At 43.3% G+C, this 71,380-nt stretch overlaps 3 protein-coding genes across 3 annotated transcripts; all 3 read right to left on the bottom strand.

Annotated features, from left to right (window-relative positions):
- Nucleotides 1-22,442: 22,442 nt before the first annotated feature.
- LOC106801784 (WAP four-disulfide core domain protein 6A) lies at nucleotides 22,443-31,010 on the bottom strand. Its single transcript, XM_014787537.2, has 6 exons — nucleotides 30,920-31,010; nucleotides 29,567-29,698; nucleotides 27,765-27,932; nucleotides 26,891-26,904; nucleotides 26,367-26,471; nucleotides 22,443-22,709 (listed from the first exon to the last, which is right to left on the bottom strand). Exons 1-6 carry the CDS (start codon nucleotides 31,008-31,010, stop codon nucleotides 22,443-22,445), a joined length of 777 nt encoding a protein of 258 aa, XP_014643023.2.
- A 2,191-nt stretch (nucleotides 31,011-33,201) lies between these two features.
- On the bottom strand, nucleotides 33,202-39,047 carry LOC101392885 (eppin-like). Its single transcript, XM_087444862.1, has 4 exons — nucleotides 38,957-39,047; nucleotides 37,332-37,463; nucleotides 33,803-33,970; nucleotides 33,202-33,260 (listed from the first exon to the last, which is right to left on the bottom strand). Exons 1-4 carry the CDS (start codon nucleotides 39,045-39,047, stop codon nucleotides 33,202-33,204), a joined length of 450 nt encoding a protein of 149 aa, XP_087300988.1.
- A 4,744-nt stretch (nucleotides 39,048-43,791) lies between these two features.
- Nucleotides 43,792-56,738, bottom strand: WFDC8 (WAP four-disulfide core domain 8). The gene is made up of 6 exons (XM_087444879.1): nucleotides 56,701-56,738; nucleotides 51,998-52,107; nucleotides 48,707-48,847; nucleotides 47,092-47,259; nucleotides 44,893-45,033; nucleotides 43,792-43,931 (listed from the first exon to the last, which is right to left on the bottom strand). Exons 1-6 carry the CDS (start codon nucleotides 56,721-56,723, stop codon nucleotides 43,792-43,794), a joined length of 723 nt encoding a protein of 240 aa, XP_087301005.1. The 5' UTR covers nucleotides 56,724-56,738.
- Nucleotides 56,739-71,380: the final 14,642 nt, after the last annotated feature.

Genomic DNA, 71,380 nt, shown 5'->3' with positions numbered 1-71,380 from the left:
AGGGAATAAGGAGGGGGAAGGGAAGAGATGCAAGAACCAAGGCTTTAAGCAGTCACTGCTGTGACTCTAGCCAAGTTACTCCCTGTGGCAGTCAGACTTCTAAGGTGGCCCCCAATGATCCCTACCTCCTAGGATTCATGCCCTTGTGTAGTCCCCTCCTTGAGTGTGGCCTGGATCTAGTGACTTGCTTCTAATGAGCAATGATGTAATAAAAAGTGATGGGATGTCACTTCCAAGACTAAGTTACAATAGATGGTGACTTCTATCTTGCTAGCATTCTGGTTCTTCTCACTGCTTGCTCTGAAGAAGCCAGCTGCCATGTTCTGAGCTGCCCTCTGGAGAGGCCACTTATCAAGGAACTGAAGGTGGCCTCTGGCCAACAGCTTGCAAGGAACTGAATCCTGCCAACAATCACGAGTGAGCTTGAAGTAGACCCTTCCCCAGTTGAACCTTGAGATGAGAATGCAGCCCCAGCCAGTTGACACCTAGATTGCATCCTTGCAAAAGACCCTGATTTCATTTAGTTGTCTATGTATATTCTTTTGCATTTCATTGAGTTTCTTTTTTTTTTTTTAAAGATTTTATTTATTTATTTTTTTCCCCCCAAAGCCCCAGTAGATAGTTGTATGTCATAGCTGCATATCCTTCTAGTTGCTCTATGTGGGACGCGGCCTCAGCATGGCTGGAGAAGCGGTGCGTGCCCGGGATCTGAACCCGGGCCGCTAGCAGCGAAGCGCGCGCACTTAACCACTAAGCCACAGGGCCGGCCCTCATTGAGTTTCTTTAAGATAATTATTTTGAATTCTTTGACAGGCAGATCATAGATCTCTGTTTCTTTGGGGCCGGTTACTGGAGCTTTATTAGTTCCTTTGATGGCATAGTGTTTGTCTGATTCTTCGTGATTCATGTAGCCTTGTGTTAGTGTCTGTGCATTCAAAGGAGCAAACACCTCTTCCAGTCTTTACAGACTGGTTTTGGCAGGTAAAATCTTTTTCTGTCAGTTCCCCAGGCTGACAGAATTACCTCCAGAATCCCAGTGATGCTGGAGCCAGTTTTGAGGCTGTCCCTGGGTCTGTAGTAAGGTCCATTGTTGGCAAGCTTGTTACCAGGGTCTCAGGTGGGCGTGGATCCTCTCTGGACCCTGGGTGGATGGGACTGCCTCTAGTACCTTGTTCAGTTGGGTGGTGCTGGGACAAGGATCCACTTCAGGGCCAACAGTTGGGTTCTCAGTTAGCAAGCCTATTACCAGATGTGAGATGGGTGTGGCTCCCACCAGGTACTTGGGAGGGCTGCTGCCTGGTCACTGACTGGGTCCCTGGGTGGGCAACAATGGCCCTGGACCATGGCTGAGAGGGACTGGAACTGAGCCCCCAGGGCTGTTTCAGGTTTCACAGCCAAGACTGAGGTCCATAGACCTCGTTCTGGAGTCATGGACGGGTGTGTCTCCCACCAGATCCCTGAGTGGGCTGGACTGCTCCCTGATCATGGCTGGAGGGGCTGGAGCCAAGCATAGGGTCCTTTCTGGATCTTCTGAGATGCAGACGTGTCTCCCACCACGTCCCTGTGCCGGCAGAACTGCTCATGGTCTGTGGGGGAATTGAGTATAGGGCCCTTCAGGATCTCCCAGGGTGCAGACAGGAGTGTCCCCTTCCTGGTCCCTGTGCCAATAGGACTGTTTACAGACTGTGGCTGTGAGGGGGCTGGAGTCAAGTGTAGGGCCCTTTTAGAATCTCCAGGGACACAGATGGGAGTATCTCCTGCTGGGTTCCTGTGCCAGCAGGACTGTTTAAGGACTGTAGCTGGGACAGGCTAGAGCCCAGATATAGGGCCCTTTCAGAATCTACAGTCTGAGCAAGTTTAGTGGGCTTACCTCCAGGGGCTCCTGATGGAGGCTGAGATGGGCTGGGGCCTGTTCATGCGCATTTCAGTGTCCTGGCATTACGGCCGGGACTGAGCATTACACATCCATTACACATGGATGGGCATGACCCCTCCTGGGTCCTTTGGCATACAGCCCTGGGTGACAGGACCAAGGCAAATGGGGCTGTAGCCAAGTCCTCAGGGGTATGGAACTGCTTCTGGGTCTGCAGACAAGACTATGGTAGGCGAGTAAGCTGCCCGGGTGTGGGCCTGCGTTCTTAAAATGGCTCTCCTCAGTCTTGGACTGCTCTGAGGTTTCACAATCTCCTACCTGGATCCCAAATCTTCCACAAAGACATCTTTCTGTGGTCGGATGCCAAATTATTGTTGTTCAGAGGGGATACGAGTGTGAGATGTCTTATTCAGTCATCTTGCTGATGTCAGTCATGATGTTATTTTTAAAAGGTGTTTAAAAATCATGTTTATGTTTAATCTTTGTTATTTTACAAAGATAAAAAATTGGAAACACACAAATATTCAACCATAGATGATTGGCTAAGTAAATTACAATGGTCTGTAGGTTAGAAAATTATACAGCCATTAACAACGACGCTGAAGAATATTCATTGACCTGGGAAAATGTTTATAATATAATGCTACATACAAACCCTGATAGAAAATAACACTATGTATGTTTTTTATATAGAAAGAAAAAGTAAGTAAAGGTATATGCAGAGGAATATTATTTTGAGATGTTAATTGAATTTCATCCCTGTTGATAAAATTCAGTTGAATATTTATCCCTGTAGATCACTTTTCTTTGGTCTATCCCCCACCGCAGGCAGCCTGGTATTCTACTTCATGCCTGGAGAAGGGATGGCACAACAGAACATAGTTCACAAAATATTTCTTGGCTGATAGAGTTCAAAAGAGGAAGTGCAGCCCTCAGACAAAGATTTGGAAGAATATATAATTAATAAGAACCAGAGTTTACCAATGTCTGCTCCCTGCCTGTCTCTGCCAGCAGGTGTATAAAATTCTCCCCATTGGAGGTTTAGTGAAGAGAGAAGGGAACAAAGAGAAATAGATGGTGGTTTGGGAACCTGAGAAGGGGCCCTGGGCCAAGTCCTTTCGGGCAATGAAGTACCTGGTGTATTTGGAAATCAAGAGAAGAGGTGACTATAGACAGGGTATGCTTCCAACAACTAGGATAAAGTTGGAACTGAGAACCTCTGAAGGGTAGATCAGAAATTGGTACATGGGGTGCCTAATCATAGGGTTTTTAGAGAGTCCCATTGAGCTTCCTATAGCCCTAGCTGGCGCAGAGCAGCAGGTATTTCTTGAGCTCTAGAGAGTGGCAAGCGGAGAATACAAGTCACCAAGTGAGCTCTTCTCAGATGAGAAAGATGCTGGAAAAATATCTGAACATCCAGCAGGAATAAAAACGTCTATATGATGATGATCAAAGATCAAGCACATGTCTCATCTGATGCCTAGGAATTAAGCAAGTGTATTGGAATGTAGAAGCAACTTTGGGGGTCAATGGTGGCCAAAACCAACGAAAAGACAGAGATTAATTTCTATTACGTGGTCAAATGGGAGCTCAAAATAGAAATTCAGGCCAATTATAATTTTTAAAAAAGGCTTACATTTTGAGCATCTCTGAGTTTGTAGTAGTTTTGTCCTTGCTACCAATGGCACTGCCACGGTTGGCCCCTCGATGCTCTGTCATACCCAGACTTTCACCACCCCCACCACAATGGTAAAAACTTTCTCAACTTCCTGGGTCTTTGTATCATTCCCTCCAGATTCAAAGTCCAAGGCAGAAGCATCTAGTTGGCTGAGTCCATGTCATATGCTCACACTCAAGAAGCCAATGGGGAAGAGAGGTAATAGTGGGACTCTTTGGCTTCCATAGAGGAGTAGAGGGACTCACTGGGAACCATCAGCCACCAAACTCCCAGCGGCTGGGGGAATGGATGCTTCATTCCTGAAAGGGAATATGGGTGCTGTCCCACAGCATCTACAGAAGGCCCTCAGACAAGAACATGAGGCCGGTACTCATATAGACTTTGGCTTTTATCAACTCAGTTGGTAAAACTGAGGTACTCCTATAGACTTTGGCTTTTACCAAACTCAGTTTGGCTGAATTAGAAGGAAAGTCATTGAGGGATTATGAATAGAGGAGTATCATGACAGAAGAGGATCCTCTGGTTGCTCTGTTGAGAATAGACTGAGGGGGCATGGGCAGAAACTCTGAGACCAGCTAGGAGGCTATCTCAGTTAAAAAAAATGTATGATGTGTGGATCACTAAAGGGCAGATGAATAATGGATAAGTGATGCACGGGTGTGTGGAATACCTTGTCTACTTCCACCCACTCTGAAGGTGCGTCTTGGCTGGAGCTGTTGAGTGATGTTGAATATTGATACACTGATACAATTTTAGACATCTGAGATGAAGTGGTTAATAAAGACACAGTTGGATTATAAAGATAATGATCCCAAGGCCAGATAATTCTGGTGTTTTAATGGGTGGGAGATAGAGTGTGGAGCCAATGATCTAGATGGTGCACAATTCAGGAGTTTTAGGACATTTTGGTGGGACAGAATATATGATTGGTGTTTGCCATGGAGAATGTTACCCATAGTGAGATATTGAGAAGGGAGGAGTGGTGTGGGAGTGGATAGGGTGGAGCCTAGGGGCTAGGGAAGAGGCAATCTCTCCTTTGTGGAAGCGCTCAGTATGCTGACATGAATTTTTCTCTCCAGCCTGGAAAAAGAAGACAGCGGTGGGGCGGGACCCATGGCTTAGCAGGTAAGTGGGCGTGCTCCACTACTGGCGGCCTGGGTTCAGATCCCGGGCGCGCACCAACGCACGGCTTCTCTGGCCATGCTGAGGCCGCGTCCCACATACAGCAACTAGAAAGATGTGCAACTATGACATACAACTATCTACTGGGGCTTTGGGGAAAAAAAAAAGGAGGAGGATTGGCGATAGATCTTAGCTCAGAGCCAGTCTTCCTCAGCAAAAAGAGGAGGATTAGCACGGATGTTAGCTCAGGGCTGATCTTCCTCACACACACACACACACACAAAAAACAGTGATCATGAGAGACATTTAGGATTCTGTCTCAGACTCTTCCCAGAGAAGATCCAGGCATTCTGTTTCCCAGTGTCGTCCAGTTAGCCACCCACCTACAAGTGGCTCTGCTGGCCCCTCTTTGAGCCAGAGGAGGAAAGAGTGGGATGTGTCTGTTGTCTTGGCAGCAAAACCAGGACTTTTGAAATCTTTTGAATAAAAACCTATGATTGGAATCAGCCCCATGGGGGAAATTCTGAGATCTATGAAGGAGTGTGGCACAGTGGTTAAGATCATGGACTTTTGAAATGGACCAACACGGGCTCAATGATGAGCTCTGCCATTTTCCAGCTGTGTGGCCTTGGAAACATTACTGATTTGTTTTATCTTTGTTTCCTCATCTGCCACTGCTTCTTAAACTTGAATATGCTTACCACTCATTCAGGAATCTTGTTACAATGCAGATTATGATTTAGTAGGTCTGGAAGGAGGCCTGAGATTCTGTACTTCTAGCAAGTTCTCAGGTGACCTGGAGGCTGCTGGTCCCTGGATCATACTTTGAGAACCATGAATACAATCCAATTTTCAGCGTTACTCTGAGGTTTATACGGACTGTTTGTAAAGAGCTTAGTGCAGCGCCTGGTACAATGGATAATAGTTATTTTTCCTTGGGCAATGGGAAGCAGCTGACTTGGACCTGAGAGAAGGACCCTGAATCAAAATGGGAGATAAAGGCAAGTGCCCAAATGAATGCTCCATCTTCAATTCTGCTCTCCATCCCTGAGTAGAGAGGAAGTCTGGGAAAATTATGGAGAGAACATTGTAATGCAGAGGAAAGGATGTTTTTCCAGGATCAGTGGTGCCTCTGTTTCATTCCTCTGCCTGTCTTTGGTCCTCCATTTTTCCCTCTGAGATTTGAGGTAACTGAATTAGATGATCCCCATGTTTTCTTCTCTCTCTCTCCAAGCTGTAATAATTGGTGTTGCTTAAGGCAAACTAAAGGACTCTAGGACCAGGCTCTTCACTGCTCTCCCCATGTAGCCTGTGGCAGGAAGACGTGGTGTAGCTGTAGTAGATAGGGCTTTCATAAAAATTCACTAATTTTTAAGTTAAAAATGGCCTTAATATCTTCAGTTCCTCCACCCATTACCATCTTTCTTCTATGGTTTGTGCTATTCCCTTGTCTTGTTTCACAGGACTCCAGAAATCCTTTCCTTGTCCGGTGTAGGCCTTTCTAATACCATGCCCCAGGTTTTCAAATCCACACCCCCCTCCTTCAAAACCCTTATCCTCCAATGGGCTAAGAACTAATTCATACTAAGTGTGAATGACTGCTAACTCTTAATTTTCCCAGTGTATTTGTATGTATATATTTAAAAAAGAAGGTCTTGAGATTTTAAATATGTCGACAATATTTGTAGAATTTCAGGCAGAGATGAGTGATTTTAGGAACACAGCAAGGAGAATAAATTTGGGGTGGAGGAATGCATCTGTGTTCATAAAAATGCCTTTTATTGCCCTAGAACAATCCTGATTTCAGAGAGGACTCTGTTCTTAGCGGGAAATCAAGTGTGCTTGCAGGCTTTCTCACAAGTTTCTTTCCTCAAAAAGTTGTTTCCATTGCCATCACAGCCTCCATGTAAAAACAGCTCACATTCATAGGTCTTCGAGTTGTAAAAACATCACTGGATTGAGGCTCAACATGAGCCCTTTTCCATAGGAAGGTTGCGTATTTCTGGGGAGACAGTATTCTCAGGCCCTAAAGAGAGAAAGTGGTTGAGAGAGGCCAAACCCATCACCTTCCCCTTTTTAACCCCACATAACAGGGGCTGGGACAGCCCTGGGTGCAATTGTGAGGCTGTCCACAGTAGCTGAGCTCTGTACCTCTTCCCACTCAGTCCACCTGGCCCACCAGGCTGTGGCCTTATCCATCTACACAGAAGGTGAAGTTTTCACTTCTGGGAGGAGCCTGATGTAGTGAAAATCCCAGACTTGAGAATCCAACTCAAGTGGATTCAAATCTTAACCCTGCCCCTGTGATATTATATCAACTTAACTTCTCCAAATCTCCATTTCTTTTTTTTTTTTTTTGGTGAGGGAGATCAGCCCTGAGCTAACATCCGTGCTAATCCTCCTCTTTTTGCTGAGGAAGACCAGCTCTGAGCTAACATCTATTGCCAATCCTCCTCCCTTTTTTCTTCACCAAAGCCCCAGTAGATAGTTGCATGTCATAGTTGCACATCTTTCTAGTTGCTGTATGTGGGACGCAGCCTCAGCATGGCCGGAGAAGCGGTGCGTCGGTGCACGCCCGGGATCTGAACCCGGGCCACCAGTAGTGGAGCGCACGCACTTAACCGCTAAGCCACAGGGCCAGCCCTCCAAATCTCCATTTCTTAATTTGTAAGATTGGGGAGTTGAAACCCATCAACTCTGAGCAGTCTTCCAGATCTGATTTTATAGGATTTGATGAGTAAGCTCTCTCAAGCTTCCACTTCTTGTCTCATAGTCATTCTAGAATAGATATTCTATAGTGAAAAGAAGACTGACTAAATCTGAGAGCAGGGTCCAAACTTGACTTAATCATGTTCTAGCTGTGTGATCTTGGATAAATCACCTATATCTTTCACACTCAATTTCCTTCATTGTAAAATGGGGATGTAATGTCCACATTTTGGCTTACGGAAGGGTTAGAGATAACCAACAGAAAGCATTGATAAATAGAAAAGCATCAATAAATAGTAGCTGCTCTCAGTCACTCATTCCCTTCCCTAACCAAAAAGACTTTTGAGAGCAGGGATCTTGTCATACTCTTTTCTGCAGTCTACATGGACTAACAGGCCTGGCCCTTAGTTTTCAGTAAATATTTGTTAACAGAAAAAAAAAGCTATGAGGTCCTCTGAGGCAGGGCTAACAAGTTTCTTTGTATTCTCCTTTTACGTGAATGGTTTTTTCCTTGCAATTACTCTTCAAGGTGGATATTAGGACTTCCAACATTACATGAAAAACTGAGGTCAGAGAGGTGGAGTGCCTTTCCTAATGTCATTCTAGAAAATGATAGGGCCAAGAATCAAACCCAGGATAGTCAGGCTGCAAAGGCTTTCAGGTTCTCAATCCATGTTGTTGTTGTTGAATGAATGGCCGATCACTCCTGTGGTGGACTTGCAGGCATCAGGCAAGGTGGAGGAAAGGTGCAGACTCTGTCTTATCCTCCCACCTGTAAGGCTGACTCTAAGGGTTAAGGATAATGACTAATAGGCGGAATAGCTTGTCCAGTCAAGATGGGAGGTGGAGTGGGGCATGTTGGAATGTTCTGGAGATAGCCTAGTCACAGCAGCCTAATCCCCTGGACCCTTACAGGTGACTCTGCAGGGGCTAGAGTCTCACTCAATTTTTAATTTTCTCAGTCCTACCTCTCTGCTCCTCCATTTCTTTAAACCAAAGGAAAATCACTTGACCCGTTTACTTTCTAATGGAATGAGGATGATGATACCCTCTGTGTATGTGTGCATATGTGTGTATGTATGTATGTGTGTATGTTTGTGTGTGTGAAAGAAGCTGCGCTAAGTGCTTTACAATAATCTATTTTTCACTTCCCCTGCTCCCAGCAAATAGTTTTATTTGTTATCTCTCTGTTTATCTTGTTTTCTATTGTTTTATTGTTTTATTATTTTTGTCTTTCTATTTTTTGGAGGCGTTTCCTCTGTTGTTCTTCTCTAACGTCTTGAGTTCTATGCTTGACTAATTATAACTTTTCTTCTCTTCTAATATAAGCACTTAAGGCTACAAATTTTCCTCTAAGAACCACTTTAGCTGCATTTCGCAAGTTTTGTTATGTGGCATCTTCATAATTGATTAGTTCTAAGACAATAATCTACTAAGAGCTAAGTTATACCAAGAGCTTTACATGCATCACATCAGTTGATCAATAAAGTAGATAAGATCATTCACCTTATTTTATAGGAGAGAAACTGAAGCTCAGAGAGCCTAAATAATGTTCCCAAGGCATGGAGTTTGTAAGTGGTGGAGCCAAGAGCAGAACCCAGGAGTCAGACTCCAGGTATGCCTGTCCCGTTGACCACTGCATTCTTCTTCCTTATAGCAGAGGTTCTTAAACTTGAGTGTGCATCAGAATCACCTGGAGGGCTTGTTAAAACACAGATTGTGAGAACCACTCCCAGAGTTCTGATCCAGTAGGATTGGGAATTAGTAAATTCTCAGGTTATACTTCTGCTGCTTCTGGAACAGGAGACAAATTTTGAAAACCATTGGGCTATAGGATTATTGAGAAGTTTAGTATTCCATTTATATATAAGAATCTATAATCTGTAGCTTCACATATGTACATACGTGCAGAGAACTGTATGTGCAAGGATGCTCACCAGCATGTTAACAGTGGTAATCTCTGGAAGGTAAAATTTTGACAAATTTTTACTTTCTCAGTTATACTTTCGTATGTGTGAATTTTCTACAAAGAATAGGTAATATTTTTATAATCTTGTACTATAATATATATTTTTTAAAAGGAATCTTACTGGCTGCTCAAAAATCTTGGAAACTACTGCAATTTTCCTCATTTCTGGTGGATTATCTTGGATATACTGCATTTCATATCCTCACTTCCATTTTCAGATTTTAAGCTTCAGCAAAGAAAGTCGTCCAGAAAGGAGCCTTTTCCTGCAAGTAGGTCTGACTCGGTTAAGTCCCTCACCTTGAAATTTTGGCTCATATCTCTCCGTCTCAATCTTGCCTTGCTCGCCACCAGTCCCACCCCAGACTTTGAATCTGCCTTACTCTGCTCTACTTTTTATCTTTTCTGTAGCACTTTTACTGTCTGTTATGTGTTTTGTATATTGTTTGTCTCTCTCCTGCTGCAATATGAATTCCACAAAGGCAAGGTCTTTGTTTCACTCATTGCTTTAGCCTCAGCACCTAGGACAGTGCCTGGTACATCATATACGCCCAACATATATTTGATGAAGTGAATTGAATTGACTCCTCATCCTATGAGATAAGAAATGGACTCTCTTTCTCATACACTGCCAGTAGAAATGCAAACTGGTGCAGCCACTATGGAAAACAGTATGGAGATTTCTCAAAAAATTAAAAATAGAAATACTGTATAATCCAGCTAACCCACTACTGGGTATTTATCCAAAGAACATGAAATCAACAATACAAAGAGATTTATGCACCCCTATGTTCATTGCAGCATTATTTACAATAGCCAAGACGTGGAAGCAACACGTGCCCATCAACTGATGAATGGATAAAGAAGATGTGGTAAATATATGCAGTCGAATACTACTCAGCTATAAAAAAGACAAAATAGTCCCATTTGCAACAACATGGATGGACCTTGAGGATATCATGTTAAGTCAAATAAGCCAGAGAGAGAAAGACAAATCCTGTATGATTTCACTCGTATGTGGAAGATAAACAAACACATGGATAAAGAGAACAGATTAGCGGTTACCAGAGGGGAAGGGCGTGGGCGGATAGGCAAAAGGGGTAAAGGGGCACATATGTATGGTGACTGATAAAAACTAGACTATTGGTGTTGAACACGATGCAGTCTATACAGAAACTGATATGTAATAATGTGCACCTGAAATTACGCAATGTTATAAACCAATATGACCTCAATAAAATAATTTTTAAAAAAAGAAATGGGCTCTCTTTGTGCCGCTGGGCCCCCTGCCCTATTCCCATGTTACTCTTGGAGGTCCCACGTTCCATACCAACTTTTCCTAATTCTGATGGAAGATTTTGGCAGAGAATGAGAAGCAGAGAAATGAGAGAGAGACCCGGAGCTGCGTGGTGCCACCAGCCAGTGGCCCAGCATTTTAACGAGAAAGGGGACCAAGAGGGAGGAGCCTGGCCCCACATACAGCTCATTCACCCCAAACTCCTGCTATTCACAAGGCTGAGCTACCCCTGGAACAGAGTGCCCATCCAAAGCACAGCTCTGACTTTCTCCTTTCGCCTTATCTGATCTGGTTTTATCCAAGGCCACTTTACTACATTTCAGGGTGGAAGCCCCTTTGACAACAATAAAACAACAGCTATCATTAGTTGAATGCCTTTACCTTTCCAGACACCATATAAAATACCCTTTGCACATTGGCTCCCTTGAATCCACATAGGATTCCTGCAAGGCTTAGAGCCCCCATTTTGTAGATGAGGAGAGGTTAAACTACCTTGATCATTGTCACATGGATAGCAAGTTTCAGAGCCAGGACTGGGACCCTGGTCTGTCCAGCTCCAATGCCCTTGTATCACTCATTCATTCAACAAACACTTATTGAGTTCCCACAGTGTGCCAGTCATAGTCTTATGTGCTGCCTCCCTCCCATCTGGGGTCTCCTAGGGAATTGTGAAAACAACACACACATTGTCTGAGGTCAGAAATAGTCACCTATTTGCAGAAGGTACAGGCTCAGTATATTTAAGCAGAAATGTCAAAAGTATAGTATAGAAAGAGTGCCCAACTTTTTTTGGTTTAGAGAATCATTCTGTCTAGAGACATGCCGCAATCACCAGGGTCCATCACATTCCCCACCCATCTTCTTTCCTGGATCCTCTTGGAAGACAAAGCCGGCATGCTTTAGTGGGATTCAGTGAGCCTCAAATTTGGAGTCTGAGGTTATGCTTTTGAGTCCAGGTGCTCTTGACCTTGGGCAAGTCATTTAACCACTCTCAGTTTCAGTTTTCCCATCTATAATGAGAAAAGCATTCTAATTAATTATGAGATTAATTATGTTGATTTAGCATACTTCCCAGAATTGACACAAGTGTTCAGTGAATAGGCAAATGCTTCATACATTGTAAATGCACACACAGGCACATGCCATTTGCAGGTGTTTGTGTGTGTGATGCTTTTTTGGAAATGGGGGTGCTAACTGGAGCAGCACCATGCTTGGTCCCTGCAGAAACGTGTTACCCATCTTTCAATTACTGGTAGCTCTTCCTTCCCTTTAAATCCCCTGAAGCCATGATGCTCATTCCTTGGCCATTGCTTCTCCCAACTATAGTTCACACCGTGGTTGATCGATCCTCTCATCACCTGCTGATCTTCACTGCTTCCTCTACCTTCATTTCCTTGAAGGCCCCTCTGAAGCCTGCATTTCAACATCTCTGTAATACATATTCTTTTGTACTTTGGTGGGTCCACACGCATTATCCCTGGAATCTATCTCTTTCCTTAGTTCCCTTGGGTGGTCAAATCAGTTCATCAGAAACCAAAATAATGGCAGAAGGAGGCTGCCAGGGAGTGAACAGACGAGCATTTGCCATTCAGGCGGAGGAAAGGCAGGATTGCCTATGGGTGCTCCTTGGTGGGAGCTCACCACAGTGCTCCCTCTTCTAGAACAGCCAACCAGGAAGCGAGAATAGGCCTTTTAACACACAACTCAGAAGAGCAATTTTCATATGGGGATGGAGCGATTCTGCCACCCAGGAACAGTTGGCAATGTCTAAAGACATTTCTGATTGTCATAACTCCAAGGTACGGGGAAGCCTACTGGTAGAGGCCAGGGATGCTGCTAAACATCCTACAACGCACAGGACAGCCCCACAACAAAGAACGATCTGTCCCCAAATGTCAATAGTGCCGAGGTTAGGAAACCCTACAGAAGAGTTATGGATATAAGTACTTTTTTAACTATAAAAATATTTCCAACATTGGCTGCATGATAAGGACTCCACGCCGTGACAGCAGTGCTCAATGAGGTGTGCTTGTACTTATTTGACTGAACAGGCCTGTGGGTGGGTGTGGGAGGCACTGGCCTTTGAAAACCAGACACTCTGTACCCAGGTTGCTGTGGGGAATCTTTGACCATGACTCAGTGACTTGGCCCTTCCTCAGGTGATTTGGGTGGTAAGGTTACTATAATTCCGAGAGATGGAGGGCAAGTGTAATATTTATTAAAAGCACATTAGAGCAGCTAGCAGGAAGCTCTGGCTAGTTATCTAGCACTTATACTCATCAAAGTAGTCTTCCTAACCCTGTACCAACAATATATGTGTATCAAGAATTAATTAAATTACTTTTGATTGAGACCCATTGATTTGGGTGGTGTAGGGATGGGGGAAGTAAACGTGGGTGAGATTTTGAAAGAATGATGTTTCCCCATTCAGATTCTAACCTCCATACAACCTTTATCTTTTCTAGAGGGGGGAAGGAGACTAACTTGAGCACTGACTACATGTCAGGGAATTTTCTGCCTTGTCTCATTACATTCTTGTAAAAGGTCCTTGGCATAGATATTATTATCACCCCCATTTAACAGAACAGGGGAAAAGGGACTTAGAGAGGAGACCTGCTTGTTCATATAACAAATACATTTATCATAAACACAGATATACCAAGAGAGTTTATTTCTGTTATTTACCTTATTTAGGTTCAAAATAAACATCCAGAGGGACAAAATAATTTTGATAAATTTAAGAGTAGAGTCCATTTATGTCTTCAGAAATCCAAGTTGAAATTTTAGCAAAGGATAATTTTTAGCATTCTATGCCAAATATCTTGAATATAAATAGCGACTTTAGGGTACGGGAGAAATTGACTCTAGAACCCAGGAGCCTGGAACTATCTGTAAGACATGGGAAATTCTCACTGTGGGGAGTTCCAGGTTGACCCCTTTCCTAGAAGCTGTGACCCTATAAGGTTTGCATCTGAGTGGTTGAGATCATTAAGTGGTGCCCGCATTTTTGCACTGTTTGTTCTAATAGTAATGCTAATCTTTGTTGTTTACGGAACATGTCCTATGAACCAGGCAGTATGTCACGCACATTACATAAATCATCTTGTGTGATCTTCACGAAAACTCTATGGCACCGGTTTTATTGTTTTGCATATTTCACAGATGAGGAATCCAAGACCCAGGGAAGTTATGAGATAAGCCAAGTTTATTTAGTTTTTAAGTAGCCAGACTGGGATTTAACTCAAGTTTCTCTGACTCATGCCTTTGTCAAATCATTATACTGCATCATTCTACCATAACCCACCAAAGGTCTCTGTCCCTCAGAGAGGCCACTTATCCCCATTGCTTTTAATATCCCAGAGAGACCATCGATTCTCCATGAACTCAATGCCTGTCCATTTCTGGGCTTTATTCCCTCCGGAAATGGAGTCTGGTGGTAGAGGAAGGAAGGAACTCATAATACAGAGAGGAAGAGAGTGTGGTATGGCAGAGAGAGCCTAGCAATCCTAGCCTGGGGATGGAGACAGAATTGGATGTGTATCTATTGACTTAATTCTGGTAAAATATAGTAACTTTGTACCAGTATAGTTCCATCTTCTGCCCCCTCCTTTGTGCTTTTATCATATATGTTACATTTATGTATGTTATGAACCTAACAATACAGTATTATAATTACTGCTTTAAACAATCTTATCATTTTTAAAGACATTAAGAGAAGAGCACACACACTTATTTATATTTACCATTTCTGGTGTTCTTCATTCTTTCCTATACAGATCCTAATTCCCATCTAGTGTCATCTCCTTTCAGCCTTAAGGATCAAGTCTGGTAGCAGCAACTTCTCATTTTTTGTTTATATGTGAAAGTCTTTATTTTCTCTAGTTGAAAAATTTATTGAGATAATTGTAGATTCACAAGTAGTTGTAAGAAATAATACCCTTTACCCAGTTTCCCCAATGGTAACATTTTGAAAAACTATAGTACAATATCAAAACTCAGATATCGACATTGAAACAACCCAATCTGATCTCATCCAGATTTTCATCTTACTTGTACTCATTTGTGTGTGTGTGTGTGTGTGTGTGCACATGTACTCAGTTCTACATGATTTTATCACTAGTGTAGATTTGTGTATACACCACTACAGTCAAGATACTGCACAGTTCTATTAGTACCAGGATCCCTAATGTTGCCCTTTATACTACACTTCTCTCCTTACCACTTCTCTTGCCCCCTAATCCATAGCCTCTGGCAACCACTAATGTATTCTCCATTTCTAAAATTTTGTCATTTCAAAATGTTATATAAATGGAATCACACATATTTAACCCTTTGGAATTGGGTTTTGTTAAATCACCATAATTCCCTGGAGATTCATCCAAGCTGTTGCATCCATCATTAGTTCATTCCTTAGTATTCCATGCTGAGTATTCCATGGATATGCCACCATTTGACCTAACACCTGTTGAAGGACATCTGGGCTGTGTTTGGCTACTATGAATGAAGCTGCTATGAACATGTGCATATGTGCAGGTTTTTGTGTGAACATAAGTTTTCATTTCTCTGGGATAAATGCCCCAAAGTGCAATTTCTGGGTTGTATGGTAATCATATGTCTACTTTTATAAGAAACTGCCAAACTATTTTCTAGAGTAGATGTACCATTTTACACTCCCAACAGCAATGTATGAGAGATCCAGTTTCTCTGCATCCTTGTTAGCATTTGCTATTGTTACTCTTTTTTATTTTAGCCATTCTGATAGGTGTGTAGTGATATCTTATTGCAGTTTTAATTTGCATTTCCGTGATGGCCAATGATGTTGGATGTCTTTTCGTGTGTTCATTTTTTATCAATATATCCTTTCAGGTGAAATATCTTCATGTCTTTTGCCCATTTTCCAATTGGATTGTTTGTGTACTTCTGGGTTTTGAGAGTTCTTTATGTATTATAGACACTAGTTATTGTTGTATATATGGTTTGTTGCCCTTATTTTGAAGGATAGTTTCTCTGGATATAGAATTCTTGTTTGATAGCTGTTTTTCTTTCAGCTTTTTGAATATAGTATTTCAATGGCTTCTGGCCTCCGTTGTTTCTGATGCAAGATCAGCCATTAATTGTATTATTGGCCACCTGTATGCGATGAGTCATTTTTCTCTAGTTGTTTTCAGATATTTTTCTTTGTCTCTCAGAAATTTGACTATGATGTGTCTAAGTGTGGTTTTCTTTGTGTTTAATCTACTTGGGGTTCATTGAGCTTCTTGGAACTGAAGCTCTGTTTTCCAAGAATAAATGTTTCTCAATTTGTTGTTTTACTTTGGTAAATTTCCAGTGCCTTGATTTGTTTTTGACAATTTCATACAGTTTTATACTTGTTTTCCGTGGAGAGGAATCACCTGACCTCTTTAGGTCACCATTACTGGAAGTCTTTCTCTTGGATGTAAATACAATATTTACTTTCTAATGAGCCTCTTCCTCAAATACGTATGATTCCACCACTTTCTTGAGATGCAATGCATATGTGCCTCTGTATATGCAGTACTAGTACCAGCACCAGTACTTTGTTTCATATTTGCCTCTTGTTTTGTGCATAAGTTGAGAACTCCCTGAGAGAAGAAGTGAGAAGTTGGGTAGGATTTAGGAATTCCTGGATCTAATACCTACACAATCTCGTACTAATATATAATGTCATATGGGTTCTACAGATCATTACCCAGATGCCCCTTCAGGACTGAGACACTCATTCCTCCAGTTGCTAGAAGTGTTGGCTGCTGAGAGACAAGATTTCCTGTCTTCTGCCTGCTGCCTCCTCCCAGCTCTTAGCAACCTCCTTATCTGCCGTCTTGCTCTTCTCTTTCCCTCCTGTGCCACCTCCTTTCCATGCCTACACCCTGCCCAACAGTATTTTTTTAAAGCTCCCCATGTAATTCTAATTTCAGTCCAGGATTAAGAACCTCTCGTCCGAGTGATGAGGATCCTAGGAAAACAGGTCTTGGTAGCAGTTCCAGATGATGGAACATCAGTTTCATGCTTTGAAGGACTCCTGTGAGTAATCAGTAGGCATGAGTAACTGTTTCTAAAAGTGATTTTGATTTTATTTTATTTAGGAAATAGCAAAATAGCAAGAAATGGTGTCCAAGCCTTCTAAGGCTCCCATGCTGGAGATCTCTCATGTGCCACGCTGGTTTACTCTCCTCACTTCTCCACTTTGCTCTGTGTTCTGGGAGGCTGATGACATCATATGGATGACATCAACCAGCTGGCTCCCTTGTCCTCTGGTTTCTGGTTGATCTCAGCCAGTGCGGAGCACCGGCAGGAAACCAGAAGATAAGAGGAGAGTGAGGTCCAGGTATTAATTCCCCTCATTCTCTTCTTCTGGTGTTGCCATGGACTGGCTGGGTCTCTCACAAAAGTATCAACACCTGTCAAGTGGCCCCTCCACACAATCCTTGTGCTTTAAATTCCAGTAACTTTCCTCCTCTCATCCCTTCAGGCCTTTGGCATGCTGCTGGTACAAGGTCTGGGATATCACACTCTCCTTTGCGGCCTTTCTTGCCTATACATTTGTAAATTTTCATCATTAAACATTCCCCCTAGTACCCAGTCTAAGTGCGCCAACTGTTTCCTGCCCTGACCCTGGGTTGCTCACATATTTTAGGAATGCTCATATAATCTCCTAGCCAGGGGGAAATGAGAATGAATAATCAATGGCACATGGTAGCATAGTGACTAATCAAATTATTACTGGCATTGGCATAGGATTAAGTGCTGGTTAGAAGCTAAAGCGTTGTTGTGGTGGCAATTATGGTGGCAACACTGGCAAAAGTAGTGATGATAAAGGGGCTGGCCCAGCGGCATATTGGTTAAGTTTGTGTGCTCCGCTTCGACGGCCAGGGGTTCGCAGGTTCAGATCCCAGGCGCAGACCTATGCACTGCTTATCTAGCCATGCTGTGGCAGGCGTCCCACATAAAATAGAGGAAGATGGGGCCGGCCTGGTCGCGCAAGCGGTTAAGTGTGCATGCTCCACTGCGGCGGCCCGGGGTTCACTGGTTCAGATCCTGGGCACGCACTGACGCACTGCTTGTCAGGCCATGCTGTGGCGGCGTCCCATATAAAGTGGAGGAAGATGGACACGGATGTTAGCCCAGGGCCAGTCTTCCTCAGCAAAAAGAGGAGGATTGGCAGATGTTAGCTCAGGGCAGATCTTCCTCAAAAAATAGACAAAGACGAGCACAGATGTTAGCTCAGGGCCAATCTTCCTCAGCAAAAAGAGGAAGATTGGCAACAGATGTTAGCTCAGGGCTAATCTTCTTCACTGAAAAAAAAAATAGTGATGATAAATATTGGGGCATCAGATGGATTTTTCTGACAGCCCTGGAGAGTATACACTGGGAAAGGAAGAAATGGAGAACTATAAATATCCAGTTTGAAAATACATTTTTCCTCACCCCAAACCAGTTCACATGATAACATGATGGAATGTCCTGTTGAAGACTAACTTGCGGTACCATGTGGGAGACAATACCAACAGAGCCTGGAGTACTGCTCTACAAGATGTGGTGTATGCATTAAATCAGTGGCCAATATATGGTGCCATCTGCCCTATTGTCTGAATAAATCGGCGCTAGAACCAAGGGATGGAGCTGGGATTCTCCTCTAACTTTGACATCTAATAACCACTGGGGGAATGTTTGTCTTCCATCCTCCCAATCTCAGGCTTAGTGATTGGTGGTCTTGGCCTTCAAGGGAGGAATGATTCCACAGCATAACACCACCATGGTTTTGCTGAATCGAGAGCAAAGTCTGCTCCCTGGCTCTTTTCGGCTCCACACGCCACTTAACTAACAGAGAGAAAATGGAGGGTGTCGCTAACCAGAGGGAAATTGGGTTGCTACTATACAATGGAGGTTTGTCTGGAACCCATGGGATTCACTGGCACCTCTTAGTCCTCCTTTGTCCAATAGTCCTGGTCCATGAAATACTCTGGGAACCCCATAAAGGAAAGGTCACCAAGGACTCAGACTCCACAGGATTGAGGCTTGGATCACCTCACCAGATAAAGCACTCCATCTAGCCGGCAGAAGGTAAAGGAAACATGGCAAGGATGGTGGGAGGAGGCAACTATGATTACCAACTTGAGCCTCACGACCAGCTACAGAAGTGGTGTCTGCAATAGCTCTGTTTTATGTTAATTGTTTCTTTCTATCCCCTGTCCTCCCCTGAATATGAAGAACACTGGTGACGGATGACATTTTAGATTTTGGCTGAGTATGGAACAAACTGACATCTCTCACAATGGTTTTGTGACCCAGGGGACTTGTGCAACCCCTGTGGTGGGACTTTAACTTTTCTCCTGGATAGAATCCAAGAGTGGATATTGAGGAGCAAGAGATGTAAATTTGGATATCTTTCTTTCCCCTTCCAGATCCACTCACCACTCTTCTGTGCCTTGCTCCATGCCTCAGAAGGCCAAATGTAGGGGCTGTATCAGCAGGTTGTCTTGCTCTCTGGCAAGACAGTTCTGGTTCTGACTGGTTCTGGTTGGAACCAGCCAAGGGGACCCAGGCCAGAGATCAGAAGGAAGAAGGAGAGTAAGGTTGGGGTATTTATTCCCCCATCTCCCTCTTGTTATGTCCCCACAATCTTGGGGACCCCTCACCTTGGCTCCTTTCAGGAGGTCCCTTCTACACAGACCCCTTTTCCAGCAACCAGTCCTTCCCCTTTGCTCCATCATATTAAGGAGTGTTCTACGATTCATTTTAGTTCATTCAAGAAATATTTATTGAGGACCTACTATGTGTAACGTACTAGTGAGGAAAAAGCACAATCCTTTGTCTTTATAGAGTCTAATGCCTGGAGGGAAGAGAAATATTAAGTAAAGTCACAATTAAAATAGCTATGTACTGTGATAAGGACCATGACAGGGAAGTATAAGATGCCTGACGAAGACTCAAGGCAAGAGGAATCTGCATATGTGCACCAGCAAATGTGAATGCTTTGGAGCAGGAAGGAGCTCAGCACATATCAGAAACTGAAATAAGACTAGTAAGGCTGTAGCACAGTGAGTGAGGGAGAGCCACGGTCAACTTGACAAGATTCAACAATGGATTAGCCTTGGGTAGGGGGTTGGAGGAAGAGGGGAGACCCCTTAGACATGAAAAATAAAGTATATTGAATGTAAGCATGCTTCTGACGTCTCCGTGTCCTCCTTTCACTTTATCAATGATCTTGAAGGAACACTGAGTTAAGTAAGTGCTCACTTTGCTTGATGAAATAATATGCTAAAGTAAATGGTAAGGAGGAAATCAATAGCAAAAGGGAGGGGAAATAGTGCAAAAGGATAAATATGATAAATCATGCATGATATGCTCTGTATTGGACAGTGCTTAACAGGAATGGCAAATTGAGAAGAATGAGTCTTTAGAGCAAAAACTAATAGCAGAAGGAGGCAAGAATGGCCAAAAGTATAAATACGATGAACTAGAAATGATGTGATCTACATTTAATAATATTTATCAGGAATGTGATATTAAATCAGAAGAGTTTTAGACCAGTAGTTCCAAACTTAGAATACATTAGGGTTACCTTGGAGCCCTTCTTTCTTTCTTTTTTTAATTCAGTTTTTTGGAAGACTCTAGAATCTTTGAGCTCTTGGTATACTGGTATTGGTGAGCCACTGCCTTAGATGATTTGGCTAAAAAAAAATTCTTTACCTACTCAAAGGCAGATAATACATTAAAAAGGTACTGAAATGGATGCTTATCCTCCTCACAGAGGCTGCTGAAGTTGTATCGTGTCTGAGATATCTTAGAACAGCTTGGATAACAGCACTTAATGATTTTACAATGTATATCCCATTGAATAAGGGTGGAAACTGCCTCCAAACTCAAAACCTAGGTCTCAGTGACAGTTATATGGGCTCAGTTCTATTTTTCTGATATGTTATTGCCATTGAGTGCAGCTCTCCTGATGAAAGGCAGATGTAGGACAAGGGCTTGGAGGCCCAGGTCTTCCTGGAAGGTGTCTGGTCTATAGCGTTTTACTGATTCTCCTGTAGCTCTGCACAGGCCCACTTTTTCCCATCACTACCACCACTGATGTCTTTTTGAACACCACTAGAAGCAGGAGGATGAGAGTCAAGGAAGTGTCCCAGGTGAGACTGTGGGGGAAGATCCTTTCTTTGTACATTTCCAGTGGCGCAGGTGGTAACTGGGGGCCCAGAGAGGAGAACAACTTGCTCATTGTCACATGGAGATTAAGAGCTGGGGCCAGCATCAGCGACCAGTTCCCCATGCCCAAAGCTTTTTCTACTATTCATGGAACTAGTCTAGCTCTACTCTGTTATTGTGGAGAGAATGTTCTTTCTGATTCCCACTCAAGCCTCAGTTCTTTCCTAATGTCCGGTTCCTTCCAATGAGAAAGAAAGACAGTAAATGACCTCGGTGTTACTCACTTCTGGGCATTCAGGTTCTAAAGGGCACCCCTTCCAAGATAAAACTTAACCCAGAGGAATATAGGTCCCATAGCATGATGACAGGCTCCAGGAACCAGTTATGGGGAAGGACTTCATTGGACCACGTCACATAAGAGTGACAACCTCTCTGGCAAGAAAGAAAGTTCTCTTGGGGCCATCCCGGTGGCATAGTGGTTAAGTTCTCGTGCTCTGCTATGACTGCCCACGGTCCGCAGGCTCGGATCCCAGGTGGGGACCTACGCACCACTTATCAAGCCATGCTGTGGCAGGTGTCCCACATATAAAATAGAGGAAGATGGGCACAGATCTCAGGAAAAAGAGGAGGATTGGCAACGGAGGTTAGCTCAGGGCTAATCTTCCTCACCAAGAGAAAAAAAAAGTTCTCTTACGCTCATTGAGACTTCTAGGCTTAGAGTCCCCTCCAGGTGCCATCCTCGCTATATCTGTTTGGGTTTCTAGACACAAATGCAACTCTAGTTATTTTAAGCAGAAAGGAAATTTATTTTTAAAAATTGGGGTAGTTCATAGGATCACCAGCAGGACTGGAAAACAAGGAGAGTGGTGGGAACAAGAAGGCTACAAAGCCAGTGCCACAGTCAACAAAACACTGAACACTGGGTACCCATCTTGCACTATCAATGCCATCACCATAATCCCCGCCACTACAGCCCCCAGAAACAGGATGAGGCTGTCTGCTGTCGCTGCTGCCACCAGAATGAATTCTCCATTGTCCTTGATTCTTTGCTTACTAGCTCCCAATTCAATGTCTGAGGCGGGAGTGTCTGATTGGCTGAGCCCAAGACAAGTGCTGATTTCCTAGCTGCAAGAGAGGCTGGGAAAGTGAGTATGCTAGTAATTACCTACTGACTCTCAGCTTCTCTACTCTTCTCTGTGAAGCTGGGAATGGGACTCTGCAAACTAAATTTTCCCTCACTCTTTTGCCAGTTTGCATCTGGTTGGAATCTGTAAATGGGAGACACTGAGAGGAAAGTGACAGGTGAAGTGAGAGGAGAAGGGGTTTTTCTTCCTGTTTCTGGTTCCCGTCAGCAGCTCTTCAGCAGCAGAAAACAGTTACACCTCCAGTCTCTGCATCCTTTTGGCACTTTTAAAACCAGAGGCATTGCACCTCCTCAGAAGTACCAGCACCAGCTGCCTGTGCCCCATGACCCAGTGGACCAAGCACCATTTGAGCCAGGTCCCCCTCAAAGGTCTGAACACCAGCTGCAGTGCATTTTAGAAGACTGAATGCCAGCCACACAGCCCCCACCTCTCTGTCCTTCCAGGGGTGTGAGTGCCAGCTGTGCCTGGGCCCCTTCTATGAGCTCCTAGGTCTGGTAACCCCAAATCTTTAACTCTCCCAAATCCGGAAGTGATGGATACCTCAGCTTCTCCTTGTTTCCGTCCTTCATCTTCCCAATACTCACGTAACCAATTCTCAGAATTAAATCCTCTCTGTTTGAAATACTGAGTGTGGTTTCTGTGTCCTTTGCTGGCACCTGACTGATAGAATAAGAGTCGGCTCTTTCAGCTTTTAGAGTGGCATATGCTGCTTTTATCTCACACCAAGACTCCCCTGGTAGGAAATTCTTCAACTGTAGGAATGAGATTAAGATGCTAAATATTAAAAAAACAAAATGACAAATATCCATTTTATCCACTCTGATTTCTAACTAGGTGGTGGGATTTGGCAACCCCTTCCTACCCTTCAGACCTGGATTTTAGTTCCAGTTTTGCTATTGATTGCTGTGTGATCTTGGACGAGTCTATTTCCTACCAGGAGCTTCCAATTGTACATGTGTACAAAAAAAACAAAAAAACAAACAAAAAAATAAAACAGGGTTATTGAGGCTGTGGAACTCTCTACTTCCCTCAGTTTGGACATTTTCTGAGTTTCCAAACCATCCAGAGCTTCCTTTGGGCATTTCTGGCTCTGGAGGCAGCTTTGAGGAGAGAATAAGCAGGGGAGGGAAGATGAGGGGCCGAGGCCTGCATGGCACCGTGAGTAACACCTAAAGATTCCACCCTAGGTGTCCTCTCGGTTCTAATGGGCAGAGAGTAATGAGCAAATAGTTGGCAACAAAGAAACACAGCATTTTCCACTGAGGTCCTTGCAGGGCAGAGGGGTCCCTGTGCTCACCCCGAGGGCTCTGAGTTCATTCCTGAGCACAGCAGATGAGCAGACACAGTCTACTCCAAGGTACACTCGGGCCATTGCCAAGAACACCTTGGTCCCTGGGCCCCTGGGACAGAATGACTCTGTTCCAGTCATTCATGTATGTCAACCCCAATCAAGACTTGAGAGGTACCTATGGGATGGACAAGCACTAAGTGCTTGTCAGATTTGGCAGGATTCCTGAGCTGCCGTATTTTTTCAAATTTAAAAGTACTCTTTGACATTATTAATCCATCACCTTCATCTTATGGATGGGAAATGAGGTCCTGAGAGGATCATCCCTCCACCCTACCCTGTCCCAACCAGGTCATAACAATCAACCATGGGCAAAGTTGGGATTCATATTTGGATCTCTTCATTCCCAGATGAGTGCTCTTCCCACAGGATGCAGACCAAGGATGATTCGGTAATTTGGTCTGGGTCACAAAGATGCACAGGACTGGGACAGGCTTCCCAGGAGAACAGACTAGCTGTCACAGAGGTGTGGAGGCAAGAGCAATGTAAATGCAGGTGACGCCACACACAGGGACCACTTGGCTAGATGGTCCCTGCAAAACTGCCAAATTAGCGGTGTTTTGGGGGATCTTCAGCATGACCCTGCTCTGACTCCCTCCCTCACTTTCACTGATTCTAACATTTTCTCCTGATCTCCTTCTAACCAGGAGTGGTCACCAATAGATTTCTTAAGCCTTTAATTTTTTTCCCACTGATGCATTGGCCTTTAAGTATCATCCACTCCACAGGTTCTGAAACTTTAAAATCACTTGGCAGTACTTGTTAGAAATGCAGATTCCTGGGCTCTGCTCCTAGAGATGGCAATTTCCTAGAGCTGGAGGACCCAAATTTTAGACAAGCCACCCTCTGCCCCCAGGTAACTCTAACAGGTGTTTGCTAACAGCATTTTCAGAAATAGTCATCAGTTTAACCAACCCTTTTTAAACAGGACGAAACTGAGAGATGAGGAGAGGAAATGTGTTACTCAGCAGTGAGTGGGATCCCCGACTCTTTTTAGAGCCTCTTGACTCAAATTACACTAGACGATGAACTTATTGGAAAGAGACGTCCAGGTTTGGGGGTATCATGGTGACCAAGCCTCCTGCTGTGGGGCTCCCTTCTCAAGCCTGGTGCTCTCTTACCTTGCTCAGTCCTTTGGGGACCCCTTTCTCCTTCCCCCAGACTTCTCCACGTCTTTCATCTCCCCCTCCTTGCACTTCCTTCCCATCTGTTCCAATTACCTACCTATTGCTGTGAATAAGTTTTCCCAAAACTTAGCATTTTAAAACAACCATTTTATTTTTCTCACTATTTTGTGGGTGAGGAATTTGGGAAGGAGTCAGCTTGGTGGTTCTCTCCTGAGGTCTTCACATGGTTGCAGCCAGATGTCTGCTGGGGCCATAGTCATCTGAAGGCTTGGTTGGGTTGGGAGCTCATTCACATGGCTGGAAACTGATCCTGGCTCTCAGGTAGAGTTTATCTGGGGCTGTCAACCAGAGCACCTACACGGGCCACCCCAGCATGGCTGCCTCAGGGTAGTTGGACCTGGCAGCTTCCCCCGTACCCCCAAACAGGCAGCCTAGAAGAATCAAGTGGGAGTTGCACATTTTCTGGCCTAAAAGTCACACAGACTCATTTGGCTTTACTCTATTGGTCAAAGCAGTCAGAGTTTGCCCGAATTCAAAGAGAGAGGACATGGACTCTACCTCTAGATGGGAGGTGTATGAAAGATTTTTCGTACCCTGCTTTAAAATGTCACATCGCCCAATATCTCTTCCTCCTTCATCCCTCCTTCCTTCTCCCTTCCTCTTTGTCTCCTCTTTGCTTCCCTGTATCTCCTCCTCTCATGCCTCTCCCCAGTTTTCTTCTATTTTGTGGTGTCTGTGCTGTACTATGGAACTGTGTCCTTTGCTGAAGGCTCAGGAAACAAGCCCATGAACCCTTTCAGAGACGGACTTTCCATGAAGTTGATAGATCTCCAGCCTCAGGGTGGCTCTCTTGAGTAGACCCCTTTAAAGACTCTGAGAGGGGCCCAAGTAATATGTTCACATGGTCAAATGATTTATGTTGTCTGTAAAAGTAAGATATTCTAACCGTTATCAATCAGACTCCACTTCCTTTCTACTCCGACTTTCCCTCTGTCACACTTCTCCTGGGTCGGGTGGTGTTGGAATGGCTGCTTGCATTTTTGGCATCCAGCTAAAATGAAGTTGAGTTGGGGAACTCATTTAGTTTGGAGTTAGTGGGATATATTTAGGTTGTTCTCAGTCATTTCTATGTATCGTAAGTTGCTGCTATCTGTCTTGGTGTAGGAATGGCTCTAAGCAATATTCCTATCACCTGCTGTGCCACTTCTCTGACATCATGATGCTATGGCATGGAGCTAGAGGTCATATTGTACTAGAATAGCCCTAGAAGGATGTAGGTGGTGGAGGAGAAACAAGATTTGAAATGCATGGAACCAGAAAAATCAGTCCGTGGAAAATTCTTCCAAACATCAGATACATAAATTTATAAATAGAAAAAAAAATCAGTTCTTATGGAAGCCTGTTCAGAACAGATGTTCTTTACCAGCAAGACTATACTCGACAATTCAATATGTACAATTTTAAATGCAACATGCATTTTTTTTCTTTTTTGATGGAATTGTACAAAAGAGAATTTATTAAAATTCCTGTGTTTTTAGGGCACAAATCTGTGCCTAAGGTATGGCTGTACATTCAGCCATGTATTTTATGCATCCCAACTATAACAAAAATAAAAATATAATCACTTTTTGATTGGTCATGTTAAAAAAAAAAGACTAAATTATCTTTCCATAGAAATTGTGTTTTGCAGAATTGATGTCAAATGTAAAATTTAATTAATAATTAATTTATATGGGTTTTGTGCAATTTGTGGTATTTGTTAGCTTTCTAAATTTGCAATTGGTTGCAATTCTTTTCTCATTTGAAATAATATTCACTTTTTAATTTAATTTGTATTCATTTTTTAAAGGAACCCTCTAACTTCATAAGCTTTAGACCATACAAAACCTAGATCTGCTCTGGTTCCATTCTTAAGCATCTTATGACAATTTTACCAGGGCAACAATGTCACCAGAGTTCTCAATTTGCAGGATTTTCATACCCCTTTCTCCATCTTTTGGTGTCATTGGAAGAGCCAATGACTTCTTGTTCTCCAAAAACTGCAGAGAGGGAGCAGATGTGAATTATTCAGCCTCAGAGATATCAGACCTCACAGAACACTTTATTAGGGGAAACTGGAGGCTTCCAAAGGATAAATGGGGGCCCTGAAAGTTAAAGAGATAAAGTAACACACTGAGAAGGGGTCAAAGGGCGAAGGGCATTATGTTTGAAGAGAAGCTGAGCTGGAGGAAAGGGAGTCAGAAAATCCTGGGATTCAGCTTTTGAAACAGCCAACGTCTTGGCAGTTGAGATTTGGCCAGTGGAAGCCAATATGGAGCCTTGGTCAGGCACACACGGAGAGAGCCCTGGATTATAAGCCAAATCCTGGAGGTTGTTCCAGTTCTCTTTATCCCAGCCAGGGAGCTGAGTCTGTGAGATAGCAGGATAGAAAAGGGTAAGATGCTTGGGCGCTGCTCACCTTAGGAACAAAATCTTGCAATTAACGGGAAAAAGGAGATGGGATAGTTTTTACATCTCTTCACAGGAAGAGAAAACAGAAGTGGAGTGACTTTTGGGGCTCATAGAGTGATCATGTATTCTGATTTTTCCAGTGGAGTCCAAGTTTATGCCTCTCGTCCCAAAGTAATAATTAATGGCATCCCCTTTGGTGAATAAAGCACGTGGTTGTCCTGGCTATCATCACCTTCAAAAGGAAAAGGAAGAGAATTGGTGATGAGGTTTGGTGAGAAGGAAAGGCCTGGAGGGATTGGTGGAGCATGGTGCCCAGCACTGGACTGGTTCACTAGGCCTTCTTCTTCTTCTTCTTTTTTTTTTTGTGTGAGGAAGATTAGCCCTGAGCTAACATCCGATGCCAATCCTCCTCTTTTTTTGTTGAGGAAGATTGGCCCTGAGCTAACACCCGTGCCCATCTTCCTCTGCTTTATATGGGATGCCGCCACAGCATGGCTTGACAAGCGGGGCCTCGGTGCACGCCCGGGATCCGGGCCTGCGAACCCCGGGCCACCAAAGCAGAGCGTGTGCACTTAACCGCTTGTGCCACCGGGCCAGCCCGACTGGGCCTTCTTCTGACTTGATCTTGGACACTCCACGACCTCTGCTTCCTCTCTCTGTAACCCCTGTTCATCTCATATTTGCCAACTTTGACTCCTACTTCCTACCTGCTCTTTCCCAAAACATCCTCTACTTACCCTCTGCGAGGTGCATTCTTACCACCTGATTGGCCTGGTTCTGTCAGCCCCAGGTCTGTCAAGCTCCTGGAATGGGCCAGCCAACACCCAAGCCCTCCAGTATGGCCCAGGTGAGCTTGGGAGACTGGGACCCCCGAGACTTACATTTTCTTTGGCAGATGACCTGGCAGATAGCTTCAGATTGGAAGTTGTTATTATTCCCTAGGCAACCACCATAGATGAATTTGTAGCACTTCTCAGTTTTCTTATCATACCACCAGCGTGGAAGGTAGGCCATGCAGGGGCCAGTTTTCTGTGGCATACTGCACATGTCTGTGGAGAGATTGTGGAGGAGAGCTGTTTGGGTGCCTGCCTCCCTAGAGAGCATTCCAGGCATGTGCAAATGCAGGCATGAATGCTCTAAAGATATCATGCCCTAACACATCTCCATGCCTTTGCACATGCCTGGAATGTCCATCCCTGTCTTGCTCACTGGGTACATTCCTGCTCATTCTTCAAAACCCTTCCCAGACATCAGACTCCTCTTTTCCTGATGTCTTTCCTGGCTCCATTCTTCACTCCTTGCTTTTTTTAAATTGCCTCTCAATTTTGCACACACATTTATTACTTCTGTGTAATTATTTGTTCATATTTTCTGAATCCTCCCCGAGAATGTGAGGTTTGTGCCTTTGGTCATCTTGGTATACCAGTTCCTAGCAGATGATTCGGCACTGAGCACATGCTTCAGGAATGCTCACAATAAAAAATCAAACGTATCTTGAACTTCAAGGAGCATTTATTGAGCAACTGTTTTGTGCACAGTCTATGAGGTACAAAGAGAGTTTTTTAGAACCTCATACTCTGAAGCACAATAATGATAGCATTTATGAAATTGTCAGGCACTGTTCTTAGCACCTGACATATACTGACACATAATCTTCTGAGGTAGGTCCCCTTACTGTCCTCATTTTGCAGAGGAAACTGAGGCTCAGAGAGGCTAAGTAACTTCCTTAAGGTCACATAGATGATAAGGGATTTGAATGGAGATAGTCTGGTACATTTAAGACCAAGACCAGATCCCTTAATCTAGCTGGCAAGGCCCTGCATTACCAGAACCTTCTCTACCTAGTCCAGCTTTGTCTTTCTCATCTCTTACCGTGCTCATTCTCACTCTCTGTTCTCTGGCCTTTCTAGGCCTGAGCATGCTCCCTTCTCACACAGGGCCCTTGCACAGGCTATTACCTGTGCCTGGAAAGCTCTTCCTCTCAATTTTTGCTTACCTACTACCCATCTTTCAGATCTTAAATCATGGATTCCTTTCCCAGGAATACCTTTCCTGTCCTCCCTGGATACACTGAGCAAGTGGAGCCCATCACAGGTGTCAGGCACACGAGTAAATACTTGTTGAATGAATAAATGGGTGAATAGTCCTTGGTGGTCTTTTTTAGAACAATGATATGGGCAAATAAGAGGAAAGAGTATAGGAGGTCAAAGGTGGCTAGAGAAGGCCTCCTGGATTTATATAGACAGAGAGGCCTGGAAAAAAACAGGAAATACATATTGTATACCTGTCTTTTATAGCTAACATATCACCTGCCACCATGTTGGCATTTGATGAGACTTCAGTGGCTACTCGGCATCTCAGAGAATCACAGAAGAGTAGCCAAGAGACGATGTGGTCCAACACCCTCATCTTTCTTACAGATGGTGAAACTAAGGCCCATAGAAAATAAAAGTTATGTTACCCATATCACATACCCAAGTAAGGGCAGAACTGAAATAAAACCCATGTCTCCCAATACCCACCCCAGTCCAGCACTGATAGAATCTGTGTCAAGTAGAAGATGCACCCAACTCTTGGTCAGAGACCAGCCGTCAGTGAACCAAGGGAGGGGGCCGGCAACCCAGTGCAGAAGGGCAGAAAGCGGGGGGAGGGCATTGGATAGTTCAGGGGATTTTTGAGTTACCTTGGCTGACGTCTACACATTTCTTTCCACAGTTAAATCTGCAACACTTCATCTTCTCTGGGCAATCTCTGCTCTTCGCACATTGGTTCATTTCTTCAATTTCACATTTTACTCTGATTCTGGGACATATCCCTGAGGGAGGAGAAGAAGGGACCCTGAAGAGAACACAGCCCTCCCATCCTAAGCCCAGGGCACCACCGCAGAGTTAGGGAAGCTTGTTTTCACATCACTGTTCCCAGAAGGTAGTGACCTTCAGGGTGCTCAGGATTTTCACACAGCTGCCCCCATCCCCAACCCCATAACAACTCTCCATCTAATCCCTAAACCCAGCCCTACCCCAACCCGCACCCCCCATAAGGTCTCAGGAAGAAGGACACTCTGCACCAGGACTATTCTGGACACTTGGCCTTCCTGTATTTGGATGTTCCCTTCTGGGGGAGGGGGGGTGGCTGTAGCTCTCAGTGACTGAGATCTCCATTTCTGGAGTCAGATGGCTTGGCTTTTGAATTCTGTGCAACCCTTGTATGGGAGGCACCATCTCTGAACCTTGATTCTCTCTTTGCCTATAGGGTTGTTTTGAGGATTAGTGTGACAAAGCTTGTAAAGCCATTGTCTAGCCACCTGGGGCATAATAACAATAACTCATATTGATGAAGTGCTGACTGCACACTTGTCCTTTTCATTTTAATCCTCATTACATCTCTATAGGTAAGTCTTATCAATATTCACATTTTATAGACAGAGGAATCTGAAGGACAGGGAGGTTATGTGAACTTGCCCACGGTCACACGGCTACTAAGGAGTAGAGCCAAGATTTGAACCTGCAATGTGTGGCTCCACTGTTGTCTGAGTGCTCAGTATATTTTAGCTGCTAGTTATGGGGGTCTTCACATCTCAGCATTCTGAAGGACTTCCAGACACCATTCTTTACCCCAAAGGCAAGGATCCCTTGTGGGGGTGGGTGGGGAAGACTTTTGGGGGCTGCAACAGGAAGACTTGGAAGCCAACAAAGGTAGTGCTAGGGGGAGTGGCCTTTCTTGTGGGAAAGGCCCTTAAGCTTCCCAGTTCCCTTAGTCAGTTTAATGAGCTCCAGGTCCAGGCACTTCCAGGAAGACTTCCTCTCAGAATGATGGGGGGGGAGTCAGCTACCACAGACTCAGGTGCCTGCATTCACCAAGGGCATCTTCCCGGGAGGAAAGGGGCTGAAAGAGTGACTCTAAATATCTCCCCTCTCTCCCACTCAGGATCCCAGGCTGAGGGGGGGGAAACATTCCTCATCTGTAGAATTCCTTGTTCCTTCCTCCCAGCCATGCTCCATTTCTCCCCTGGGAGGACTGAGTCCCCAATACTTACTTTGAAAGAATCCCTCAACCAGTCCAGGTTCCTGGACACCCCCCAGGAGGATGAATGGCACCAGGATTGGCAGAAGTCCCAAGAGCCCCATTTTAAGAGGGACTGGCCCGGCTGGTGGCACCAAAACTAGGAACCGCTCCTCAGCAGCTCCTGCTTCTGAACTTTGGCTGCCCTGGCAGAGCCTAACACTCCAGGAGCCACACATACTGGAGACAAGCCAGCCACACTCCCTGCGCTGGGGAACACCAAGTTCCTGAGACCATCAGTGGGACTAGCTGGCACTCACAACACCAACCCTGCGGGAAGGGGCTCTTGATAGGCGGCTCCTGATCTTCAGCTCGCTGAGGCTCTCTGGCTCTCTGGTCAACCAGGGAGAGGGTCAAAGCTTGTCTGGGGCTTCCAGACTCCCTTAACAGAAGGGGGTGTTCAATTCCAGGGTCTTCCATTTTCCTGGGGGAGTTTGGAGGACGGGAGTACCCAGTGCTCTTCTGTCTTTCCAATCTTACTCCTCCTGACATGTCTATTTTTCTGTCTGCTTATTTTTCTCACACTGTTTATTTTTCTTCTCTCTGTACCTCTTTATTTTACTGTGTGCCCATCTTTTTCTGTGAGTCTCCTTCTGTCTGGGTCTCTTTCTTCCCTACCCTTCATTTCCTTCTGTCCTTCTCCTCTTTGGGCCACCCATTGTCAAAGAGTAAAGCTATAGCCATGAGTAGCACGTGCGGGAGGAGACAGGTTGATTCCAGGTGGTACCAAATCTTCAGAGAGCATCTGTCTAGGTCATGGTGCTTTGAAAGCAGGAGAGAACTTGAGAGCTAATGGAGAGCTTCTCTCATCAGGTACAATTTGGAATAGGTGATGTAGGAGGGAAACTATAAATGTCAGTTATGACCTCAGAACCAGCTGCAGCAGTAGGGCCTGAAGATTGTTCCACTGAACTTTCCATTTTAAGCCTTGACGCATCAGTAGGCCATACCCTCAGCTTACCTCTAATTTCACCTGCAGCTGCAGGAGAGAGTTCCAGTGCGCATTTTTTTTTTCTATCCATTTTTAAAAATTGAGGTGGAATTCACATCATATAAAATTCACCATTTTTAAGCGAATAGTTCAGTGGATTTTCAGTACCACCACAACACTGTGTAACCACCACCTTAATTAGTTCCAAAACATTTTCATCACTCTAAAAGAAAACCCCATACCCATTAGCAGTCATTCTCTATTTCTCCCAGCCTACTCTAGCCCCTGGCCACCACTAATCTACTTTCTATCTCTAGGGATTTACCTATTCTAGATATTTCTCCATAAATGGAATCATACAGTATATGATCTTTCATGTCTGGTTTCTTTCACTTAGCATAATGTTCTAGAGGTCCATCCACAGTGTGTCATGTATTAGTCCTTCATTCCTTTTTATGGCTGATTAGTATTCAGTGCGCGTTGATATCTTCCCACTTCAAGCATCAGTCTCTACTTCCCTGCTGGGGGTTTTCTCTGGCTTCCTGGGAGCTTGCTTAGCTTGCGTGCGGAACAGTCTGGAAGAGCTAGGGATTTAATACTCCCCAGCATCCAGTAGGGGGTGGGAGTCAGTGGATAAACACCTCAGCTTCCCCATCCCTGGAGACGGATGAAGAAAATTTGAAGCCATGTTTCACAAGGTCCCCAGTGGGATTAAGCTGCAGTTTCCCACAGTGGTAACCAGCTCATAATTAACTTCCCTTATCACTTACCCCACTCCCCACCTTGTGCTTCTTGGGAGATCTCCCAAATAAACTACTTTCAACCATGCCCTTGTCCTAGGACCAGTTTCGGGGGGTTCCAAACCAAGGCAATGCCCATGGGCTCTTGTCTTAAACGGTCTTACAATTTTTTGAAGAAACAGAGGATAACTATGTCCCTGGAACTCTCAACTCTCAAAGCTCTGATTGTCTTCACTCCCTTTAATGGTATCACCAGAAGCCTCAACGTCCCTTTAATTTCTGCAGAGTGTAATGTGCCAACAGATGTGAACTACTCAGCCTCAGAGGTACAGGACTAAATAGATACTTTATTGGGAAAAATTGGGAGCTACACAGGTAAAAACAGGGAAAGTTGTACATAAAAGAAGGAGGCATAGAGATGGGATCAAAACAAGGATATTATGTCTGAAAAGAGGCTGAGAGGGAGGAAGGGGGAGGTGGATCCCAGAGTTCAGTCTTGGGAAGAGGTAAGGCCTTGGACCGCTGAGAGTGGAACAGGGGAAGCCAACCTGGAACGTCGCTCGGGCACACGGACAGAGCCTTGGCTCATGATCCAAATCCTGGCAGTTGTTCCGGTGTATCCTTATGCATTCGGGGAATGAAGCCTGTTGAGAATGTAGGACAGGACCAGCTGAGCATCACAGGCTCAGGTTATCTTTGGAACTAGTCTTGAAGTTATGTTTGTACATCTTTTCACAGGAGATTAAAAGGAAGTGGGTTTGCTTTGGGAAGCTATAAATCTCTTTAAAGGAAAAATTTGGGATGTGGATGGGAGTGGATTGCTGGCGAAGAGTTGTGATGAGAAAATTAATGGCCTGGAAGGGCTGGTTGCTCAACAAGTCCAGCGCTAGGCTGGATGTCCTGTGACCTCTCTGAAGTTGGTCTCTGAGATTTTACCACGTCTGCATCCTCCCTCCACCCCTCATGCATGTCACCTTTGAGTCATGACCACATTCCTTCCCAATCTCAATTCCCAGAAAGCCATTGTCCAACCCTCTGCAAGGCACATTCTTACCTCCTGATGGGAGCTGGTTCTATCAGCACCTAGTCTGCCAAGGATGCAGCCATCCTGGAATGGACCAGCCAACACCCAGACCTCCCAGTGTGGTGCTGACAAAAATGGGATACTGGGGCCCCTGGGACTCACGTTTTTTGGGGCAGATATTCTGGCACATGGCCTTGGTTTGGAAGTTGTTATTGTTTCCTTGGCAGCCACCATATATGAAGCTGGAGCAGGTGTTATTTTTCTTATCATACCACCAACGACGGAAAAAACCCATGCAGGGGCCAGGTTCTTTTGCCATATTGCATATGTCTGCAGGGAGACCCCAGAATCGAGAAGATACAGTGCCCACCCTGAAAAGAAGCAACTGTTACTGCCCCCTTCCGCCCCCCCTGCCCCCACACCGGCAACCACCATAGATGAAACCGAACAGGCTCCTTTCACCTTATCACACCTTAGGAGCCCAGCTCCATTGATGTATTGTGCACATTTGCAGAGAGACCCCAGGGTGGAGCTGTTTGGATGTCTGCACCCCTGGAGAATATTAGTCTCCCCCTTCCTTTCTGGTCACCGGTCTCATTGTCTCCCCTGAGAGTGAGGAGACTCTGGTTTCAAGGCTCTGCTCCTAATTCAGTGTGTGCACATCAACCCATGCTACCTGTCCTGTCCTTAACTTCCTCTTCTTAAAATGGGAGTGCAAAATCCCACCCTGCTTGTGGCACGGGACTGTCTTGATGTGCAAGTAAGAGCACCCTCATGGCCCTCTAATTGTGAGCTCCTTGATTGTATCTGAATGTGCAGCTTCTAGCACGGTGCCTGGCAGAGAGTAGCTGCTCAATAAATATATCCTGAATGGATAAAAGATATGGAAGTGCCTTGAAAATTATCAACTATAAGCCACTTACTCTGCCAAGAAAAGAGAATATGGGATCATAAGTACAGGGCAAGTTCACGAGGGGAAGGCAGGGGCTAGTTTTTCCAGTAATCTAGCTTCTTTTCTCTCTGCAGTTAGCTTCAGTCCTGTTATGCGTTGCAATGCGTCTTCCCCCATCTCATTTATATGTTGAAGTCCTAACCATTAGTACCTTGGAATGTGACCCTATTTGGAAATAGAGTTGTGGCAGATGTAATTAGTTAAGATGAGTCATACTGGAGTAGCGTGCATCCCTAATCTAATATGACTGGTATCCTTATAAAAAAGGTAAACACACACACATACACACACATACACACGCACACAGAGAATATCACGTGAAGATGAAGGCAGAGATCTATAAGTCAAGAAATGCCAAAGATTGCCAACAAATCACCAGAAGTTAGGCAAGAAGCATGGAACAGGTTCTCCCTCCCAACCTGAGAAACAACCAACCCTGCCAATACCTTGATCTTGGACTGCCAGCCTGCGGAACTCTGGGACAATACATTTCTGCTGTTGAAGGAATCCAGTTTGTGGTACTTTGTCACAGCAGCCTTAGCAAACTAATATCGGTCTGAACTAAACTATGAGTTCCATGAGGGTAAATCCCCACAGCTAAACATTTAAGTCCTGTTGACTTTTACCTCCTCCTCGCTCACCTCTCTGCCACTCTCTTTAATTTGAGCCTCAGTGTCTCATGCCTGGGCTTTGAGATAGCCTCGAATTGACCTTCCTGCCTCTGTCCCTGGCCCCTCCAATCAATCCTTCATGCTGCCCACCACAGAGAAGGACCTGATGGATCAGAAATGAAGCTAATCATATCATTCCACAGCTAAAACATTGACTTCATGACGGTCTTCCCATGACCCACAGGTCCTTCATGATCTGGCTCCGGCTTGTGGCTCTGGCCTCCTCTCCTACCACAGTACACTTTTGAGCTACATGCTCCCGTCATCTTCAACACACTGTGCTATCCCAGACCTCCACACCTTTCACTCCATGTTCCCTCTGCCCACCCCACTGTTGTTCATTAGTGACACTCTTATTCTCTGTTCAAAACCTTTTTCAGACATCAACTCCTCTGTGGTGTCTCTGACTCCACTCTACATCCCATACCCCCACAGCTGCCTAAATCGAACCTGCATTTTTCTACCATGCCTCTGAATCTTGTGTGCATGTTTATTACTTGTTTACATCTTCGGTCTCATCCGTGAGCTTCTGATGAGCAGGGATTGTGTCTGATTTCATCTTGGAACCCCATTCCTAGCAAGTGGTCTGGCACAGTATAGGATTTTACAGAAGGTTGAGGGTAAAACAAAATGCATCCTGACCTGAATTGAGTTAGTCATTCGTTGAGCACCTGCTGTATGCTAGATGCTTTAAGAGACAAAGAAAAGGCATGGCCTCTGCTATTTGGGAGCTCCCAGTCAAGAATGACAAATACGTTAAGTTAACGTGTATCACGTGGCTATTATATGCCAGACATGTCTCTAAACACATCGTGTCCATCAGCTTATTTGATCCTCCAAATAACCTTCAACGTTGGTCTGACGAAACTGAGGCACAGTGAAGGATAGTGCTAATTGCCCAAGATAAATAGGCTGGTGAAACCTGAAGCTAAGATTTGAACTCAGGAAGGCTGGATTCAGGAATACCTCACCTGCAGGCAAATGAACAACTTACCACCCTCCTGCCTGCCCACTCTGCTCCATTGTCAAGTTCTGATTATTTTACTTCTTAAATGAGTTTCAAACACATTCCACTCTTCTGCATCCCCAGCCACCTATCTAGCCCAAGCTACCGTTTTCTGTCATCTCGAAGTCCTGTAAGACACTCCGTTCCTCCTCCATAGGCATATTAAAAATCTGATCCTGTCGCCATCCACTCCAATGGATTTCCATTGCTCTTAGGATCAAGGTGAGACTCTAGCTCGCCAGACTCTACCTACTAGGATCTTCTTCCCTTGTACCATGCTCATGCTCACTCTTGCTCTCTGGCCTTCCTAGGTGCCACCATTGAGCCTTGTACATGCTATTCCCTGTGCCTGGAAAGCCCTTCCAACCACTTTTTGCCTAAATTTACTACCCATCCTTCTGAACTCAACTTCAGGTTTGCTTTCTCAGGGAAGGCTTCCTCCGCTTCCCTGACCACACTGGTCAAATCCTATGATGAGTCTCAAAGACATATGATAAAGGTTTGTTAAATGAATGAATGAAGAATCTTTGATAGTCTTTTTGGAGCCCGGGGGGATGGGCATGGCATTAAGATTGCAGCAGCAAAGGAAAAACCCTCTGGTCTGGAGTGGTCAAGGGAGGTTTCCTAGTGCTAAGTTGGATCTGTATAGGCAGAGAGGTGGTCACTCTGGAGCAAAAATCTGGGAAACATGAATCGCTTAGTTACCATGTGCAGCAACAATGTTGGTATATGGTAAGCCAACAAGGGCCATCTGGGGACTCAGAAAACCATAAGAGTAAAAGAATAAAAGAAATAAAGAAAAGCAGCCAAGAGACTATCCAGTTCAATCCCACCCCTGCACCCATCTTTTATTTGGGGAAAACGAGGCCCAGAGAAGGTGAAGATATTACCTAATGTCATATATCATCTTAGGGGCAGTGATGAATCTAAATTCTAGGTCTCCCAAGCCCAGCAATCTTTCTCAGAGACTAGCCCTTAGCAAACTAAGGACAATCCAGCCCAGGTGGGCTGAAGGTGAGGGCACAGGTAGAAGGCTGGTTATTCTGAGGCTCTAAATATTACCTTGTTGGAGGTCTAAACATTTTTTCCCACAGCTGAAGACGCAACACTTCTTGTTGTCCGGGCATTGACTGTCCTTCGTACATTCATCCCTTTCTTTGAATTCACATTTCTCTCGGATCCTGGGGCATCTCCCTGGGGAAGGGATAGGCTTACAACCGCGAGTGTTGGAGGGCACAGTGCCCACTCTTCTCCAGACCCAAGGCAATTCTGGGGAGCTAGGGAAGTTTGCTTTCACTTTGCTCATCGCCAGGAGTCTTTTTCCTCTGGGTGCTCTCATGTATTTCCCAGCACTGCCTACACTACCTTCCCTCCTGACCACTTTCACTCTCTACCTTCTTACCTCATCCCTCGTCCCACCCTCTAGCCCCATCCCCACTAAGGCAGGATTTCTCAACCTTGGCACTAGTGACATTTGGGCCAGATAATCATTTGATGGGAGGGGGAGGGCTGTCCTGTGCACTGTAGGACATTTAGCTGCACCCCTGGCCTTTTCCCCGCTAGATGCCAGTAGCACTCACAACCAAAACTGTCTCCAGATATTGCAAATGTCCCCTGGGAGGCAAAATCACCCGTTGAAAGCCACTAGTCTAAACTAATCAGGTCATTTTGACCTGGTTGAGGAGTCAGTGTTTGGGAGTTCCTCTGGGGGGCGCTATTATGCGGTGATTAATATCACTTCCCCTGGCGTCAGACAGCCGGGTTTTTAAATTCTAACTCTTAATTTACCACTTACCCTCTCTGAACCTTGATTTCCTCGTTTGTAAAACTGTTTTAGACTTATAGAGTTGTAAAGAAGAAATGAGACAAAGTGTGGAAAGCTATAATCATGTAACTAGTGCACAGTGATAGTAACTAACATTTATAAGTATTTACCATAAGCCAAGCACTCTTCTAAGCATTTTAAATTATTTCATTTAATCCCCATAAAATAGCTCTATAAGGTAAGTTCTATTAATATCGCCATTTTGCAGTTGAGCAAACTGAAGCACATGGAGTTTAAAGTACCTTGCCCAAGGTTACATGGCTACTACGTGGTGGAACTAGAATTTGGACTCACCAAGTCTGACTCTCTTTAAGTCCCTCTCTTTGAATCTCTACTTTCTGAATGTTCAGCAAATGGCAGCAGTTATCATTATTACTATAGAGTCATGGAGTATTAGTGTCTTAAGTTCAAAGGAACTTCTGGATACTGTCCTTTATCCCAAAGTTAAGGAACCCCTGGAGATGCAGGGACACTTTATAGAACTACATTTGAAAGAATCTGGAGTTGATACGGATGATGTCTCAAGAAAGGGGGCTGTTTTTGTTGTAGGGTGAAGGGAAGGTCCCTTAGGCTTCCCAGATTCCTATAGACTCTCCCATAAATGCTAGATCCTGTGACTCCCCCCTCCTCCAGACAGACCCTCCACTTCAACAGGGCTGAAAGTACGGTCTGGATTCTTGCATTCATGGAAGGACTCTTCCACAGAGAGAGAAATAGGAAGAAATATTCCAAATATCTCCCTCTTCTCCCAACCTGGGACCAGGGCTAAGATGGTGGTAAGCAACTCAAGTCTGAGGAACAGTTCCTTCCTCCCAGCAATCTTCCCTCTCTCCAGGGCAAGGGTTGAGGCCCCAATACTTACTGGGAAAGAGCCAGTCACTCAGACCAGGTCCTTGGACATTCACTAGAAGGATGGATATCACCAGGATTCTCAAAAGTCCAGAAGACTCCATTCTGAATAAAAGCTGGCCTGTCTGGTGGTTCCAGAACATGAAAATGTCTGTTTGCCTTTGTCCAGCCTATTCCTTCAGTAGTATCTTGGATGTGAGAACTGGAGTCAAGCCAGCCACCCCCTTTCCTGCAGGGAACGCCAAGTTCCTGAGAGCACCAATGTGACTAGCTGGCATCTACAGCCTACAGCCCTGGGGAAGGGTCTCTTACTGGATGGCTTCTGATCCTCAGCCCTCAGGGTTGGGCTGGGCCCTCTGGTCAACCAGGGGGAGTGGGCAAAGTTTGTCTCCCTTTCTAGGCTACCTTAAGAGTAAATGCCACCATGAGGGGTCCTCTTCTTGATAACTTTGAGAGTTGTGGAGTGTCTTTGTTCTCCATTCACTTTCCATTTTATCTGCACACCCTTTTGTTTGTCTCTGATAATGAGTCTCTATTGATCTCTTGGTATCTCTTTGTTTCTCTGTGCCTCTCTGTGTCCACGTCTTTCTTTCTCTGTGGGTCTCCCATGGTCTCTGTGTTCCTTTCTCCCTCTCCCACACTTTCCTCCCATCCTGCTCCCTTTTCTCTTTGGGTCACTCATATTCTTTGACTAGGGCTGAAGAGTAAATATGTTGCCACAGAGTGGGGTGTGGGGGAGGAAGGAGGCTGATAGTAAAGTTTGCAGATAGAGTTTGTCAAGGTTGTATTGCTTTGAGAGTAGGAGAGAATGTCAGAGCTTGTAGGGAGCTTCTACCATCTGGTGCAAACTCCCTGTTGTCTGAAGAGGAATTGTGAAATGAAGAGACCTGCCTGAGAGACTACAACTCAATAGAGGTCAACAATGCAGCAGAGTTACTTAATTCTAACTGGACTAGTGGAGAGGCTGTTGGAAAGAAAGTGCTGCAGTACTTGGCAGCTTTCCTACAACCACAGAATCCACAACACCAGCCAGTCAATCAGCCCTGGTAGAGAGAGAGAGACACTCTTTAAAGAGTAAATGTCATCTGTAGGGTCCCTATTTCCTTCCCTAACTAGGTGTTGCAGTTTGGGGCCAAGCTTTGTTCTCCAATTGTCCCACATGATGAACAGAAGCCAGACAAAGCCAGCTTTATCATCAGTGAATGACCTACATTGTCATGAAATTTAGGATCACGGACAGAGCTCCTATGGGGAATATGTGGTGTGGGTCTCAGCCTATTGGTAGTGATGTTCTTTGCTAGGAATGTCTGAGGCACTCACGTGGCCATATTTACTCATAGTGAGCCCTACAGACACTTCCCCCACCACCACCACTGGGGCCAATGTTGTAGCTGGACCAGCCCTTGTGGTTCTTAATATGATTGCAGGATTCACCTTGGAAAAACCATCAGGGAACTTTGAAGAACAAGATTTATTACTCACAAGTCCTGGAAGGTACATGGTAGGCCCTAGGGCCACACAGTGAGGTTGCAGGCAGAGAGGGAGAAACCACAGACCTGGGGCTCTGCCTTTATTAGGGTCCAATGGTGGGTTGTCTAGGGCTTCATGAGTTCACTCTTTATTGGCAAATTTAAAGCATAAAAGCAGAAATTAGGGCGTGGGAAGGGAGAAACAGGGCCACTCAAGCAGTAAGTTATCTAGGTTACTCAGGGCTTTCTTAGAAGGGAACTTCATGGCTGAGGGCAGCCTGGTCCCTTATCTAGTTGTTTTGCTAGTAGCTATGTCATACAGCTGGCAATATGCTTATTCAAGGTGGTTGTCTTTAAAATTGATGCTTGATGCCTCAGCAATCAAAAGCTTAATGTCAAACACTTACATTACAATAAAAAAGCTTAATGTCAGGCTCTTACATTACAGAATCCCATCCCGCCAACTTCACAATTTCAGTAGATCCCACAAAGAGACCAGGGACTAGAATTGCTAATGAACAACCAAAATGTCTCAAGCAGTGCTGCTCCTCTTACTCTACTATCCACATTCCCAAACTCAGCCCCAGAGAGAGTGAAAAGTTGAAATACCAGGTGGAAGTATTCTGAGGGCCCATCAAGTCCCATTTCCTCAACTTACAGATAAGGAGCATAAGGCCCAGAGAGGTGAAGATGCTGGCTCAATGTCACCCAGCAAGTGAGTGTCAGAGATAAAGTTAAGACCAAGCTGAGTGTCTCAATTCTTGCCAGAGGTCACTAGGGAATCTTCTGTTATTGCTGTGGATATAATGTTTTACTATGAAGTTGAAGGTAGAGAGGAATAGTGAGTCCAAAGGGGATGAAGGTGATGTCTTAGTGGAGACAGAGGTTAAAGAGCCATAGAACCTGTAAATGTCCAAATGGTTCCCAGGACCCCCAAATAAGGCTGAATTATTCTCTAAATTTTCTTTATAGTAAATGAAAATTTAGAATTTCTGGTTGTTCTATCCCATTCTGTCTTGCCGAATTTGCAGCCCCACACAAGGGTCTCAGTTTCCAAGCAGGTGAGATGAAATTTACGTCTTTGGGGCTGGGATGAATGACATTTTTGGCCCCTTCCCTCACCTAATTTCTTGGAGAAGGCTGGGTAAGGATCCACCTGGGTCTTTGTCCCTCCTTCCTTTATCTCTTCTCATTGATGGTAATGGTGCCTTACCTCTGCCTCAGCCACTCTTCTGTTCTCTGTGCTCAGAATGAGGGATTCCAAAGGGCAACAAGGTATATGGCCTCTACCTAGAAATTCCTACTTTTTCATTAGATCAAGACCTGTCACATGCTGTGACTTCCTATCACTGGCTTTCTGTGTTGTTCCCTGTGCCTCTAACTGTATTACTCAGTTTTGTGTCTGTTTCCCCAAATAAACTCTGAGCTCTGTTGAATAGGCATGTGTCTAGAATCTAGTGCTTAGAAGATGAATAGGCCTAAAATAAACACTCTGTACATTCTGCTGGATGAGCAATGTAGGTGGGGAATTGATAGATAGATACGTGAATGGATGCATGGCTCATAATGTGATGAATGGGAATATGGTTGGATGAGTAGGAAGAAGGATGAGTGAACATAGCATGGATATTTGGGTACATGCATGGATATAGATGGGTAAATAAACGGGCTAGGTGAAGAAGTGGGTTGGATTGAACTTAAGGATGGATAGGTTAGTGATGAGATGATGGATAGGTTAGTGATGAGATGAACTGATGAGATGAAGCTGTTTGAATGGAAGGTAGATGAGTGGATTGGCAGGTGGATGGAGGGGAGGTGGGTGTAGAAATAATGGAGAAGTATGTTAACAAGTATGAAGGAATGTGTGTATGAAAGATGGTAGATAAATAACAGGTAGATGGCAGAAAGGCTGGATATAAAATGAGCAGCTCGGGGCCAGCCCCGTGGCATAGCAGTTAAGTGTGCGCGCTCTGCTGCTGGCGGCCTAGGTTCGGATCCCGGGCACGCACCGATGCACCGCTTGTGAAGCCATGCTGTGGTGGTATCCCATATAAAAAAGTGGAGGAAGATGGACACAGATGTTAGCCCAGGGCCGGTCTTCCTCAGCAAAAAAAGAGGAGGATTGGCATGGATGTTAGTTCAGGGCTGATCTTCCTCACACACACACAAAAAATGAGCAGCTCAATGGGTAGAAGGAAGATGAGTGAGTAGGGTAAGTGGGTGGATATATGGGTGAAAGGATGGGTGGGAAGATAGATGGGTTAAAAGGTATGTCAATGGAGGGCTAGGTGAATGGATGGATAGGTGAGTAAATGGATCAAAATGGTTGGTGGATAGGTGGCGGGGTTGTGGAAACATGATGTATGAATGAAGACATTAACCAAAGTCAAATATCTGAAAAGAATTATATAGAGAATAATTTATACTACTCTAAAGTAATACATTTGAAAATAGAAAATAGATCAATTTTAGCAAAATATAAAAGACTAAAATTTACAGAAGAGGAGGTAGAGAGCCTGTACAGACTATAAGATGAAATACAGAAAAATTAGTAAAAATATACCATTATAGAAGAAAAAAAAAGATGCTTTTGGAGCTGAATTTTTTCTAGCCTTCAAAGAACAGAGAATTGATACATTATTAAAAATATTACAGATCATAGGAAAAATAGGTAAGTTTCCCATACTAGTTTTTTGAAGGTAGTATGACTCAAATAGCAAAATAAATATCATAGATCTATTTTCCTTTTGACTATAGATGTGAAAATTCTAAATAAACTATTTGCTAAAAGAACCAACAGTGTATTAATACAAATATACCCTCAATATGATTAAAGTCATTCCAGGAATGCAAGGATGGTTCAACATATGAAAATTTAATAAAATAAGTTATTATACCAACAAATTAGAAGAGAAAAATCATTACATGACTAGATGCTTAAAAGGTATTTGATAAAAATCCAGCAGTAATTTCCAATAGCAGTTGTAAATGAATAAAAAGGAAACAACCCAAGTGAGATAAAACCTATTTATCACCAAACCCAATAACAAATGTCATTTTATACAGCAGGAGACATTGATTTTAAAATAAAGAACTAGACAGGGATAGATGTCATTGCCTTTATTTTCAACATTATTTCAGAGGTTCTGCATAATATAAGAAGACAAGAAAACAAAGTAAGTCACGAAGTTGGAAAAAAGAAGAGTCAAATTTATCATCATTTTCAGATGATATGATTATATATAAAATCAAAGTAACCTCATTAAATATTGTTACACTTAAGACAATTTGGCAAAGTAGTTGAATACAAGACAAAATTGATAACTTATTATGCTACTCATGGTTAATCACTTTGATGATAATATTTTCCACTTACTATTCACTTTTGGGGTTCCAGGCACTTCAGTCCACAACGTGAACAGCACTTTTCTGACACTGGGCAATCATTATCTTGCAGGCACTTGGGTTTATCAATCTTGGTACACACTGAGGGCTTGCGTGGGCAGAAACCTGCTTTGACTTTATGGGGTAAAACAAGACACTTGACCTTGAAATACTTGATAATAGTTTGAGACAAATTTGGGGAATCTTGGGGACCTTAAACAGGGTTTCCTTCTGGTTAAGCCTCTTACCCTTCCCCCTAGAGTAACAATAGAGTTGAGGAGGCAGAGTATCAACTTTCTAAGCTAATAATTCAAGGAGCATCAAAAAGTCTTGCCATCTCCAACTTATAAAATTTGATAGGATTCCTGCCGGCCCCTACAGAATTAATGGCTTTGAGTTATCTAATCCCAGAGTACCAGAGGTAGAAAGAATATTAAAGAGCACCAAGAACTTCCTTGTTTTATAAATTGTAGAAATTGAGGACCTTATGGGGGAAGTGAGTTGCCTAAGGCCACACAGAAAACCAGTAGGAAAGTTGCAGTTGAAAAGCCTTTGACTCCTTCCGCCATAGCATGCTGTACCTCAAAACACTGACAATCCCTGGGACCAGATATACTATGGCAGCACTTTGTGGGGGAATTACCACTAGCCTTAGAGGCTGGAGAGTTCACTTCTACCCCAACAGCATTTGCTACCAATCTTTCCCACAGCACACCTTACAGGATGTGAATATGTTGTGCACGCTCTGAAGTTCTATGCAGACATAAGGGCTTATTGGGAATATACCTAATGGTTATGATGTTTTTTGTATGAATAAGTGGATATTATCACCTTGTAGGCCACTGAGACTCAGAATAAATAAGTTTTCATGGGGAAAAATGGAGAGTGATACTATGCATGATTGGCTTTGAAGAATAGCACAATAGTGTCCCGAGATCAAGAGGGCAACATGAGGGAATTGGTTAGGCATTAAAAGGGGACAGGTTCCCAAGAGACCTCTAAGGCCACCCTAAGGGGCATCCCCCATTCCATGGGACAGCATGACATCCTTAACATACGCCCAGTAGACTTCAGGAGGTATATCCCCAGTCCTCACCTGTCCAGGCCATGGCACAAACAAAGCCACACATGGATTCACAACATTTTTCAGTTTGGGGGCAATCGATGTCACTCTTACACGAAGCTGAACACTCCATACGGTTCTTGAAAGGGAAGCGTGGGCACTGTCCTTCCTTGACTGAAACAAGAGCAGATGTGAGCTCCTTCAAACCCCACCCCATCCCATTACTTCAAACTTTCCTTCTCTTCAAAACTAGTATCTCTTTCTGTGATTTGGTTAACTGTATTCTGTCCACCTCCAGTAGACTGTGGAGGAATGAAATGCCTCACCATATTATGGGATGTACTACAAAGAGAGTTATGCTTGGTGTTTGAAGCCTCAAAGTAAAGTCCCAGTCTTGCCACTTAATGAGTGACTTCAGTTTCCTTCTCTATAAAACAGGAGTAATTATGTGAAATGTACACAAATCAATGCAAGCCATTTTAAGGGATTTGGTTCTACATTGAATGAAGAGTGACATGCTCTGACTCACATTTTGAAACGATCATTGTGGCTACTGTGTTGATAATAGACTACAAGAAGGGAAGGATAGAAGCAGGGAGACCTGCTAGGAGGCTGTTGCAGTAATCCAGGTGAGAGATGGCATCTCAGATCAGGGTGAGAGCTGTAGAGGTGGGAAAAAGTGGTCAGATTCTGAATCTATTTTCATGGTAGAACTAAAATGATTTCCTAACTTCACGGATGTTGATTGAGAAAGAGAGGCATCAAAGGTGATTTAAAAGGCTTTTTTTCAACCAAGATGGGGAGAGCTATGGATAGAACAGGTTTGAGGTGAGAGAGCAAAGATAAGGGGTTCTGTTTTAGACAAGGTAAGTGTGAGGTGTTTGTGAGATCCAGATGGAGGTGCAGAGTAAGCAGTTGGAGTTTGAGAGTCAGATTCAAGCTGGAGATACAACTTTGTGCGTCACTAGGACATAGATGGTATTTAAATCCATTCTTCAGGATTTTGTGCATGTCTCCTGTTGTCCTCATCTGATTGTAGATTCTATAAGGGCGGGGAGTATTTCTTTTTTTGTTCTTCTTCTTCCTCAAGGCAGACTCAGACAAACTATGGTGTGTTTAACTCTCAGAGCTATTGTCAGGTTCTCTTTGAACCCCAAACCTAAATTTCCCATAAACAAGCCCAAGCCCATTTCCTTGGCCTCTTCTTCTTGTTGGCTCCCGAAAGAGGGCCAAGGTCTTGCCCATAATGCCATGATTCCTTACAGCACCCCACAAAGGGAAGCTCGTGGTCTTAGTTTCATTAGGTCAGGCCACAGGATTTCCTCAGCCATTCAGGCTCACTGGACCAATGGAATTAAAATTTTTGCTCTACTCCTGACCCACTGTGAATCCTTGGGCGACTGACTTTACTTCTCTGACTCCGTTTCCTTGTGTTAAAATGGTGGTGATGGTACACTTTTCAGCCTGCCTTACAGAAACTGAGGTCAAAATTCTAATGCTGCATTTTGAAGATCAATAGTCACCATCTCAACTAGTACTATTTAGTGAGCCCATACTACTGAACAGCCACCATATCTCTGTGTCCTTGATCATATATAATCCTACCAACAACTCAATGAGGTATTTGTTATTACTCTAGGATTACACGGGAGAGAACTGAAACTCGAAGAGGTGAAGAAATTTGCAGTACATGGGAAAAGTAGGATTTTAATCCAGGTCATTTGGCACCTAAGCTCTGTAGCACACTCTCTCCCAACATTACCGGTGATGGTCGTTATACTACGGAATGAATCCACAGCCTTCACCTCCATCCCACCCTCCTCTTCACCTACTCCATGCTCTACCCCTACTCCATGGGGTTTCAGAGCTGGCCTGTCTATGCTTCATTCTTGAGTGAGTCCTCAGGTGATACTCAACAGGTCAACATAATGAAGAAACACCTGTTTCCAAGGGGTAGACCTGGCTCTCAGGTCCTCTTGGTCAAAGTTTATTAACACTTTACATGTGCTATCTCATTTTTTGGCACAAATTCATTAGGTAAATACATTTTATAGATAGGAAAACTGAAACTCATAAAAGATAGGCAACTGACACAAGACTACCCAGCCAGTGAATGACAGAGTTAAGACTTGAACCAAGGCAGTTTAACCTCAAAGCCCGAGCCTGTAACTGTGCTGGTACACTATTTCTAGTTAGACTAGGCCCCCAGATTGCCAGGGATATAAGTCTTACCCATTAATGAGCAAGCCTTATTGCAGTCGTCCCTGTTGAAGAAGTTGTTGGCATTCCCATGGCAGCCTCCATACATAAACGGTTTGCATAAACGATGTTCAGAGTCAAAATACCAGTGTCTGACATTATTCTTACAGTCTCCTGGGTCTAAGAGTAGCGTGCAGGGTTCTGAGGGCAAGAAGCAAAGAGGGAAGAACATAAAGGGCAGCAAAAAAGAGAAGGGGTCAGGCCCTCAGCCTTTGTAGAGTTCATGGTGTTACCATCCAAGTCATAGAATTAGCCATGGTCAATAAAAGTTCTACTCCTAGCTCTGCTACAAACATTCTGTATTGCACGGCATCTATGAGCATTATTTCTGCCTTGCAAAGGATATAGTGAAGAGCACCTGAGAATGCTTTGGAGCTGATCTTTCTTCTCCACCGCTCTGAGCATTGGGAGGGCAAGACTTGTTCAGCAACTATATCCAAAGTGCTTAACAAAGCGCCTGGTACATAGAAGGAATGAAATCCTGAGAAACAAAAAAAGCAGCCCCTCATGTCTAGAAACTGATCCAATGCTCACAGCCAAGCCATGTTGTTTTCCTGTTGGACATAAATAATTTCACAGGACTTCCACATCAAACAGGGTCACTCTGAGACCATGATAAAGTGAGACCAAAAAAAGATCACTGTGAAACCCACCAAATACCAAATACCTATGAATGATTTATGCTTCTCTCCCAATTTCAGCTTTATCCTCACTCTAGCCTGCCCTCTCTATAGATAAGATTCACTGAGATACTCAATCACAGAAATGCCCCCACTTTCTGACAGCACCCAATCTACAGCAAACCCCCCTTCCTTAGTTGTTAGCGCCATTCAGTCGGTTCTGACTCCTAACGATCCTGCGTACAGCAGAGCAGAACCCTGCCTGGTCTTTTTTGTGTCCTCCTCTCATCTTCTGGCTGTATCAGACAATAATCTGCTGCTATCCGTAGGGTTTTCATGGCCAATTTCCTTAGACTCTCCCCCAAATTACCCAATCAAATCCTCAATCCTAGAGTAGATTCTTTCTAACAGCCTCTTACTGAGATGCCTCAGGTTGTCTATGTTAAATATTCTTCTTCACTGCAATGAGTAATAAACCATATTGTTCAACTACAGGTGTGTTCCTGATGGTCTTTGGCCAAAGGGCATTGACGATAGACGTTTATTGCATGAATGAATCTACATAAAATGCATAGTTCTCTATTATTAGATGCCCAATATTTTGAGTTACCAGAAAACCTCCTTGAAGGCCAAAGAGTCCAAAAACAACCCCAGCATCTAAGCCGACTGAGGTTTATATTTGCCACAGTGCCAACAATAGTCTCTTGACACATAGTGAGCATGAAACAAGTATTAGTTATTTGTGAATGACTGAATGTTGGACCAAACATCAATATTATCCAGTTGATGTCCACCACGCCTAGAGTCATTGTTTATACTTAAGGGTTGGGAGTCTAATTAGAGAAGGAGAAAAGCATGAAAAGGCCTCTTTGTCCTGCCATTCAAGAGAATCATTCAACCAGTTCTGGACAGAGCAGGAAGTAGGGCATCTCATAAGGCACCTCTGCTCTCAGCCTGGATGCCACTACCTTGGTATGGATCCATGCACTTCCTTCCACAGGCAAAAGAGCAGCACTTCAGGTGTTCATGGCAGTGGAAATCCACTCTGCACAAGTCTGGAAGTTTAATCCTACAGGTGAGCCTCTCTTTGGGGCACAATCCTGGTTTCTCTGCAAGAAAGAAACGTCCAAATTCACATCCCTTGAGAGTTTCAGCATGGCAAATGTGAATAGTGAAATTCTCTCAGCCCTATCCTCTGCCTTCAACCTTCAGTTCTTGTTTTGCTTGTCTTTAGGGACTGGGTCTGCCTCTCACCACTCTTAATCCATTTAGATAAATCCGAATAAGGAATTTGTGCCCAGGTAGAACTGAAGGGGAAGCATCTTGGATTCCAGGGCAGGGGGTTAGATAGGGACCAAGACCCTTGCCTTAAACTCAGGAGCTCCTCTTGAAACTTAATATTTTAATGCCTCTAGTATCTTAGTTGATAGGGGGGATTAATTATTGAGGACTGGTGGAAATACTACGGAAATAGAAGTCAGGAGGCCTGATTTTGGCCCCCGACTCCTTGTGAGCTCAGAGCAATCGGAGTTCCACTATATGACTCCGCAGTTACCACTAAGGAGGGAAGAAATGGTGGAGTGGAAGGAGCGCTGTAAGAAAGACAGATCTGGCTTGGGAGCCTGACTCCAACACTACAAGCTAAATAATCTCGGGAAAAATGTCTTCCTTTGTCTGAGTCCTTAGTTTCCCATCTGTAAAATGAGAATTACAATCTCTACCTTACAGGCTGCTTATAAGAATTAACTGGGATGATGCCCATAATGCACTTATCATGGTGACTGGCACATGGTAAGAGCTTGGCACATGTGGGTTTGCTTCTTCCCTTTTTAGGGCTGGACATAGCTTCTTGATTTCAGAGCCTGTAGTAGGCAGAATTCTAAAGTTGCACCCTCAAGATTCCTTTTCTCTAGTTATTGAATCAAACACTCATTTAGGTACTGCTGTGAAGGGATTTTGTAAATGGAAATAAAGTCCCAAGTCAGCTGACCTTAAGATACAGAGATTATCTGACCCAGTCTGTTGAGTCCTTTAAAAAGAAGAGGTTATTTTCCCCCCACTGGTAGAGAAGAAGAGGTCAGAGAAATTTGAAGTATAAGAGGAATCCAACTGCTATTAGTAGCTTTGAAGATGGAGGAGGCTAGGTGCCCAATGAAGTTGACAGCCAGTAAGCAGACCTCAGTCCTACAACTGAAAGGAAATAATTCTGCTAACAACCAGTGAGCTTGAAAGAAAACCCTAAGTCCCAGATGAGAACTGCGGCCTTGGCTGTCACCTTGATTTCAGCCTGGTGAGAACCTGAGCAGAGAACCCAGATGCACCATGCCAGACTTCTGACCTACAGATGATTTGTTATCCAGCAACAGATAGCTAATACAGTGCTTAATATGGCTCCGTGGCTCTAAACTGAGCACCTCTCCAGTGGAATCTGACGAGAGGAGCATGATACTATTGAGTCTTGAAATTACAGAATTTTAGAATTGGAAAGACCATATTTGTCATTAGTATCAACCTCCTAATTTCATAGGTTAAAAAAAAAAATGAGACGAGGCCAGCCTGGTGGTGTAGTAGTTAAGTTCGCGTGCTCCACTTTGGCGGCCCGGGGTTGGCAGGTTTGGATCCCAGGTGCAGACCTACACACCGCTTATCAAGCCATGCTGCGGCAGGCATCCCACATATAAAGTAGAGAAAGATGGGCATGGATGTGAGCCCAGGGCCAATCTTCCTCAGCAAAAAGAGGAGGATTGGCGATGGATATCAGCTCAGGGCTAATCTTTCTCACCACAAAACAAAACAAAACAAATGAAGTCAGATAGGATAATATAGTGAATTAGAAGCAGGCCTGGGCCTTCCAATCCATTACTCACTCTAGAAGCCCCACATCTTCCCTGAGAACCGGCCACTAAGACCTTTAGTACTTTCCAACTATATTTCTTACCCTCATACCACTCAACACACCCTCCAAGAATGGCCTCAAGCTAAGAAGAGTATATGGTTCCTAATCTGGAGTGTACATTGAAATCATCTTTGCTTTTTTTTAGAAAATATAGACAGTGGACTGAATTAGAATCTCCAGACAGTGAGGCCTAGGGACTCACATTTTTAAAAGCACCCCAGGTGATCCTGAAGCAGGTGGTTGGGCACCATGACGTAGACTACTACTAGGGAACCACTGTTCTGGGTTTAGGCACAGGGGGAGTTAAGCAAGTCAAATGGGGACACCTCCAAAGAGGGAAATAGGCACAGAAACCTTGGGATTATGGAGACAAACTTCCCCTCTCACTATTGTCGACTCCCACCAGTTCTGCCTCCCTCCTGCTTCCCGGGGCCATTTAAACCTCTGTTTGGGTTTCAGTGTTGTAGCTCCTCTCCCCAGTGTCAGTTTGAACCTCACTTAGAATCCTCCTTCCTCCCTGTCAGCCCTTCTCAGCCACTTACCTTGTACGTACAGTCTCCTCTCTGATACACACACCCCAGGGGTTCCTCTGCGGTTACGGGGGATGCTCCCCAGATTTCTGGTCTCAGCCCAGCCCTGTCATTACTCGACTCATACTTCCTGGGTGATCACATCCATTCTCACGATCCCAGCTGATTTCCATATCTCCCTCCAGACCTGTCCTATCTTCCAAGCTAAAGACACTTATATCCAACTGCCTGAAGAAAACATCATTTGGGTATCTCATAAGTACTTCTGTTCCAATATGTTTAAAATTGACTTAGTGTCTCCCCATGCCTAAGCAGAGCCTTATTCTCTCTATTCTCATGTTGATATTTGGCATCAACAGTCCCCTAGTCTCTTATGAGAATCCCAAAATTCACTCCTCTCTCTCCACACCCCAGCATCCTATCAGTCATGGACGTGAGTCAATTCTCTCTCCTAAATCTCTCTCCAAACCCCATCTCTTCTCCCTCTTTACTACTACTTCGTCAGGTTGGCTCCTGACCTCCTCCGATCTCTCTCCTCAACTATCGCAACAGCCTCCTCACTGGTCCTCTACCCTCAGGCTCCTGCCTAGTGACTGATTGACTTTTTAAAAATTAAACTTGGAAAAGACATGTATCAGGAAAAGTTAGGGAAATAATTTTGGGGGGAGCAGGTGAGGGAAGGATTTGAAGGGCTCAGGGTGATTGAGTAGGGCTACTTCTCTGAAGCCACAGTAGGAGCGGCCTCATCCAATACGAGTCCTTGTCTTGTGTCCAACCCTCAGTCCCCAAGAATGCCTCCAAAGGAAGAGCGGCTGCAGCTTTTCTGAACTCACGTTTGACTCTTTTGCCTGGCGACGCAGATGTCTGCTCCAAAGAGAGGGAGAGAAGCACCAAGAGAGCCACATTCCTCCAGGAGAAGGTGGAGCTGTGGAGAGGAAGGTGCCTGTGTGGGATGAGAAGAGAGGCAGGGGTTAAGCACAAGCCATAGAGAGACACAAAGGAAACACAGAGGAACCTTAGAGATGTCCCATCAATTCCCTTAGTCCACAGATGAGAAAACTGAGACGCATCATGCGGAAGGGGTTTGTCTGAGAACAGGTGGAGAGTAGGGCAGGACCTTCAGTCCCAGGACCCTCCCGGTGGCCCCACACTCTGCCATGGTCTATAGGATGTCCTAGCAGACACTTGCCCATTGTCTTCCTCCTGGGGGAGAGGCCACACGTGAATGATCACAGGGACTTGTCTGGAACAGTTGCAGGGCTGGTTTGCCCAGAGTTGCTCCTGGGGCAATCACAGGCACTAGTGAACACCTTTTCTTTGCACCACTGATGACAAGAAACTGATGGTATGAGATTTTCAGGAGGAGCTGGCATATCCCACTGGGTCTTAGTGCCCCAGGAGCAAAAACGATCCCAGAAGACTTTGGGTTAAAAAAGGGATCTCTCTTATTCTGTTTGGTGCTATCCAAGCCTAGAAGTTTATGATACTCCCAGACAATCACATAAACAGATGGTCTTCCCTCACTCCCTCAAGTCTCCGTTCTCCATCTATCTCTTCCTGGCCCTTATGTATTTTTTTATTTTATGTTGTAAGGGACCGATAATACCTTACTGTATTACCTCTCTTGGAGTGACTGCATTTCAAAAACAGCAAGAGAGGAAGAAAGGGAGAAAGAGAGGGAGGCAGAAAGGAAGGGAGAGAGATAGAGAGAGAGAGAATGTCTTTATGCCAAAGTATCCATCTCTATTATTGGTGGAACTTCAGACCCTGAGAAAGGGGTAGAGTCTTTTCCAGATCTCCTGAAGCCATACTATATGGTTGCCTGAGGGTAAAGACTCGTGGCAATTTATCTTTTTGGGGGGGGGGATTCAAATCCTTATTTTACATCAAATTTTACAATAGTTCCTGGACTATTCAGTAATGGGAATTTTGGCCCCAAACACAATGATCTTGATTTTGGTCCTGGCTTGGCCACTTACAGCTGTAGCTGTATCCTAGATCCTCAGTGTCCTCATCTAGAAAATGAGAATAATACAACCTACCTGGCAGCTCTGTTGTCATTGTGAGGATTAGATGAGACAGGGTGAAGACTATTCATGAGGTGGTATGGAATGGTCAAAAACTTATTGTTTGCAGTTGGAATGAGTTCACATCCTGGATCCCCCACTTACCAGCTATGTGATCTCGGCTCGGTTGCTTAACCTCACTGAGCCTCAGTTTTTCATAAAGCATACTTCATAGGTATGAGAATTAATTGAACTATTGTGTGAAGCATGGTGACTGGCATATAATGAGTGCTTAATATATTTTGGTCAGTAAACAAATAATATAGTGAATGCCAAAAAAAAAAATGGTACCTATTCTCTTTTTAGCTTTTGAGTTCCTAGTCAAAGACTGTGTATGTCATTACTTCAGTCTCCCCAAAAGATTAGCCAAAAAGCCCTATGGTGCCTTAAATTCTTAAGATCAAGTCACCCTTTTGGTGTGAAATTTTACCCTTTAACCTAGTAACACCTACTAACCAAGTCTTGAGAATTCATTGATCAGATTAGCTTGTAGTCAGTAGGAAGCGGAGCTCATGGAGTGGAGTGGAGGGAGAGACAGATTAATAGGATTGCAAATATATAGGATGTCAAATTATAATTTTTAGTATAAGTATATCCTGTGCAATATAAGGACCATAGTTATACTAAAAAATTATTCCTTATTTATCGGACATTCAAATTTAATCGGTCATCCTGTATTTTTTATTTGCAAAATCTGGCAACTTTAAAACAGAATGAATCCATTTTGATTGAAGGGGGATTTGTTTGGGCAAGAAACTACAAAACATGGGTCCTGTGGGGAACAAGTAAATGTGTATGGGGGTGATGCTCCGTGGGGGCCTTAGGGAACTGGGACAGACCTGGAAGGCATAGGCGCAGGGTGCTGTAGAAATAACAACGAACCAGGAATGAAAAGAACTTGGATTGAAGTCCAGCTTCCACCAACAACTCATTATGCCAATTTGGGTTAGTTTGATCTCAGTCTACCCATCTGAAAAATGAGTGGATTCAACAAAATCAGTCCTATTCATGCTTGCGTACTCATACCCCAGAGGACACAGCAGGATTTTCCAGAGGGTACACAGGCACAGATGGATTTAAGGACATTACATCCTGGTTCATAAATTCCACATTTACTTTTTCCAAAGTTGATCTGCCTGAGAAAAAGCCTGCAGTCTGCAGTTCTCCTTTTCTATCTTTCTTTCATAAAGTCCTCCTTCCTCTAAAAAAAATAACAATAAAATAAAAGAGAGAGAGAGGGGCATACTTCTTACCTATCTCTTGCATGTCTCCAAACGGTAAAAACTTCTGAGTTTCAAACAAAGGAACAATTTGAGAATGCATTTTCCTGAGGATGCTTCCCCAGGAGCAAAGCAAATAAAGTGTGGGTGAGAAATACTAAGGGATCAGTACTTTGTTTTATTCAGGTGACAAACTCATAGGAAGCCGTTGTCCCTTTAGCTCTCTACCCAGAATTAAAATTCAGAAATGCGATGGTTGCCGCAGGGATGTGAATTAAAACATTTCTTTCAACTGAAAAATGAAGTCAGTCTTTTTGTGGGAGAAAGTAGTCTGATTTGGTTGATTGAGGACTGACTTTGCCAGTTAGTTGATTTGGTTAACATTTTTTAATAAATATAGTGAGTAAATCTGTGGCATCAAAGTTTAAAAATATATATATTTAGAACACGCAGTAAGATAAAAGCATTTTATAAAAAATATATTAGTAAAGGTCTATCAAAGTTAATTTTTTTAAAACTTTCCAACACTTACAGAGTATATCAGATAAAATAAGGTGTCTAAATAAAAGAGTAATGGGTATAATTAACAACATTATTGATCATTTGGTAAATGCTGGTAAAGCCTTTTTGGTAAACTTTCCAAAAATTAAGAAAATCACTTGTGATTTGTGATCAGTATTCTAATTACTAGGAAACAAATTCTTTTCCAGCATAAGGTTTCCAATTTGCTGCCTTTATAAAAATTAAAAGAGAGTTTAATCAAGCTGTTGATTAATATTTAAATTTGATCATTGAAATAATTTTTGATCATAGAGTATTATGTGATTTTGGGCAGCTCACTAGAAGTTCAAAGAACCAAGTCACAAACGTATAACAAAACTCCTTTTTAGTGTGTGTGAGGAAGACTAGCCCTGAGCTAACATCCGATGCCAATCCTCCTCTTTTTGCTGACGAAGATTGGCCCTGGGCTAACATCCGTGCCCATCTTCCTCTACTTTACATGGGACACCGCCACAGCATGGCTTGACAAGCGGTGCATCCGTGCGCACCTGGGTTCTGAACCCGCAAACCCAGGGCCACCAAAGCGGAGGGTGTGCACTTAACCACTACGCCACCGAGCTGGCCTCTAACACAACTCTTTCTCTTCCTGTGCACTTATTATATCATTAAGAGATGCGTCTCTATAGAATTTTGTTTATCAATAAAATTTTGATTTATCAATAGTTTCAATGTATTTATTATTACGTAATTTAAAATAACAAATGGAATGAAAAATCAATCCACAAGAAAAAATTTTATTCCTAGAGTCTTATGGTCACAGTGAATGAAAAAATTAAATTTTAACTTATACACATTTTTATCGCATAGCAGTATGAAAAGGTCATGAATAAAAGACTATTGAGCATAAGATTATATTCCATTAGATTAAAAGTCTGTGTGGCAAGAGGAATGCAAATAGGAGTTCAAGGAGACGGAGAAGTGTTGTAAAATTTCCAACTTTTAAAGTGCTCTTCATGTATTTTTTAAATGGATGATTGTGGGTATCAAATTAGTATGGTATTTTGACCCCAATGGATTCACTTTTTAAAGTGATGTAGCAGTTTGAAAAAAAATTAATACTTACAACATGTTTGCATAATGTGTTTGAGACCCATTCATGTTGTTGTGTGTTATTTGTACCTTTTTATTACTAAGTTATCGTCCATTGAATGGATGTACCAGGGGTTGTTTATCCATTCACTAGTTAACGGACGTTTGCATTGTTTCCAGTTTTTGGCGATTATGAATAAATCACCTAGAAACATTTGCATACAGGACTTTGTATGAACACAAGTTGTCATTTCTCCTGGGTAAATACCAAGGAGTGGGATTGCTGGGCGATATGTTAAGTATTTGTCTATAAGAAACTGCCAAACTGTTTTCCAAAGTGGCTGTACCGTTTGGCATTTCCACTAGGAGTGTATGAGAGTTCCGCTTGCTCCACACACTTGCTAGCACTTAGTGTTGTAAATGTTTTTATTTTAGAAATTCTAATAGATGTATAGTGATAAGATTGCAAGATATTTTAAGACATTAAAGTAATTAGCTTAAATTTCTGGGACATGAAGAATCTAAGTCACTTAGAATGATGGTGGGGAGATTTTTCCTATTTCCCGACTTTCCTTAGGACAATGTTTCAAACCCTGTGGGCTCCATGGTTCCTGAGCCTGGCTGGTCAGGAGCTTTCCCAGCCCCCATCATTGAACCTACCTCTTTGCCCAGCTTCCCCACATGGCAGAGGTTGCTCTTTGCAGTAAACTGAGGAGTATTTTGCAATGGAAAGGTCTACAGATGGCCAGGAGCTGGAGGAACAGTGTGAATTTCCAGGCTACAACCTTTGGGAACTACGGGTAAGGCCCCACTATGACTCCACTACATCCCACAACCTCCCCTGCTCCCCCACAGGGAGCACACCCAGCCTCAGATCCTGTGTCCGTGGCTGAGAGGTCCTTGCTCACATCTTCCTCATCCCAACGGTATGGAGTGTCTCCTGCATGGCTACTCAACCAATAATGTGCTTTTAGCCTCAGTCACTGGGCAGGAGACCCGGAGGAGGACAATTAGCTCCGTGGGTCTCTTGAATACACCTTGCCCTAAGCTCAGGCAGAGTAAGTAGATGCCTCCTCCAAACACACGACCTTCTAAGTAACTCCTACTCAGCTGCCTACATTCCGATACTGAGGAAAGACAGTTTCTAAGCATGGAGTGTGGAGCGTTGTATAGAGTGTGTTCTTTAAGTAGCTTAAATCTTTCTAATTTTTTTGTCTCGACCTATCAATAATTGAGAGAGGTGTGTTGAGGGCTCTCAATGCAGCCACAGATTTCTCAATTTATGCCTGTAATTCCATCAATGTTTGTTTAATGTATCCCGATTCTATTGATTTAGGTAAATACGAATGCATTCCTGGTGAATTGAATCTTTTATCATTATATAGTGACCTCCTCTCTATCCCTAAAATAAATATTCATCTAAAAATTTGCCTGGATTTCCTTCCATCTTTTTGCTTTCTACCTTTCCATGAACTTATTTTCTATATTTATCTTTCAAACAGTGTAAATGTAGATTTGAAAAAAATCCAATCTTTACTCATTAATTACCATTTATGGGCATTAATGACCTCTTTGGATTCATTTCTACAATCTTATTTTGAGTTTTCTACAGTCTATCCTCATTATTTGCAGATTCGGCATTTGAAAATTTCTTTTGTTTTTATTTTTTTGTCAAACTACTCAATAGCAAGAAAACAACCCAATTAATAAATGGCAAAAGACTTGAAGAGAAATTCCTCAAAAGAAGACATGCAAATGGCCAACAGGTATATGAAAAAGTGCTCAACATCACTGATCATTGGGGAAATGAAAATCAAAACCACAATGAGATATAGCCTCACATCTTGTTAGAATGGCTATTATCAAAAGGATAAAAGATAACAAGTGTTGGCAAGGATGTGGAGAAAAAGGAACTCTTGTGCACTTTCAGTGGGAATTTAAATTGGTACAGCTACTATGGAAAACAGTATGGAGATTTCTCAAAAAATTAAAAATAGAACTACCATGTGATACAGCAATCCTACTTCTGGGTATATATCCAAAGGAAATGAATGCAATATCTTGAAGAGATATCTGCACTCCCATGTTCATTGTAGCATTCTTCACAATAGCCAAGATATGGAAACCATCTAAGTGTGCATGGATGGAGGAATGGATAAAGAAAATGTGATATATATGAATATTATTCACCCTTAAAAGAATTTTGTTATTTGCGTCAACGTGGATGAACCTAGAAGATATTATGCTAAGTGAAATAAGCCAGACACAGAAAGGCAAAAAGTGCGTGATCTCAGTTTCATGTGGAACCTAAAAAAGGTGAACTCATAGAAGTAGAGAATCGAATGGTGGTTGCCAGGGACTGAGGGATGGGGAAATGAGATGCTGGTCAACGGGTACAAGCCTTCAGTCACAAGAAGAATTAAGTTCTGAGGCTCTAATGTACAACATACTGACTATAGCTAATAATACTGTAATGTATACTTAACATTTTCTAAGAGAGTAGATCTTAAGTGTTCTCAATACACAAAAAGAGAGGTGACTATGTGAGGTGATGGATGTGTTAATTAGCTTGTTTGTGGTAATCATTTCACAAGATATACCTATATCGAAATGTTATGATATATACCTTAGACACAATTTTTGTCAATCATACCTCAATAAAGCTGGAAAAAATTTTAAAAAAGAAAGTTTCACTGGGTATTCAGAACTAGATTAACAGTTACTTTCTTGCTAGCACTCTGAAAATATATTTCTACTCTCCTCTAGGCTTCTGTGGCAACTCTTAAGAAATCCTCAGCTGGTCAAATGATTTCTTTCTTTTTGTTTGTTTTTCTACTTCAGTTATATATTTCATTTCTAGGTATTCTATTTGGTACTTTTTCAATATTCTGGTCATTTTTATGTTCTCCTTCACCTTAGTCATGCTGTTATTGCCATCTTTTGTTTTTTTCCTTTCCTAAGCACTTTTATTTTGTACTCTGTATATAGTAATTCCAATATCAAAAGTCTTCGTGGATCTCTGCTGTTTCTCTTGACATTTTTTCATCTTTTCTTGTTTTCTTAAACTGTGTGTGAATTTTTTTCTTGTGAGCTCTTCTATTTAATGGAAGCTTATCTTTAATGGCACTCTATCTGTGGAATTTCTTGGAATCCTATATTTAAGGGAGCATTTTCAAAATCAGTTTGTTTTACATATTACCCTAACAACTCAAGCTATTTTGAATTAAATTGTTAGCTTCAGATTTCTCAGGTTACACACATGTGCTAATTCCTGCACCACTGTCGTGTAAGGAAATTAGCTCACAGTTATAAATTCTTGGAGGAGTCTTTTTTCCCCACTCTACTGAATGGATAAATAAAATATGGAATATATATACAATAGAACATTATTCAGCCTTTAAAAAGAAGGAAACTCTGACACACACTACAACGTGCACGATCCTTGAGGACATCATACTAAGTGAAATAAACCAGTCACAAAAAGATAAATACTCTATGATTCCACTTCCCTGAGGTACCTAGAGTAGTCAAATTTACAGAGACAGAAACTAGAATGATGTTTCCAGGGACTGAGGGAGCAGAAATGGGGAGTTATTAATTAATGGGTACAGAGTTTCAGTTTTGCAAGATGAAAAGAGTTATGGAGATGGATGATGGTGATGGTTGCACAACAATGTGAATGTACTTAATATCACTGACTGTGTAGTTCTGAATAGTTAGGATGGTAAACTTTGTATGATGTGTATTTTACCACAATTCAAAATAATGGTAATAAAGGAAAAGGCACTTTTGATTTCTGCTCAGTGATGTAAAGAACTGAATAAACCTCCCAAACGTACACTGAAAAAAGCTGGACAACTTTTCTTGAACTCACCAGAGTGCTGAGATCACAAGGCAACCAACAAGTCCAGAATCTAGGGCAAGACAGGCACCTGCAGAGAGAAGCCGTGAGCGTTGACGACCTGGGGAACATGAGCCAGGTACCAGTAGGAAGAGTTCAGCTAGGGGGTTGCAAATTGCTGGAGGCTGAGTGTTCAGTGGCAAAACAAAGTGAAGTCTTTGGGGCTGCAAATACAGGGGGGAGTCCACACCTTCTTGTAGACGTTTCCTCCAGGAATCCCACTGGGCACACATAGAAATGATTTTCAGAGTTCTGAAAAAGTCTCCCTTGTGGTGTAGAACTGGAGAGGCGAGAAAAGGACAGGAGCCTTTATGGAAGGGGCAAGGAATTCCACCTGGAAGTTTTCCTTTCTTTCCTACTGAGCAAAAGCTTTAATCTTGGGAGAGAGGAGCACACTGTTGCCCTAAGGGTTCAAGTGAAATCTCACTGCAGCTGGAGGAGGGGCAGAAATATTTGCCAGATTCAGAAATTTGTCCTGGGGCTGGGGAGAAGGCGGGATCACTAAGCATACCACATCCCTGAGACCCACAAACATCGTGTCTACTTAAGACTGAGACTTAATCAGAATGACAGAGAATGGACCCCCAACCACCTGCACCCCCCTTCCCCCCATGCTAAAAGCATGAGTAACAAGTAACTTGCAAGAGAAGCTGCGAGTGGAGCAGACATCTGGAAAAAAAACCTCTGGAGAATCCAGCTTCACCCTAAACACAGGTATGTGTGTTCTAAAGATGGAATTTGAACTTTGTGGTGCACTCAAGGTAACCACAGCAACAATAAACCGATAAACTGCAAACTTAGCCAGCTCTGAATTAGATTAACACCGAGTTTCACACTAAAGGCTAGTAGAAAAAAGGTGAGCCCATTTCCAGGGATAAAAACTTTCCTGGTTTTGGTTCCTTGTCGCTCCCACTGAATACAGCTATAAAAACAGAAAGTAAGTAATTGCAGGCAGATTGGGACAGAAGACTACAATTCAAGCACCACATTACTGGTGATGAGTTTACTGGGATTTTTTCCATCTGGTATCCCCTGGCCAACCTGGAAACAAGAGCTAGAGTGCAGATAGAGAATCTCAGGAGAAACCCTCTAATTTGGGCTTCATGCATGGGAAAGGGAATTTGTAACACTTAGAGGAGGTCAGAAATCCCCTATTTTTTTCTCTTTCTCTCCTTTGTTCTTCTGCACCCTAGCCCCTAAGAAATCCTATGGTTAGTGATGGCAGCAGCGGGTACGGGAGGTGGAAGGAGCCAAAACTCGGAGGGTGGGGAATCTTCCTCTGTTGGGTGCAGCTGTAATTCTAAGAGAGTGGGTGGATGGCCACTGCCCCTGTTTCTTTTTTCTCTTTTTGTTCTCCCGCCCTTTGCCCTGGATGTGGATGCAGTGGTGCAAGTGCCTAGCAGAGCAGGGTAATCAAAGCCCCAGCTTTTGGGAGCCTTGGGGAAACAGAAGGTAGTGGGGACATCACAGGGGGAGGAGCTCAGGAAAGTGAACCCATGAGGTTGTTTATTTACTCCTAGGTTCACCTCCAAGCTGTGCATGCTTGCTCGTAATCCTATTTGACATACTTTGAGAAATGAACTAAGAGATACACCACCAACTAGGTCCCAGACTAGCCACTAGGTGGTGCCTATGCAGGGCAGATACTAAATGAACTGCAAAGGCTTGGAAAACTGAACTGACGTTGGAACCATAACACACAGAAGACTGGTTGAACTTTTCAGCATGAACCTAACCATTTCAATTACCTTTGAGAACAAAATATCAACCTTCACCATTGGATTTAAATTAGACTCAGAGTCTCATAACATAATATTCAAAATATCCAGTATGTAATCCAAAATCATGCAGCATATGAAAGAAAAGGAAAATACCAACTCAAATGGAAAAAGACTATCAAAAGACTCCAATTCCAAGATGAAATAAATGTTAGATTTATCTGACAAAGACTTTAAAGCAGCTATTATAAAAATTATGTAGCAAGCAATCGTGAACACTCTTGAAACTGATGGAAAAATAGAAAGTCTCAGCAAAGAAACAGAAGATACAAAGAAGAAGATCTTTCACCTCCTCCTCGGTTAAATTATTACTAAGTCATTTATTGCCCTTGATGCCATTGTGAATGAGATTGTTATCTTTATTTCTTTTTTAGAGAGTTTGTTCTTGGTGTATAGAAGTGCAACTGATTTCTGTATATTGATTTTCTATCCTAAAAGTTTACTGAATTTGTTTCCTAGTTCGAACAGTTTTTTGGTGGATTCTTTAGGATTTTCTATATATCAGATTATATCATCTGCAAATAGAGAAGATTTTACTTCTTTCTTTCTGATTTGGATCCGTTTATTTTTATCTTGCCTGATTGTTCTGGCTAGGACTTCCAGTACTATGTTGAGTAAGTACGCATAAGATAGGATGAGAGAGGGCACCCTTGTCTTGTTGCTGAACCTAAAGGAAAAGATTTCAACCTTTCACCATTGAATATGATGTAAGCTGTGGGTTTGTCATATCTGGTCTTTATTATATTGAGATATGTTTCTTCTATACCCAATTTGTTGAGTTTTTATCATGAAAGGATGTTGTATTTTGTCAAATGCTTTTTCTGCATCTATTGAGATAATTATATTATTTTTTATCTTTTTTTCTATTAACATGTTATATCACATTTATTGATTTGTGTGTGTTGAAACATCTTTACATCCCAGGGATAAATTCCACTTGGTCATGTTGAGATCCCTTGAATATACTGTTGAGTTTGGTTTACTAATATTTTGTTGAAAATTTTTGCATCTATATTTATCAGGGATATTGGCCTGTAGTTTTCTTTTCTCGTAGTGTCCTTCTCTGGCTTTGGTATCAGGGTAATGCTGGCCTCATAAGATGAGTTTAGGAGTTTCACTCCTCTTCAATTTTTTGGAAGAGTTTGAGAAGAATTTGCATTAATTCTTCTTTAAATGTTTAGTAGAATTTACTAGTCAAACCATCTGGTCCTGGGCTTTTCTGTGTTGGGAGACTTTTGATTACTGATTCAATTTCCTTACTCGATATTGGTCTGTTTAGATTTTCTATTTCTTCACGATTCACACTTGGTGGGCTGTATGTTTCCAGGACTTCACCCATTTCTTCTAGGTTATCCAATTTGTTGTTATATAATTGTTTGTAGTGGTCTCTTATGATCCTTTGTATTTTTGTGGTATCAATTGTAATGTCTCTCTTTCATTTCTGATTTTATTTATTTGAGTCTTCTCTTATTTTTTCTTACTCAGTCTAGCTAATGGTTTCTCAATTTTGTTTATCTTTTAAAAAAATGGCTCTTAGTTTCATTAATTCTTTCTATTGTTTCATTTGTTTCTGCTCTGGTCTTTGTAATTTCCTTCCTTTGCTAACTTTGGGCTTAGTTTGTTCTTCTTTTCTGGTTCCTTGAGGTGTAAAGTTAGGTTGTTTATTTGAGATTTCTCTTTTTCTTAATTTAGGTGTTAATTGCTATAAACTTCCTTCTTAGAACTGCTTTTGCAGCACCCCATAGATTTTAGTATGTTGTGTTCCCTTTTCATTTATTTCAAGATTTTTTTAATTTCCCTTTTGATTTCTACTTTGACTCATTGTTTGCCCAGGAGTGTGTTAATTTTCACCTATTTGTGAATTTCCCAGCTTTATTCCTGTTATTTATTTCTAATTTTATACCATTGTAGTCAGAGAAAATACTTGGTATGATTGCAATCTTCTTAAATTTTCTAAGACTTGTTTATTGACCTATCACATGATCTATCCTGGAAAATGTTCCGTGTGCACTTGAGAAGACTGTGTATTCTGCTGCTGTTGGATGGAATGTTCCGTATATGTCTGTTAGGTCCATTTGGTCTAATGTACAGCTCAAGTCCAACGTTTCCTTGTTGATTTTCTGTCTGGATGATCTATCCATTGTTGAAAGTGGAGTATTAAAGTCCCCTACTATGATTATGTTATTGTCTGTTTCCCCCTTCAAATCTGTTAGCATTTGTTTAATCTATTTAGGTGCTCCGATGTTGGGTGCATATGCATTTACAATAGATATATCTTCTCTGTGAATTGATCTCTTTATCATTATATAAGGACCTTGTTTATAGTTGTTACTGTTTTTGGTTTAATGTATTTTGTCTAAGTATAGCTACACTTACTCTCTTTTGGTTTCCACTTGCATGAAATATCGTTTTCCATCCCTTCACTTTGTGCCTATGTGTGCCCTTAAAGCTGATATGAATCTCTCATAGACAGCATATAGTTAGTTCTTATTTTTTTAATCCATCCAACTACTTTATGCATTATGATTGGAGAATTCTATCCATTTACATTTAGAGTAATTATTTATAGATAAGGACTTACTAATGCCATCCTATTAATTATTTTCTGACTTTTTTTTTGTTCCTTTGTTTCCTTTCTTTCTCTCCTGCTGACTTTCTTTGTGAATTGATGATTTTAAGTAGTGGTGTGCTTTGATTACCTTCTCTTTATCCTTTGTGATTCCTGGAGCTTTTTGCTTTGTGGTTTCCACAAGGCTTACATAAAACATCTTATAGAAATAACAGTCTATTATATGCTGACAACAATTCAACTTCGATCACATATAAATCTCTAGCCAACACTCCCTCCTTTTTAATTTTTTTTTTTGTGAGTAAGATCAGCCCTGAGCTAACATCCATGCTAATCCTCCTCTTTTTTTTTTTTTTTGCTGAGGAAGACCGGCTCTGAGCTAACATCCATCGCCAATCCTCCTCCTTTTTCTCCCCAAAGCCCCAGTAGATAGTTGTATGTCATAGTTGCACATCCTTCTAGTTGCTGTATGTGGGACGCAGCCTCAGCATGGCCGGAGAAGCGGTGCATCGGTGCACACCTGGGATCCGAACCCTGGGCCGCCAGTAGCAGAGCACGCGCACTTAACCGCTAAGACACGGGGCCAGCCTCCTTTTTAATTTTTGAATGTCACAATTTACATCTTCTTATATTATGTAGTCATTAACAAATTATCATAGCTATAGCTATTTTTAATGCTTTTGTCCTTTAACTTGTATACTAGAGTTAAGTGGTTAACACACTATCACATTACTGAATTATAGTATTCTGAATCTAACTATATACTTACCTTTACCAGTATGTTGTATATTTTTATATGTTTTCATGTTACCAATTAGTATCCCTTTATTTCAGCTTGAAGAATTCCTATCAGTATCTCTCGTAAGGCAGGTCTGGTTTGAGGAACTCCCTCAGCTTTTGTTTGTTAGGGAAATTCTTTATCTTACCTTCATTTCTGAAGGACAACTTTGCTGGGTAAAGTACTCTTTGTCAGCAGTGTCTTTCTTTCAGGGCTTTGCGTATACCATCCTAGTCTCTCCTGGCCTGCAAAGTGTCTGCTGAGAAATCCACTGATAGTCATGCAAGGGTTCCTTTGTTTGAGAAAAATTTTTCACTCTTGCTGCTTTTAAAATTTTCTCTTTGTCTTTGATTTTAGATAGTTTATAATTATAATATGTGTTGGAGAAGATCATTTTGGTTGAAATTTTTGGGTGACTTATTAACTTCATAAATTTAGCTATCCAAATCTCTCCCCACGTTTGTGAAGTTCTCGGCCAATATTTCTTTAAATAAGCTTTCTACCTCTTCCTCTCTCTCTTTTCCTTCTGGGACTCCAGTGATGCATGGATTTTTCTTTCAAAGGTGCCCCATAAGTCCTGTAGACTTTTTTCATTCAGTAAGGGAAGGCTTTCACCTGCATGGTGGCGGCATGCTGGAGTGTATGTGACACTGAGTCTAGTGGTGCAGGGTGCCAAATGCAGGGACATATGGCACACCAGGTCCAGAGGGGCATGATGTCTCTTTGGCTCAGGCTGCTGGGGTTCACAGCATCAACAACTGTGTGGTCCTTGCCAGCACTTCGGGGGGTCTGCAGTGGCTGCAAGGGCTGTTGTGATCCCCAGCAGCACCTCCAGATCCAGCAGTTAGGGACCAGGGCAGGCAGTGGTGATGGCCAGAGCTGGTGGTATATACATTCTTGGCTGCAGGGGTCAGCTGAAGGGGCCTGTGTAGTGGCAGGGGCCAGTTGCAGACATACACATACACCCACATAGGGGTGGGGCAGGGCATGCAGCAAGTACTGGGGCCAACTATGGGCTCATTGGCAGCTGCAGGGACCCTGGCTGTGGGGAGGCACTACCGTGGCTGCTAGGTCTCACCATGGGCACATGGCCTTGGAGGCCTGTGATGGGGGTTGGGTCAGGGGTATGCAGTTGCATAGCTGGAAGGGCTGTCTGCAGATGAGTGCAGTGGTGCAGGCCAGCGACTGAAAACAGACCCTGATCCAGGACCACAAGCAGCTGCAGGGGCCCTGGCTGTCAGTGTGCTTTCCCGTGGCTTCACAGTCTCCCCCGGGGTGTGCTCACCACAGTGGAGGCCTGTGATGGGCGTCAGGCTGGCAGCATGCAAGTGCCCAGCTGGAGGGGCCAGCCTCGAGCATGCACACTGTGGTGGGGTCAGCCATGAGAGTCTAGGTTAGCATTTTGCAGTCGCACAGCCACAGAGGCCTGGATTGGCTACCAGTGCAGTTTCTGGGCTTTAGTGGGAGTAGGGGATAAGGAGCCAGGAGGGACTCAGGTGGCTGGTGTCAGTGACTGCGAATACTTGTGGGGCAAAATCTAGTGACATCTGCAGGGGTCTGCGGTGGCTATGCTGGCCATTGGTTTCTTCAGTGGTGAAATCTGCTGGCTTTGTCTGCAGAGCAAGTCATTGTTTACCACAATTACCCCTACTATGTGGCTGCTACTGGTAGCCCCAGTTTTCTTCCTTGTTCCTAGCTGTCTCTGTCTCTCAGTTTTGCTGGTCTGGGTGGGGTGAAACAGAAGCCAGACCTTTGTGCGGTGCCCCAAGAGGCTGGGAAGTTGGCTGCTCACCTCACTCTTCCTTTCCTAGAAGGGAACTCTTTCTAGCTGGGAGGTTTCCTCTCGGCGCTGAGCAATGCCAACCTGGGTGATGGGATGATGTAGGCAAAATTTAGCTGTTCTTCTCCCGTGGTTGTTCTCAGGTTGTTTGTTCCACTGTGTCGCTGGCGTTTCTTAAGTGGACTCCAGACACTCCCAGAGCTGTTTTTGTTCGTGGATAGCTGTCTAATTGTTGATCTTTGTGGGGGAACAGAGGCTGGGGTCTCCTATGTCGCCATTTTGTTGACATCACTCTGTATCCATATGTTTTGATATGTCATATTTTCATTTTTCAGTTACACATATTTTCTACTCCCTATTGTGATTTCATTTTGACCATGGGTTCTGAAAATTGCTTTGCTGAATTTTTAATTATATGGAAAATTTTTCTAGCTATTTTATTTATTTCTAGCTTATTTCCACTGTGGTCAGTTTGATTTCAATTTATTGACATTTGTTGAGACATTTTAAAAATATCCCATGTGCTCTGGAAAAGAATGTATATTCCACAGTAATTCTGAACTCTTTCCAATATAAGTTTGTCAGTCACTTTTTTATTTATGTTGTTCAAATATTTTATATCCTCACTGATTTTTTCTTTTTTTCGTCTTCTTATTCTATCAGTTACTGAGAGAATTGTGTTAAAATTGCTGGTCAGCCATGCTTGTGGCAATGGCAGTCCAGTTTACTTGGGACCAATCCTTCCAGTAAAGCTAAAATGAGACCCTGAGGGACTCCTAGCCCACACCTTTGGATACCAGTCACCTCCCACTTCTTCAACTTCCAGAGTGGGTTAACTCCAGGCTTTGAAGCAAGACAACCAAGTGCAAAGGCTCAGAGTGTTCCTTAGTGCACCTGGGGGTGAATGAGAATGTCCTATCTGCCAGGTGGCTCCACAGTTTTTTCTCAACTGCTTCTTTTTTCTAATTGCTCAGCAGGAAACAGTTCATTGGTTTTGTCCTAAGGCAATCCCTCCGCTGCTGGTCCAGAACACTAAGGACCTGTCCTCCTTTGCCCATCTCAGTTAATGCTCTTTCCACACAGTGCCCCTCCCCAACCCTATTCCCCACTAAACCCCCTACTTCAAGCACATCCCTGGCCCCTCACATAGATGTATTTCAGGAGACTCAAGTACAGGGGTGTTTGGAGAATGTGGTCTGTACATCAATTCATCATCAACTTGCTGAGTGAACTTGGATAGGTTCAGGCTGTGAATAGTCTGTGCCTATTTGTTCTCCTTTGCTAATTTTAGCAAACAATACTTGTGCTCTGCAGGTTTTATGGGTATAACAACAGAGACCAAAAAGGAAAATTGGAAGAGACAAATTAGAACATGGCAGGGTCCTAGAGCTTAATACCAAATTCATGATTCAACCTTGTTTGCAACTTCATCTGCTGTTGTTGGGGGCAGGGGGATAATGGGGTATCAGCCTTTCATTTCCTTCAAATTCCCTTTCCTCTTCCCCCAGTTCTATATTTAATCCTGTCAAGGAGGAGAGGTAACTTTCACTCTGAGGTATCCAGCTCCTCCCCATCCCTCAGTGTAGGACAGAGCATCTCTTCTTCCAGGAAGCCTGATATCACAACACATAGCAACTCCTCTGTCTTCTATTCTTTAAGGCACTGCCTGTACGTCCCATTGGTCCCTTCTTGTCATGCCTCATCCTGGTTTCTACTTGTTTGGATCATAAGACTTAATCTTTCCTTGGGCTGTATGCCAACAGATAGAGTTAGTGACACCTCCACTCACGTGGAGTGGCCCTTGCCAGAAGCCAGGGCACATAGTAGGCTCTCTATAACCCTCTGAAGGTTACTTTTTCTTTCCAGGAGTATTTACACTTGAAAATATCCCTATAGACCCCAAATGATTGACTAAATAATGGTAACAAATTAAGCATTGTCTGGGCAAGAACTTGGGGAGGTTAAGGGCATTTTGTTTCAATTCTAGACCATTGGTGCTATCACCTTTAGGGAAGATTGTACCTTCCTGGATTAGTTAAAAGAGGAGGCAGCTTGTGGGAACCCGCTAGAATCACAGGCCTGAAATAATGGGAGAAAGGCTGCACCAAGTTATGGAGATCTCAGGGGGACAGTGTTTTCCCTAGCCGTAAGAACATCCCATACATAAGCAGTTTTCCCCAGGGATGTTAGTCAATGAACAAAGGGAAGTAGAGTCTAGGAGTCCTGCTAAGGAGATCAAGCCTCTAAAGGGCGAGAAGGTAGGGAGATCCAAACTGGGAGGCAGGGGTTGGGGGCTTAGGTAAAATGTCAGGGACAACAAACGATACTGGGACTATAGAAGAAGAAACAGAGGTTCTGGGTTACTGTCACAGCTTATTTATCAAGGATTTGAGGCTGAAAAGATAATATCTTAGGGAAGAGGGTTGGTAGGTAGGAGAGACATTACCCTGGGCCCACTCCCCCACCCACTGCTGGGGCAAGAAGACAATTCTACTGAAGGTCATGTGGCATTCTACCAAGGCCTCCAAGGTGTCCTCCAACTCTCACTGGTGATTTCAGGGCTCAGCAGTGGACATCATGTTGCTGATTTTATTGTCCCCACTGCTGCTCGCTGGAAGAGAAAGGGGAGGTATTCAGCAGCCACACATTCTGGAGAAGCACGTTTCTTTAAATGTAACAGATCCTCCCAAACCCTGGAGGCAGGGTTTTCTGTCATTTAGGAGATGCCCACACAGGGCTTGTCCCAGGATGTTTTAAGTCCAATGAACAAAGTGATATAAATGTCAGACCTCCTGGAGTTTGGATAAATCAGGTAGGCCTACAAGTGGAGAGTGGAGGCTCTGGGGCTTGGATGAAGAGGCAGCGGTCCCCAGGCTGGATTGGATACTGGGACTGGGGAGGCATAGTCTCCTGCTGTCTGTCTCCCCACAGTTTGGGAGCCCATAGTCTTTGAGAACCAAATGCCAAGGGAAAGATGTTTCTTAGATCCTACCAGTTTCTTTGAGAGGCATGCAGATATTTCCACAGAAGGCACTGCAGCAGTGCTGACCAATTTCACAGTCCGAGTATAACTGGCATTTGAAGACACAATGCTCTTCAGTGGGAATCTTTGGGCAGGGTTTCTGTTTCTGCCTTAGAAAAACTGAAAAGGAATATGGTGGCCTTTTTGGTTCCTGGAGTCAAGATCCAGCTCCCGCGCCCTGACAAACCCACCCACCAAGAAATTACCACCATGTAATTTAAACTCACAGAACCTGAGTCCGCAAACCCAATTCTCAGAACAAGGGTCCCAAGAGAACTTCGAGTCTCCCACTCTTGTTTTACAGGGTGGGAGGAAATGAGTGACAGAGTAGGGAAAGAAGCTGCCTTGCGCCTCCACTGCTCTGCTCCTGGCTGAGATAGCCCTCCAAACCTTGCTTTTCCCTGGAAACCTTTATCACAAGTTATTAACCCACTACTCTCCCCTCAATTCTGTTGATTTCAGAGTGCAGAGTGCTAACCATTACACAATGGAACCCACTTCAATTCTGCTGATTTCAATTTTTACCCCACTGGTTCCAAACTTGTCTTCATCAAGCATGCATTTTATTTCTCCTCTCCTTGCCCAAAGTTCTGAAATAGTCAAGTCCCTAAACAAAGGGCATATTTCAAGAAATAATTAATAGCTTTTTTCCAGTTTGGTTCTCATCCTTGGAACTCCTAACTGAGGACATAGACTCCTGGTAGCTCAAGCTAGGCCCCTCCACACAGGCTCTGAACCCTGTGGAGGTTTTCACCACTACGTGTTCTCCTGGACAAAAACACCATGTAGGCGCCACAGTCCCCCCAACACATATAAAAACATTCTGTTACTCACAACATCAGGAGATCCTCGAGCTTGAGAGCTAAATATTCAGCTTTCCTTGGGTATCCTGGCTTTAAAAAGGAGCTAATGCTTTTATTTATGCCAGCCCCTGGTTCCTCTCTACAACTGGTCCGAGAAAGTTCCGTTTGTTTTCTACCCACCCTTCACCTTGAAGCCCAGCCAGAATACCTACTGTCAAATGGAAATACAGCTATAGGTTCAACTCTCTCCTTCCAGTTTGCTGACACTGGCAAGATCACGATGCAGTAGAGTGTCAGCAGCTGGAGAACCAACCACCTCATCATGCTGACTCTGGATATCTGAGCGTGAGCCTGGCAGGAGACCCAGGATTTTACCAGGTTCTGCTGGGGGAAGAGAGAGGTTTCAGGGTGGGGAGTTGGGACAACATGTGACTGGTCTCTCACTGCCCCATCTGGTTCTGCCTCCTCTCCTTCTCCGTCCACTGCTCCCTGGCTGGTATTTCATGACGTACTTTCCTTCTCTTATACCTTGTATTCCTCTCACTGCAGAAATGAATTCTCCGTAACTTTAAAATTTTTGTTTTAGAAATTTGAAAAACACAGAAAAGTACAAAGAAATTTAGTAAGGTAGTATCAGTTATCCACACCTAGATAGATACTAGTGTCATTTATTTGTCATGGAAGATAGCTTTAAACTCCCAAATGAAAA

The sequence above is a fragment of the Ceratotherium simum genome, chromosome 21, assembly GCF_057802395.1.
Source record: "Ceratotherium simum simum isolate JZ-2026a chromosome 21, ASM5780239v1, whole genome shotgun sequence".
NCBI classification, from domain to species: Eukaryota; Metazoa; Chordata; class Mammalia; order Perissodactyla; family Rhinocerotidae; genus Ceratotherium; species Ceratotherium simum.
This window is presented reverse-complemented; position numbering and strand designations above follow the sequence as displayed.

Bases quoted from the DNA above. Each gene is read 5' to 3' on its own strand.
- LOC106801784 (XM_014787537.2), bottom strand. From the start codon at position 31,010: ATGGGGCTCTTGGGACTTCTGCCAATCCTGGTGCCATTCATCCTCCTG. The intron at 29,699-30,919 runs GTAAGTATTGGG...CTCCTCCCTCAG, and splicing joins GGTTGAGGGATTCTTTCAAA to GGATATGTCCCAGAATCAGA. The intron at 22,710-26,366 runs GTAAAATTGTCA...TCATTCCTACAG, and splicing joins CTGGTGACATTGTTGCCCTG to TTGAAGAATTTCCTACCAGG.
- LOC101392885 (XM_087444862.1), bottom strand. From the start codon at position 39,047: ATGGAGTCTTCTGGACTTTTGAGAATCCTGGTGATATCCATCCTTCTA. The intron at 37,464-38,956 runs GTAAGTATTGGG...TCCCTTCCCCAG, and splicing joins GAGTGACTGGCTCTTTCCCA to GGAGATGCCCCAGGATCCGA. The intron at 33,261-33,802 runs GTGAGTCCCAGG...CATTCTCAACAG, and splicing joins GAATATCTGCCCCAAAAAAC to GCTTCATTCCCCGAATGCAT.
- WFDC8 (XM_087444879.1), bottom strand. From the start codon at position 56,723: ATGTGGGGAAGCTGGGCAAAGAG. The intron at 48,848-51,997 runs GTGAGTTCAGAA...TCTTTCTTGCAG, and splicing joins GCCAGGCAAAAGAGTCAAAC to AGAAACCAGGATTGTGCCCC. The intron at 43,932-44,892 runs GTGAGGACTGGG...TACCCCATAAAG, and splicing joins TTGTGCCATGGCCTGGACAG to TCAAAGCAGGTTTCTGCCCA.